The sequence below is a fragment of the Lygodium microphyllum genome, chromosome 3 (assembly GCF_053477565.2).
Source record: "Lygodium microphyllum isolate KBCC chromosome 3, Lygodium_microphyllum_v1.1.10, whole genome shotgun sequence".
Taxonomy (NCBI): domain Eukaryota; kingdom Viridiplantae; phylum Streptophyta; class Polypodiopsida; order Schizaeales; family Lygodiaceae; genus Lygodium; species Lygodium microphyllum.
In genome coordinates, this window is record NC_141137.1 from 42671746 (window position 1) to 42743834 (window position 72089).

A 72089-nucleotide genomic window follows, 5' to 3' on the forward strand; every position below is an offset into this window, starting at 1 on the left:
AAGAGAATGATGGGAATGAATGTTGAATTCAGCTAATTCAATAAAAATTTTAGTTTTTTAATGTCAGATCATTCATGAACAATCAAAAATCTATAATTGGTTTCTTGATGTTTTACCAAACACTTGTCAGTGTTGCTTGATTGTTGTAGAAATAGTGTGATTATGAAGCTTGTCATTGAAAGTGTTTTTCCAAAGAAATCTGATGAGTTGATTACTAAATATTACTATTTGAACTCTTGGAAAGCACTGAAAATTTCTAAAAATTCATTGGTTACATGAAGTATAAGTGCAAGGGCTAGATAAGGTTTGAGTAGCTAGTTTACGAGGCCTGCAGGAAACCTCTTCTTGGTTATGTCGACGATTGAATGATCAAATAGGGAAGTGCTATAATTTACTATGTGAGAGAAATAAAAAAATCACTAAAATACTATTGAAGCTTGAGGCATAGGTTGGGCAAACCGCTTGACCCAAAGAAGCAAACTACATGCAATGGTGCCACCATTGGCTAGTCAGACTAGTGAAAGTCTAAGCCAAACTGTGTGAGCCATAAAAAATATCATGGTATTTAGCCAAACAAATCCATAAACTTGAAATTTTTTGTCAAGATGCTCTATGAAGGCCTACAAGGACAAATAATCAATGTGTGCACTCTACAGTGGTAATCATCGACCAGTAGAACATCTAGAGTTGAGACCTAGGACTTATGCCCATTGCATTGAGCACCAACATGATTCTATGTATTGCACATTGCCTCGATGCTTGCCATACTGGAAACCCTATTAACCACAATATCTAATGAATCGCCCCTTCCAGTTTGGTTGAGGAGCTCCATTAGCTCTACCAAATCCCAATGAGCAAAGGCCAGCTGCACCAACAGCACATATTAGTCCAACAAGAATACCTAAACCCCTAGCATTAATCATCACCTTGCCTCAAAGCGACACTCCTATGCATTATGTAGAGGAACCCCTTGATGAGGAACCATATGTTAACCCCTACATCTCTATGATGAAGAGGGAAACCCGATCCTTTTGGACTATAGATCCATGCCAATGATGGTATTGGGTAGAGAAAGAGGACATGGATCCAATGGAATTCAGTCCAATGACATGTTGGACTTGGGGTCACCCTGAATACATCTTCTCTCAATGCTCGAAAAAGGAACAAATGAACAAAGACAAGGTTGAGTTGCAATGCCCTCTATGAGCGGCATAACCCATTTATACACTGATTGGCTAAGAAGAAAGGTATCAACAAGTGGCTCTAACGTTTCATCAATTCCCCTGGGACTATTTGAGATAGAGACTCTTGATGATGATGCGGTTCTCACACAATTGAATGTGATGACTTGGGTACAAGTGAAGCAATTCTGGTGATAGTGCTTGGACCTAGTAACATAGATGTATGTTCCATTAGCAAGAAGAACAAGAAGAACAAGAAGAGAGTGGAAGGAAAAATCAAATTGAAAAGAGATAGTGTAATAACATTGACATCCGGAAGGCAAGTGCCCAATGCAAAACCCAAGACATCTATACCAAAGAGTGAGAAGAAGGGGAGTGCTAAAGTAGTAGAGTACTAGGCATCAAATGGAAATTATAGAGAAAGTGTGAGGATGGGTAGAAGAACCTCATACACACATGGGATAATCCTTACCACATCATAAGGACCACAAGATATGTAGCATAGAGCCACCCTCCTCACCAACCTACTTGAGAGAAATTACTAGCCATGGGCAAGGACCTCACCCTCAACTAAAGGAAACCACCTTACAACAACCCAACCTAGGGATGGAAACTCAACCTCCTAAATGACAAACAACCAATGAGATTGATGTAGGACTGCTATAAACCCTTATGTGAATACAAGTGTCATTTCCCTTGGGGCAGCTAATGAGGTGAAATCGAGGCTTGTGGAACACCTTTAAGTAGTGGGTTGAGAGACAAGAGAAAGTTGTTCCACTAGATGGAGCTGATGATAGGCACACCCAACACATACCTAGTGTGACACCATCTCTAGTGGTGGGATCACTACAAATAAATGCCTTTTGGGAAGGGACAAAGATGCATGTTGTCCTATACCCGTGATGGCATTGGGGGATATTACACAAAAAGGCATAGTAGGCACAGGAGTAGGAGTGAGCATCCTTAGCTACATAGTACTACAAGCTTGGTGAAGTCTGCCATGGAAATTGCTAGATTCAATGTGACCTTGGCTAACAATATGAAAATTTTCCCATTCGGAGTGCCTAAGGGTTGGACAATCAAGATAATTGGAGTGGATTTTTCTATGAATTTCCTTGTGATTATAAGTGTGGACTATGATATCTTGTAGGGAAGACCTTGGATGAGACATGCCCATATCTTAGTAGAGATGGATACTTGGAAGATCTCACTCTTTGACTTTGATGCCATCTCAGCCATGCTTAAAGGAGGACCCTAGAACAACCCCAACTATGGTCCATTAATCAAGTATGTACCATGTCTAGAGGATGAGAAAACTTTGGATGCACATGTTTGCAACCATCAACTTGCTATTCTCTGACAATGATGATGATTACAAAAGGATTGTGGAAAAGGCAAGCACCTTCATTGCCCAAGCTAAAGCTCATGTATGGAAAGGATGTCACCTTGCCTATGGTACCTCTATGTGAAGCTCCAATATGAAACCATAATCCATTCCTTATCATATTCCATGGAACAAACTAGACCTCCACAAAATCCTTTAGTATCTAATGAGAGAAATGGTCTACAATCCTATGGCTAATCTAAATCCTCTCACGGATCTCCTGAAAGAAAAAAGATGGAAATGGACCTGAGTGCATGATTTGAACCTACTATACAATTGGACTCTACTAAAAGAAATTTAAAATGTATAGGATGATGAATCAAAGGAAGATGAGCTATCACAGTGGGAGGATTCTAATGACAATTATGCGAACTGTAACTCTAGAAATGAGAAAAGTAAGAAAGAAGCAGAAACCATAGACTATGACATTGATGGGCAAACCATTGAATAGATAATTATGGACTCTAAGCCCAAAGGTACCAATGTCTTCAGGATAGAGAAAGGACTAATGATCTGGCATGGCTAGAAAATCTAAATATAGTGGATTACAAGCATGAAAGGTTGACCTAGCTTACTACCATAACTTTATATGAAGTAGGATCAACATCTTCACCATGTAACGATACTCCTTCTTCTAGTGAAGGTTTCCATTTCAAGTTTGTTTCTAAAATAAGCTTTGATAGTGATCCTCAAATTCCAAAACCCCCTAAGACGTGATGCACCAAAGGAGACCACCCAATCCACATGAAGTGTAGATAACTAAAGCAGGAGACAAGGAAACAATCTAAGGAGTTTGACACCGAAAGGAAAAAGAAACTTCAAGATCTATCTAAATGATTCACAAAGTTTAAAAAGGGCAACAAAATATTGGTAATACTAGGAGAAAAGAGACAAGGTCAAACCACCGAGCCCATCGAAGAACTTGCAAGGTTAAGGAGGTCAACTTGGCTAGCTAAGGTGAAAAACTTGGGCTAGTGTTCATAGCAACTGACCTAACCATGGATGAGGAGGTTAACTTCGTTAGTCTCCCGAAAGAGTCTCTGATGTTTTCTCATGAGAGCAGAAAAAGGGACTCTAGAAAAGCCAAAAAGAAGAAGAATGTTGATAAGAAGCAGGGTGAACAAAAGAAGAATCCATTAGGAGAACAAGACGCGCTAGAGATATCCATGGAGGAGTTTAGAAAGGCTGAGGCAAAATGGCAAGCCAAAGAGATGAAAGATAAAGAGGAGTATCACCTAGCCATACCAAACTCAGTAGAAGAGGCATGTAGAAGAGAAGAGACACCATCAAGCAAGGCTAAAAGTATAGTAAGTTTTGAAGGGTACAAGTTAGTAGAAGGTAAGAGGAAGGCACCTATCCATCTTTTGCCACCACCACCACAACCTTCTCCAGTAACAGGGAGAACCCAAATACCGATTCCACCATTACCATTACCACTACTTTCTAGATCAGAGAGGGACAAAAAATCCTCAAATGAAGGCTAGTAATGGGTAGAAGCACTCTACTCAATCTTGTCAAGCATTCCATCAATATGATCTGTCCTCACAAAAACAAAAAGGCATGCAATAGACGGAGTAGAATATGAAAGAAGAACAAAGAAGGTGACGCATCTAGAGGAGACATCATCCTAGATTTCCCTCATCACTTAGGGAAGGTGACAAGACTTTGACAACCTCCTTAAGACATTAAAAGAAAAATAGGATAGGAAGGAGGATGAAAGGAAGTAAGTAGTACTCGCCCTGGAGAAGGAGAAGGAGGCATATGCAACATTGCAGTGGCAGTACACCAAGGACATCTACAGCCTCGGAACAAAGCTAGCCAACTTGGCTAGGAGAGCTATGAGTGATGACAAGTATAAGTAAATAATAGCACAACATAAACAAGAGAAGAAAAGTAGGGAGAAGGCTGAAGTAGAATATGAGGAAACCACTTAAAGCCTGGCTAAACTTGAATGGAGGTTGAAACAGCAAGATCAACAAATTGTGCAACTGCAACAACATGACAAGAAAGAAGTAGAGTAGCTCAAAGAGAGGACACTCAAGCTAGTAGAACAATGGGAGGAAGCCACCAAAGGGCAGGATGACCTTAAGAAGATCATAGCCACCCTCACCAATGAGAAGAGATAGTTTCAGTAAAGCAAGGAAGAGCGTGTTTCCATTATAGAAGCTCTAATGAAGTGGCAAAAGCAAGGGCTAGAGAAAGTTTGGAAAAGGATTGATCATTAGGAGACAGAAAGCTCAAGACCCATGCAAGATCTTGCTTGCAAATTGGTGAAGGAGAAGCATGATAGAAATATGGCAAAGGATAGAGCCCAACTAGCTGAGAAAATGATGAAAATCCAATAAAAGAGATTTTTGAAGAACCTCATCGAGGTCTCCAACCCAAGAGAGGAGGACTCAATGGAGGAACTAAAGAGAAAGCTTGAGTTAGCTAGGGAAGGCCTACAAAACACCTTCGTGCCACTTCCATAGCTACTAGAATATGAGTCCACTCAAGATGAAGTGGTTCAACAACTTAAACAGGAACGCCTCATAAGGGAGTGATTTGTAAGATTGGGCTTTGTGATTCATGAGAAGCCTACTCCCCTATTGCCGCTAGTGGATTGGGATGTGGAGGATGTTCCTGAACCATCCCAAATACAACAATAGCCCAAGCACTGGCCTGAGAAATCATCCTCTTCAAGTACTCATAGAGACTCAAAGCAATGAAGGCAAAAACAAGTGAGTGAGATAGAACTAGAGCTAAGGGCTAAACCACAACAAGTGCCTAAGGTGACCTTTCTAAGGGAGCCCTAGGAGGCCAGCATACATTGGGAGAAAGAGCTTTCAACCCTAGAAAGAGTGGAGACTTGGGACGCATCGATAACCTACATCTTCAATAGGGTAGCCAAGCTCAAGTAGGTAATGTCAGTGAATGTCACATGAGGCAAGCTGTGGTAGATAGGAGATGGTTAGACCAAAGTTGCAAGACCCAAACTATCTTAGAGGAGAAGAAGCATGATGCTAGTAGAACAAGGTATTTGAAAAACCTAGACTAGTGCTTGGTTTTTATTCACAGCCAGACATGCTATATTCGAGGAAAGTGATGAGGCTTGGATGGCCTTCTGTGGGGCTTTACTTGAAGAACAAGGAGATCCTGTGTACCGACCCTACCCATCATAAAGGCATGGAATTGACTACAACCTTGAACTACATGGGAAATATCACTTTCCCTTGATATTCAATGTAAAAGCCAGAAACCGTGAGGATAGCCTCAAGTTCCAAGAGTGGGATGTGGCTCCCTCATTCAAAAAGTTTATAGGTACATTTCAAAATTTTCGAGTCCCAGCTTCTGTGGCAACCTATAATAATTTGAAGCTCTTGATGCTGTTGCTAAGTCAAAAGAGAGCAGTAGAGGAAGAGGGTCTATATGCCTTGTTTTTTTATATAAATGTAGACATAGATGGATATATCATGGCTAGGCTCTAGCATATCTAGGCTCATACTCAAAACTAATATGCTACTTGCCTTCTACCTGAATCTTCTAGAGGATATAAATGAGAGTTGGTTTACTAGTTGTAACCACCCCTTCTTGCCTTCAACAACAATGATTACCTGTTGATCTGCTAAGGGATACATGATGAGTAAAGCTTTCTTAGAAAAATCAATGAGACCCCTACTCTTATCAGCCCAACATCAAAGGAGAGGTAGAGAATAGTTATGTATTATTACCCCAAAAAAAAAAGAGAACCTTCACTTCTCCCACTTCCCTCCACTTTCCCTCATATTCATTCAAGGTCCTGAAGGGCAGGACATCCTAAGGAATTAGCAGACATGTCTCCTTGAATATCACCTCATTGTACCAAAACTTCTCACCAATTGGTCCTCAAGTGTAGGATGGGGACCTAAGGAATCTTGGTTCTCCTAGCATAGTTCCAACTCCGAATCGACATCCACCCACTGATACCCCGCTACTGCATAACTTTTACCTGCATGTATCTTGAAGACCTAGAAGCACAATCAACAACCACTCTTTCCTTCAATAGCAAGTAACCTCTTACCTTCCCATGTAGGTTCTAAGCACCTTCACGAGTGCTACGTGACCGCTAGAAGATAATGTTAACCTTTCTGTAAAGAAGCCACAAGAAGCGGAAAATAATAACCTACTGGAGTGCACTGAGGTAAGCCAAAGATTAAAAAAGAAAGAGACGCAAATGTCAAAATTTGCTGAATCTTATGTTCTTCACGGATTGTTCTTTTAGAATGGGAACGCTCCTTACTTCGGAGCTGTGGTGGGGAGAGTGGCCAACCGAATTGCCAACGGCAGCTTCGTGCTGGACGGCATGAAATACAATCTCACCAGAAACGAAGGCAACAACACTCTTCATGGTAGTCCCCGCCATTACAAAGTACAAACACACACACGTTTTTTTAATAAAATTAAAAATTTGGCAAAATATTCAAGACTCCACATTATGGAGTACATTAATCCATAATGCCTTGCGCTCTTTCACAATGTGGCTAGGTGGCAAGATTGGGTTCGACAAGGTCCTTTGGAAGGCTGAAACTAAACTAGACCGAAGGAACAAGTGCCATATTCACCTACAACAGCTTCGATGGGGCCCGATATGATAAAGAGCTCCCAGCGAGGCAAGGCAGAGGCAAACTTTGTGGAAAAGTATTTCGGACCCACCCACGAGTTTGATATCTATCCCCCGCCGCTGCTCGAGTGGATGTGGCTGGTGGGGTTAAGACTATAAATATGACGCCGATTATATTTTTGAAATAGCGCCGAAGGAATGGATGTTGACACGGGGCGGGCGACCACAGCACATGATAAGTGAAGCAAACTATCGATCTAATATAGCAAGGCTGTGTATCCTGGCAAAAGCCCGAGAGCATCAGCCGTTGATATCTACACCGATCTTACACAGCCAGTGCGTTTGCAGCAACTATCGATTGCAATTAATACACGAAGCAATTAAGCGGAATATGATGGAGATAATGACGATGGGCAGCAGCTTCTTCGACTTCCTTGTTGCTTCCTCCTCCGTGTTCTTTGCCTCCTTCCTAGTCTTGCTCTTGCCGAAGTAGCTTTAAGCGCAAGCTGTTGACTAGGATGGAGCCATAATTGGTTTTAAGGGCATTTGCAACACTTGTGTCCCCTAGCTATGGGCAAGTCCACTTTAGCTCATCATTTGGTAGGTGCGAAATTAGATTGAGGCAAATAAACATGTGATTGATTTGGTGTTATTGCAAATTCAAATTTTTGCACACATAAAAGGTTGTCCATAGTCATGTTCATTGGGGTTCTAAAGGTGGTGGATAAGGGGGACTGCTAGGGTGAGTGATCAACTACTAGAGGAAGTGATCAATTTACACGTATAGGACCTCCAAAACTAAGATTAAAAAATTCTAGATTGCTAGGGCGAGTGATCAATTTGCATTTACATGACCTTCAAAACTAAGGTTAAAAACTTCTAGACTTTGCCTAATCCCATCTTTCAATTTTGAAATCGGGCATGCGAAATCAAAATTAATTGTGTGAAGAGAACTTCAAAAGGATTTTAGTATGAAAACATTTGAATATAGGCATTTTACCTTTTGAATATTCCATTGAAAGGTTTCTTTCAAACCATTTTCTAGGGTACTATTAGTCACCCACACAAAGTTTCGAGAGCATTTGTCCAACACTTGCAACACTAAAACAAGACAAAACCCTAACAACTATACATGAGAATGAGGACATCTTAATAAAATGCATGAGAAATAGTGGGTCTAATCATGTGGTCATAAAACCAATACAAAACCAAATAGACCTGTTATAACTCATAAACAAGGTGACAACATCATAGAATTTTATTGAATACTACTTGATAGACCCAGAATATTAGGGCATGAGTCTATGTTTATGAATTATTCCTTTAGAGAGTTAGCACAAACATTACTATGGGGATATCTTAGAGCACTTGACATGATGTTGGGGACTATCAAGACAAAACCAATGACCTTTAAGGACATGATTTTCCCCTCATATTGATAATGCTCATAGTAGATAGAGGCATAGGTATCTATCCATGGCTCATATATTAGAAACATAAACATCCTAAAAGATAGGAGCAAGAATGATCTCCGAGAGCAACCAAACAATCCATGAGTACATACACGAGCAAGAATGAGCAACCAAAAAATCCATGAGTATATACACATAAAGGAACGCTCACATGGAGACTCAATGTCTGCACACATGTAGCTTCACTTCGACTTGGAAGCATGAACTTCACCTCCTAGATCTTCCACTCTTGAACATGAACTTTGTTTCATGAATAACAATATCATAAACTCTACTTCTTCTCTCAAATTGGGTCCATGTACGTGAGGTCTATTTGTCTCATATGCTCATGTAAGAGGGCTAATTATATCTTGTCTCCTCATTTACATCATAACTTTTTTCTCTTTCCTCTTTTCCATCCAAAATAGCCCCCCCTTAGACAAGTAAAATAGCGTGTACCTTCTTCTAAATAGGCCTACTATCTACTCCTTTAGATAAGCTAAATCATCCTTCAATATATCCTACTAAAAATGAAAGAATCCTCCTCACAAATAAATCATACATCTTTAGCATCTCTTCCTCTCAAGTTAGTCCATCCATCATGCTTATATAGGCTATCATAATTGTACCTAAATAGGGCCCATTGTAGCCTCATGGACTCTCAAGAAAATCGACTATTAGCCTCTCCTCCTATCTACATGTCTTCCTAATCATCATGATCTTCTTCTTGGCTATAGTAGCCTACAAGTTACCTCCAAACTGCACATCCTCCAAACTAAGGTTATATGTTTCTAGTTGTCATGCTCCACGAACAGCTCTACAAACAAATGTATCATGATGACATATTTTCCTTGAATCAAAATGGCATTAATCTCCTCTATCCTTATGTCAATTTGATAGATGTAACATCATCCTAATATAACAAAAAAAAATCATTATTGAGAATCCTTATTTCACTAAGATATGTTCTTATGCATATGAAATTGCATTTAATATTCTCCTTGTGTCTCATCTCAAGACATCCTGCCCCACTATCAACTAAGAATATACAAAGTAGATACCAAAGATCTTGCACCTCTTGAATACAAGATATTAACTAGGAACATTTTTGTGCCTAGCATTCTCTGGTGTCATTAAAAAACCTCATGAAGACTTGAGCCGTTCCATAATAATTGTACCCTCATGATGAGGAATGTATGCTCACAATAAAAGATTTCTTCCAAAATCTCGTCATCATTATTAAGCACATGCTTTAAGCAAAAAGTCTTTTGGGAACAACTTGATAGCTAAAGAACCTTAAGGTCTATGGACAATACTCTTCCAAGTTTAATCTCATTACCTAGTAGCCCTATCTTAGATTTGGTATTTGCCAAGAATCTTAACGAACCACCTTATGTAAAGTGACATAAAGTTTCTTCAATATAAGGTAACAAACTCAAAGGATTGGATCAAATTCAAGAATCATCACCTTGAGGAAAAAAATTTATATTAATAAAACACATTATGTATTCTGAGAATTAAGATTTTTAGAGGAAGATTCTTTCGAAGGCTCATGATATCGCAAAACAACCATGATACACGAAGACCCTTGACATAATGAGTAGCAATGCTTCTCTTTAAGGTGAGTTTTTGCTTTTTAGGATCAAAATATGTGTTTCAAACAGATCAGGAGCAAAGTAGGGTACTTTTGAGTCCCTAAAATATCATAATGATCTCCGAAAATTGAAAATTTTGGCATAAGAACTCAATTTTGATCACCTAAACTAGCTATTTCTATAGAGGAAAAGTATAGATGTCCATAGACATCTGTACAAAAAAGTATATACGAACTTGTGATAAGGTATCTCTCAAGTTGATGACCTTTTTGCCAAATAATGATCAATTTTTTAAGAGAGCTCTTTGAAAAAAAATCATTGGTGAGTACACTACTTTTTTATATGAATGAAGGTTGATATACATTGATATATCACCGAATGTACATGCTACCAAAGGATCAAGGTGGACTATATTAAGCTTGCAAGTTGCATCGAATTGACATTCCAAAAATGAAATAGAGGTTCATTTGCATGGACTTTGTAGTTGGCCTTTCTATAGTGTAAAGAGATTATGAATCTATCTTAGGCAATGTAGATATCCTCACTAAGATTCAACATGTATTTCTATTAAATAAGAATTTTAAGGTCTAAGACATTATAAGGATTTTTGCAGGCACATCTTGTGTCTACAAGGACTACCATAAAGAATAGTCAATGGAGAGAGACAAACTCTTTTGAACTTTTGGACTTGTCTCTTACAGCTCTTAGAACACAACTATGCTTCAATATATATTACCATCCTTAGGAAAATAGTCAAATACAAAGGGTGAATGAGGAGATACATGATTCTCTTGGGACCTATTGTAATCATGAACCCAAAATTTAGATTGAATAATTTCTATTTGCGGAGCTTTTTCACAACAACTCTTGCCACCAAAACATTGGAGGAACGAGTTCATTTAAGGTTGTTATTTGGGAAAGTTTGTGTTTTTTCACTTAACTTCTTGAACTTACTCTCAAGGTATAAGCATCCAATAATATGCTTAAAGAGATGTGCAAAAATATTAAAATTTATTAGCCATGATATTAAGGCTTTCATAGGATACTGAAAAATATTATGTTTATCCCAAAATGACTCAATAAGTCTTCAAGGAGGTCAAAATGGTATTCTTACAGGTTTTCCCTAAGAAGAGTTAACAATCACTAGGCAAGTTCAAGAAGTTGAGCCCAAGGAGATCATCATGTATTTGGATAAGCATGTTAGAAGCTAGAACTTCCATATCATCTCAAGGTTCATGGTATATTCCATGTTACCTTAGTCAAAGGTTATGTTGAGATGGCAAGCTCAACACATGCAGACATTGATGATGAACCACTTCTCTAGATGGGCCTGCACGTCTACACTTAGTACATTGGTGGTCATTGTGATCCACACATTGCCACTAACTTATCACTTATTATATTTAATTTGTTACACCTACCTACAATTGGCATAGTTATAGTGCCAATCGATTAATATAGTCAATTAAGTAATGTTTGACTTAGTAGGCCACTTTTCTTTATTTCTTATCTTATCTATACTTTGTTTATATTGTATTGTATGGGGAAGAAGAAAAAAAAAACCAACAATTAATGGTAGAGGGCTCACACACATCTCAAGGAAAAATCTAACCATCCATAAATATCAAACTAGCTTAAGAAAAAGAGAAAACATGTGGGATATTGAAGCATGAACTAACATGTACTTACATTCAATGTAGACATTGTCGGAAGGGTTTTAGTTGAAATTCCTTGTTTGGCACTACTCAAATGCGATCTCCAAGCATTAGATCTCCTAGAGTTTCCTTGTAGACAAAAAATGTGCATGAAAATAGTAGCTTCTTCTCTGCTACTTAGATTGCAAATTTGATGGTTCTCTTGGCTCCAAAAGGGGGGTAAAACTTAGGACACCTACTCAGAAATCTCCTAGATCACTCCTTCTTCTCCCAGTTTAGAGTGCTATTTGCTGCCTATAAACTGCGATCACCTTGCGTGCGATTTCGCCAATCCTTCTTTTTGCATAAAATCTCTAAAATTGGTTGAAAAAGCAACTTGCTTTTTGCATGCCACCCTATTCTAAAAGTTTTCATAGCTTTTTAGGATATTTCCAAGAAATAATATTCAAAATATCAAAATTAGGCTAAAATTATTCAAAAATCTAGTATTTTTGAACCATCCATACTATGAACATTGACACTAATGACTAATATGGAATTGAATCTCTAGATCAATAAGGAAGATGAATGATGTTACACTCTAGAGTTTTTCACACTATGTCCAGTAGTAGCGGCACGACATCCACCCCCTCTAAATCTACACATCCTCCGCTATGTGCGAAAGTCCTTGTAGTCACTTGATTCTCAATCCTCCTCATTCTCTACAACCACATCCTTTGCTTCTTCATCTTCCATCTTTTCTTGGCTAGCCCCTATATCATAGCCACTATTTTCTTCCAATTATGGCAACTCATAAGCAATAGATTATTCTTGTATCTTGAATAATTTGATTCTTTTCCCTACTACGAAAAGTTTTATGGCAGTCTCATCTAGCTCATTTAATGCATGAGTAGTATTATCAAACACCTATCTTACCACATAGGGTCCATACCATCTTTTGGAGACTTTACGCATGGCACTATGTTGGTTGTCTAAAGTGCTATCATAAACCAATACCCAATCCCCATCTTGTATGGTTTTGGGTCTCAATCTATGTATTTTGGTAAACTGTTTCTTTTTTTGTATCCTTGCTGCCCTAAACGTTGCAACTACTGCCTCTACGTCTTCTAACTCTCTTTCCAAGTGTCTAACGCATAAGGTTCAACAACTCCTCTTGATTCAAATCCTCTTCCCAAGGTAGCACACTCCATGTGACTATCATCGCTTCTATCGGCATGATAGGTTTTTGACTATACATCAATTTAGTAGGCATATATCTCGAAGGGTTCACTATATATATATATTCTCTATATAACGTGCATTCATGGCCTATCTATAAATATACTAACCTGTGAATTTTTCTTGAATAAAGCACAACCCTTTTCTATTCAATCTATAAGTAACCCCTTTATATGACACCCTTCTGTATGTAAAAAATGGTGCTTAAAACCCCCTTATTTTTAACGCACGTTATATATACATATATTCATGAGTGACCCCCCCCCTCCCCCCCCCCCCCCCCCCCCCCCCCCCGAGGCATATATCCTATAACAGCACAATGAGTTGTTTTGTTTGCCCACGAAGCATAAGGGAGCAATCATGGCCACACTTTTACCTTCTCTCGACATGCTTTTGCCAATGCCTTCACAATACGTGGATGACCTCTTTCACTTTTTTCATTTCCTTCAAGGTTATAAGCTGAAGTTAAAGCAAGCTTTATCCCCAATCTTGCAAAGAAATCATGAGCTTCATGTGCATCCATATCACCCCTATCTGCTGTAATTTTTTCCACATAGCCATATTGACAAAATATCTCCTCTAAGAGAAAAGTACACATTGCATTTGTTGTCTAAGTACGTAGAGCTCTCCCGTCCACTTGATTAGTCAAGTCTTCACAGGCAAGTACAAGATATCTCATTTGCCAAAGATCTGTAGACATCAATATTAAATCCACCACCCACTTAAAATGAAGAGACAAAGAATCTATGGGTTGCAATCCATCGTGATGTCTCACAGATGAATACATTTGACATGCCGTACATGTTTCCACAAAGTGAATAACATTCTTATACATACCCTGCCACCAATATCTTTCTTTGATCTTTGCAAAAGCATTCCAAACACCTCTATGGCCAACCCATAATTTTTCATGAAATTCTTACATAACGTTTACTTGTGAAGCTCTGTCACCCAAAACTCTTAATGGCATACCCTATTTCTTTTTAGCATATTTCGACAAGTATCCATATTTTAAGAAAAACCCATAGGCTTTCCCCTTGATCTTCTTAAACTCCTCATCAGACTACTCATCTCTATTTGTTAATGTACTGAGATATTGACTACTTCTCAGCCACTCTCCTACATATTTTTCTTCTACAAACACTTCTACACAATATACGTAACGTCTAAAGTCTCTTCCCTTTACTATCCAAGCTTCTACTAGTATTGTAGAAGCTCCTTGCATTGCTAAATTCACTCTTACAAGAAATCATCTTCTTCCTCCTTGTCCATCATCCCATCTTCATTCTTATAGCATGCGCGAGATAGCATGTCTACCCCAGTGGGTTATCCCATCTTCATTCTTATAGCATGCGCGAGATAGCATGTTTGTCCCAGTGGGTTATCTGTTCTTGCAATATGCTGAAGTCATTTTCAGCTACAAGAAATCATCTTCTTTCTCCTCGTCCATCATCCCATCTTCATTCTCATAGCATGTGTGAGATAGCATGTCTGCCCCTATGGGTTATCTCTTCTTGCAATATGCTGAAATTCAGGGTTCATAGATTTGATATATGCAATCCACCAGAGCATAGCAATGTCTAGGGTAGCGCAACTAGTTATCATACCCAATACCGACAAACAATCAGTCTCAAACAATGACTATACGAGCACCCATAAAATACTCATCATCACATTGAAGGGCTATCACAATTCCCCATAATTTTCTTTTTACCTATGGATACCTTCTCTCTCATTGAATCAATACTTTAGCACCAAAGCGAATTGCATATCTTTGCCCTTCTCCTCATCATCTTGCCCAATTGTGTATCCAATCCGGATTGGCCTCATATCAAAAGTAATAATGATAGGCTTTCCATGTGAATAGTTATCCTTTCTCAATGTAGGAGAAAATTTCAAGAGCTGCTTCAATTTATTCATTACTTTTTAATGCTTCCTTTCCCAAAGAAACTTGTGACCTTTCCTCAAAGGCTGATATAGAGCATCAGCTACATGTGCAAAGTGAGGAATCCATATCAAATAGAACACACATGCACACAAGAATCTACACACCTCTGATACATTCGTGCATACATCTTGCATTGTATCAATCCCATCTATTTCTACTGGCGATGGTCTTTTTTCATAAGGGCCCATAAATATGCCCAACAATCAAAACCTCTTCAACTTCCAAGAAAGAATTTTGTCCAGAAAGATTTAAATGCACCTCTTTTAGATGCATCTAAATCCATTCACAATCCACAATATGGTTTACAACAAATTTTTTGCACCCATGAGCATCCATCTCTTCATTCTTTTCATCCACTATACACTCTTTGATTGGAACATCATCCAAGAAGGGCATTGTCAATTGTGATATGAAATCCATGAGTATCCTATTCATAGCATTTGTCATATGTGCCATTGATTTTGTTGCACCCTACAAGAGAGTACACATTCGTACTAACCCCAAGGGAGTTTTCATGGTTGTGATATATGTGCTGTCAACTGCAATCTAAAACTGATCATACCCCGAGTAAAGATCACCCAAAGAATAGATCGCTCTGCTTGCAAAATCCTCGGCAAATTCATCAACCACAACAGGACCTACACCCACATTTCTTATGGTCACTTTATTGACCAGTTGCATGTCTTGAATAAATCTCAAAGCCCCATTCTTATTGGGCACAATAAACCAACGATTTGAGTATGGGGTTGAAGAGGGCTCCAAGATCTTCATGTGAATCTTTTCATTTAGCAAATCCATTAGCATTGGCAAGTAAGCTTCATGCACTGGAATAGGCCTCAAGTTCCTTGGTACATGTGGCATAGTAAATATTACCATAGGAGATAAAACATTCAGAGCCACACAACCTATTTCAGTTGGCTGAAATGTAAATGCTTTTCTATGCCTAGCCAGCATCTACATAAAATAGTCTCTTTTAGTAGGCAAAAGAAACTCTTCTGCACCAACTTTCAATTCCTGTAATGTTTCAACTATAAACTAATCACCTATATCTTAGGGATTCTATAAGGTTGTCTGCCTTTACACTTTTTCATATAGACCCTTACTTTTTTGTGGAAGTAGCAAAGCAATTGGTTTCATCTTTTTGTCAATTGGTGCTTCAGTCCATTTTAATTCTTCTTGTTGAGCAAACAATGCTGTAATATCATACATGTCCAAAGAACATACTGACAACACTCTATTTTCAGTCTCATTTTTTGCATCTATAGTTGCTGAAATTTCAGCCATAGCATCATTAATATTCAACCCATAAAAGATGCCTGAAATGCCTTCATTTTCAGTTAACAATCTTAGTGCTCTCAGTTTCTTAGTAGCCTGTTTCATAGATATGCGTTTAACCTTGCACATCACTTCCATAGGATTAAACCAACATGAACTGTTTGCTATAAACTGAGAATAATCAATAGTAAATACATACTTCATTCCATCAAGAGGAAAATACATCCTCTGAACATCACTACTGTAGCCCCTCATTACATCAATGCTTAATGAAAATCTAGGTCATTGAATTTCCTTACATTTGGAGGCAAAGGACTCTTCAAGTGTATCCCGATTCCTAGGATGATTAACAGAAATGGTAGGAAATTGGATTGATTTTTTCCCATCCTTGCTTTTGACTCTTGCATAAGTAGAACCATCATCAAGCACATTTGTTTCCATATGTACTCATGTAATATAGGGCTGTCCCAAAATCACTGCATATGAGCAGCTATCTTACACAAAGAAATGTTGTTCTTCTTGTACATTACCAATCGTCACTTTTACATTAGGACATGCACCATAGAGCTCCCTTGAGGAATTATTTGCAGCCCTCATATGCCAACCATGATCAATGTCCATAGGCCATGCACCATTCTCATACAATCCATACTCAATGACATTAATCTCAAACACATGGTCAAGAAAAGGAACACAAGGAGTTTCAAGATCTCCTATTTTCACTACCATTTGAGTGGTAGACCTGGCCCCGTGATTTCTTGTGTGATGACTTCAAGGAATAAATCCTAAAGTCTCTTCCCCATATTATTGCATCTGTCTTACTCCACCATGCATATCATTACAAGACAATGCATTTTTAACCACTTTCTTCTCTTTTTCACATGCCGTCCAACCACTGATTAGAAGCATCTTGCATAGATAAACCATGCCTTACATTATGCTCATATTTCCTTACATTAGCTAGAATACCCAACAAACTAGTTTCATCTTGAAATTGCAGCAATGCGCTAGTGGTATCACCAAGAAAATGACGCTTTCTCTTAATCATGTTAATGATTTCATCATGAAAATCTTGCTTGGCAATTTCAAGCACCTCTCCTAATGTTAATTCCACCCAACTCTTTAAGATACATTCTTCAAGAACCTTCTTAAGATCTGTGGTTTTCTCAATATTTAACTGCAACTTATATATCATGGCTACTTGCCATTCTTTTTGCCTTCTTGTTTGCTATCCTATTTTTGCTCATGTGACTGACCTCTTCCATAACATGCTCGAGAGGTGGTTGATTTGTAGCTTTAGGGTGATCCACACTTCTTCTTGAGAAGTTCCTGAAAACCTATTTTGAGGCTCTTCCATATCCATCCACTTCATCAAAAGCTTCCAATTGTGCTTTAAGTATACTCTCTCTGAAAGCAGTATATATACGAGCAGCTGCCATTGTAGCTGTACCTACAGCAAACAAGGATTCTTCTAGTGTTTTCTCATCGTCAACACTATTCACAGTTCTCTGTAGGGTGGGACTTCTCCTAAGAAGCAATATCTGCTGCAGTACGACCAGAGGGATGTTCACATGTTGGATCAGTCACCATCGTGGCTTCGCCCCAGCAGCCAACAAGGCCTCACAAACAAGGGAAAGTTACGATAGCTGTTTTGGTGGCTCACAAAAAAAATTATATTCTGTGGCCTGTCAATTCCTGGCTTTAAAAGGACAGCAGTTGATGGAGATGTTAGCTGGAGCCTATCGCCTTTTTGACTGCAACACTTGTTGCAGCCGTATCCTCTTCTTTTAAAATGAAAGTATGCTCTCGAAGTTCATTTACAACGACAGGTTCTTGAGATTCAGAAACAACAGGATGATCTGGAGAGAGAGGAACCCCTGCAGAACTATTTCGACCATCCTCTTCAAGAGATTCATCGTCCACAAGAGCCAGGGACTTCACAATATCAGGCTGGTCACTTGATGGAGTACAACCTTGACCCTCATCAGCATGTTCAATCTCATCTGAAACTACAGACATTGCAGAACAAGCAAGACAAAGCCACTTAGTTGAAGGGAGACTTTTTGAGCGAGAAGTTGTATAGTAAGTGTGAAACTGGGCATTACACTGCATGCAAACAATATGGTCTGTCCCAGCCTTCAGCCCACACACTTTACATGCACCTTCAGAAGGATCATCCTGTAGACCTTCAGACTAAACAACAGCCTCCGGTTCACTTCCAGGCTTGTTGCCCTTTTCAGCTACCCTTTTCATGACATACCTTGGTGTTCACTCTTTGAACGCCTATTGGAACGAGGCCATCTCTTCTCAAGAGTGTCTCCCTTATCTGGAGGCGCTTTTATGAGCCTGTCTAGCTTGTTGCAGCCGTATCCTCTTCAGGGTCATTGAAGTTCGCATGTCAAATATCCTCGAGCAAACATTGTACAGTGAATTCTTTGCTGAGAAAGCCTGTGCATTCATTGCTGCATCAGCTCTTGCTTCCCCAATCGTTACTGGAATCAATCCTGTAACATTTTCAGATGAAAAGGTTGTTTTGTGTCTAATGTTTGATCTTCCCATTGAAGTTGCAGAGAAGCCAGACTCGGGCATTGATAACAATCACGTAAGCCGTTTCTTGAAGCAGCTTTGTCCTCAGTTCTGTTAGCTTTTCTTCTGAGGAACGACCAGCAAACTGTAGTGGGTGAACAAAGATGGGAAAGATGGTTGGATGCATTGTGGAGGCTAGAGTTGCACATGCCATCTGTGTCATCATCTGCACTAGTATCTTCTTCACTACTGAGATCAACTTCATCTTCATCTTCCTGGCTTGAAGAAGAGTCTTGGTTTCCTTGGGATTGGAGTGATCTGAGTTTCACTCCTCCCCAACGACTTGCAAAGATCGATCCCGTGGTTGGAACAGTATTTTTAGCAGACTGTGCCTTTGAAATCTGTATACACTGAAGAAGTCTCATTGTCTAGAGATTCAGCAATGTTTCAGCCTAGGGGATAAGCATTTGGTTCTTCTTCAACAAGCTATGGTTCATGGAGAACCATTGGAGCATTATTGAGTAGAGTATGATGCTGGGATATACTACTATTTTGGTTCAAGTGTTCTTACTACAAGATTGGCTTTGAGGAGTTCATCAAGCAAGCTCAAGTAATTGGGTATCTTCTCACCTTTGAATCTACTTGGTATGATTCAATTCATTGGGTACTTTAAAGCTTGCAACCAAATCAAGCTATATTGGAGTTTGTTTCTTGGTTAGCTCCATTTTGAAGCAACTATTGGAGTTCTCAATGCTTATGGGTTTTGCTTGATCAAGTGGTTGAGAGTATGTAGTAAGGATTAGTTGGGCTATTTGTAGAGCACTTCTTGGATGTATCAAGGATGTATTTGCAGGGTTTGTGCATGTCTAATCAGTGTTCTTACTGATCTTAAGTGCCTTACAACTTTCCCTAGATGAAAGGTAATGATTACGAGGCAAAATAGGGTCATTATAGTGCTAAACAGGGTGCAGTCCAAATAGGGACAGATTTGGAAAAGTTGTTACAGAAATTAGTAGCATCATTCTAACGACAAAGGAACAAGTGGAAGTGATACTAGACATCATAAGCTTTGAGTGGAGCCATCAAACATCTCTTTTGGACACATATTTCTCGAGCTAGAGCCTATTTGGTACCGGCAGTTCACTAACAGTTCACTGTGGACAGTTCTGGAAATTCTTAAACAGAGAGGGGTATTGCTACTCCTAAATTCAAACCAGGATTTCTACTTGATACTAGACATCCTAACCTTCGAGTCAAGCTATCATCACCTTATTTGGACTTATATTTTTCAAGGAACAACATATCTCTTCAACTTGACTGCAATGGCAGCTGAGATCAATAGCTCCAGTTCTAGTGAACAAGGTTGGCTTCAAACACAGGCTATAATTGACAAACTTGGAGTTTTGACTGATCAGTGTATTGCTCTTATAAAGGCGGTTATGGAAAAAACAGCAAGACCTGAATCAAATGCTTATGCTTATGGCCAGCATCTATATGCTGATGGTACACTTGAATCAAATGCTTATGCTTATGGACAACATGTATGTGCTGATGGTACACACTATGATCTACATGCATCTTATAAATATGAACAGCAACAACATGCAAATGAATATGAGCCGTATGCAAGTACATCTAGACAGCATGTTAATGCTTATAAATATGATGTACTATATCATAATGCAGAGTATCATTCCATTGAGCCTTGGCAGCAGAATGGTTATTATGGTCGACATGCTTATGCTTATGAGCATCCATCTCTTCAGCAAAATAGTTATGATTATACTTATGAAGCTCTCTTGGTTGACCATCCCAGTTCTTATGGATGCGACAGAAATGGTTATGCTTATCAGTACACTTCTAGCTTTGATCAACGGCAAGCAAGTGATTATGACCAATGCTGTGGGACTAATGATCAAAGGTAGAATGCTTATGTATGTGAGCAGCAAACATCAGTAGAAGCAAATGCATATGCTCAACCAAACTGTCCGTCTGATGTGCAGCAGGGCTATTATCACCATATGCAGTATGGACATCATGAGCAATATGGTCATGAGTATGGACAGCCATCTGTTGTACATGATGAGCATGGACAGCCATCCGTTGTACATGATGAGGACCAATGGTGATGAGCAGGTGTGTAAATTGCTATCTAAGGCTAAACGCGTTATACACCTTACTAGTGATACGATACGGGAACTGCATGCTGCGGGCTTATGCTATCGATGTGCTAAGCCACTATCTTGTAATCACCAAGCCACATGCAGGGCAAAGTCTGCCAAAATATTCTTAGTATTTGAATATTATGATGCAAATGATGGAGAACATCTTGTTGAAGACCATTTTGGTATGAGTCCATAACAAGAAGTTCAGTTCAAGAAGGCAGATCATGGACAACATGTGGATTTGGATGATCATCATGCAATGGTGACTTCGTTAGTGAGTACCATCATGATGATCATGCTTCCAGCAGTATTTGATTTCGATCTTATGAAAGTTGATCCAATGCATGGCAACGATACAACTTTTCCTTTTGATCCGGGTGGCTACAGGCTGATTTTGACCTTCTGTATAGATTAGTACTACTATTGAGTATTAGGTAATCTTTTCCTTTACCACTTGTAATGTTGTACAGAGTAGTACTCTGCAGTCCCCCCCCACTTGGCTATACCAATAAGTCTGATATTTGTTTTTGAGGACAAAAACTTCATTTTTGAGTGGGGATGGATTGTAAGAAGATGATAATAAGGAATTAGTGTAAATAACATTGATATTATGCCATGTCACATTGACATTGGTATAAAATGAGAGGACATGTAATTTTACATATCTTTTTGACACATTAATACAATTACAGACTTTCTCTCCCTTCTTGCTCACAGCTTCTATGGCTTCCCCTTCTTTCTTGTCTTTCTCTCTCTAAATCTAGTCTTTCTCTCTCCTCGTCACTCTTATTCTCTCTCTTCCTGCAGTCTTTCTCTCTCCTTTGTAGTCTTCTCTCTCCTCTTTCTCTCTCCCTGGTTCTCTCTCTGACACTGGATGCATAATCTATTTTGCTCGTAACAGTGGGAAAGCTAGAGATATGAAATCTTACTCTTCTTCTATGTTTTTTCACTAATGCATTAATAGCTTCCTTGACATGGCTCCACTCTGTTTTAAGACTTGTCTTCGTAGTCTGATCCTGTAGCAAATCATCAAGCTTGTCTTGAAGCTCAGGATCTGATGCTTGTAGAAACAATTTAATTTTTTGACTTGCAAGGCTTGCTATTATCCAAGATTTAACTACACAAATCGACTTTCAAATTCTCTTAATAATTCTATAGCCACAAGACCCTTTGTTGGATTGTAGAACCCACTCTTGAAAAGTCTTGTGCATAATCAAACTAGTGCCTTCAGTGTAAAATTCTTCCTTGCGTGTCTTCTTGAAAGCTACCCAGCATCCTGCATGTACAATTTAGTAATTCATGCTTTTATGTCATGTACAGTAACGCGTACAAAATACCGGCTCCATGCAAGTTGAGCCACCCCAAAGAATTCCATCTTTTGAGCATAGATATTCATATATGCAGATACATTCCTTGTTGTTGCACATGATAGTGTGTTCTTGTTCTTTTTAAATGACGAATTGAAAAAGAATTACAATAATTTATGGTCCCTAAAATGTTGGTGGCTTGAATAGCTAGAGCGGTGCTATAAGTAATTTCCCTTTACCTTTCAAACATGATAAGCATTGTTGCTTCCCTTCAGGGGAAAATACAACAAGGGTTGCTACTCCCTTCTCAAGAGGTTGCTACTCCCTTCTCAAGAGGTTGCACCCCCTTTGAAAATGGTGACACTCTTTTGCCGTATAGTCTGCTAGCCTATTAGCTTTGATTTTATGGCTCCTCCTCATCTCAAAAATTTTGCATCTATGAGTCTCCATCATCTAAGCCTCACACTTTCCACATTTGTTATGTGGTGACACTCTACTAGTTGTACTTCACATGTGTGCACCTATGCCATATACCTCTCTCCACATCTCACATCCATATTTATATGCCACACAATCTTAAGCACCTAAGAGATCTTTCACATATGCATACAAATGCCAAAGCTTATATTCGCAACATACTCTCTTAAGTGATGTGTTACCTTTATCTTTTCATTGCTATTCCAACGTAGCACTGTGCAACTATGATCGCTACCTCTCATCAACACTCCCCTTAAATGTTTTTTGGAGTGTTAGTATGTGAAGAGACACAACTAGTCCACCATTTACATGTTATATGTGTGTATAGCATGTTCATTTGAGAACCATTTACTCAAGGAAATCCACCCCATCCTTTTTGAAAATTGTGCATAGTGTTTGGGAAAGGCATGAAAAACCCTTGATGCATCTAATATGTGTACACTCTCACACACCACTCACTTAAAAAGTCCTTTTGAGACCGCAAACTTGGGCAAAGGACCTTATCCCAAGCCATTTTCTTGTGCTCCATTCCTAGAACCTATGTCAAGATTTATGTATATATATATATACAATGGTTTTTGAGATCTACAAAGCTGGGTTAGAAGAACCCTCATATGATGGGTGAATACTACACAAGCAGACATTTTTGAAGATATAAAAGTTTATAATATATTTACATTTTTTTAAATATACAAGAATATAGGCCTTTGGATAATAAGAGTTTTTCACTTTTTCAATGATTTGAGAAATGAATAATTATGAAACATGTGATAATAGTAATAGCATTATCATCTTCATCTTCTTATAATCTTGCTTGTGTTCTTATGCTTCTTCTTCATATACGATAGTGTCTTTTTTCTTTTATACATGATTGAGGGGTATAGAATGATGACTATCAACATTAAAAACAAGATCAACAAGCTTAGAGTGATTGATTAGCATGTGCTAATGTGCATGCATTTTGCCAAAATTTCACCCATTTTACTTCTTTATATGGCCTCTTTTAGAATTTCAATGTAAAGAGGATCTATACACTGCCTCTATCCATCAAAACATGAAATGCTTCAAGTTCCATCGCCAAATTATTTGCCTCAAATCAACTTGTTTTGACAAACTCTCTCCTCTCATTTGATAGCCTTGTAATTATTTTCACTTTTTTTGTTGAAATTGCATAGCCTTTTTTGTTTCTCTTTCCATGTACTTTCACTGTCTCAAACTATACTATAGTACAAATAACTTATCACTATTATTCACAACACTTGCAAATCCAATGTATGTCATCTCCTCAATGTTGAGTGTTGAAATGACTTGTTTTTTGACTGGATTTTGTTGTTTTTGAGAGCTGAATGGATGATTTTATGAGATGATTGATTGGTTTGGAAGTGGTTTGAGAGTGTTTTGGATGATATTGATTGTGTTTTGGAAGTTCATGATGTTTATCAGTAGAGATATGAGGTTTTGTGATGTTCTGAGAGGTTCTAATTGGTTCTGTATACCTTCTGTTTTGTTCTGTTTTGTTCTGATTGTCTTCTGTAAGGAGGGATGGAGTATTGATTGATGAATATTGAGATCTTGTGAAAGCTTATTGAATGTTTTGTGAGAGTTTGGAATGGTTTGAGTATGAGTTATGAGGTTTTGATGACCTTCTGTAACCTTCTGTAGGTCTTCTGTAGAGCTTCTGTCTCTGTTCTGTTCTGTACTGTAGTTGTTTTGGTACTGTACTGTGACTGTTCTGTATGCTTCTTGTATGTGTTCTGTTGGATGAGAGTGTAGCTTGGGAAAGTTTTCTAGACTTGGAAAGAGGTTAATATAAGTGCAAAAGAGCTGAAAGAAGTGAAAAAAGTAGCTGCTGAAGACTCAAGTGAAGACTGAAGTGAAGTGACAGTAGTGAGCTATGAAAGGACACTGTAGTGGCTCTGGTGACTCTTCATATCAGACATACCTCTTGGGAGGGGTATCCATGACCTAAGAAGGATTATTGAGAGTGATTATGAGAGATTGTAGTGAGGATATGATGTATTATTGATAGAGAGAGAGAGAGAGAGAGTCAGAGATAGTCAATTCTACTAAAACAGAGTGATTGTATATGAGAGATTGGGAGAGAAGACTATGAAGATATTGAAGATGAATACTATGTGATGTATTTCCATTCAAAGATGGTGTATTCCTTTGCTTTCTTTGTTCTATTGATGGATTTTATGAAGATATTGAAGAATATGGTTGATTCTATCAAATTCGTGGGAGATCTACATGATGCTGCATGAAGATTTGTTGTGCCTGGTGTTCTTTTATTCATTGTGATCATATAAAACCTAATAAACAAGATTTTTGATGTTACAAGATAGATTTTCTTGCAAGAGAATTCCCTTTTCCTTGGTGTTCCTCTTGGGGCTCCATGTTTTTGGTGCGCAGTCGGGAATCTTGCCATCAACAAGCATGAGAAGAGGCTGAAAATGTAGGAAATGGCATTGCCAAGAAGAGAAGAATTCAATGGATGTTTGTAAAGTTCCTTCTTCCACTGAAGAGTTGGAATTTCTCATAATCAAAGCCAATTTCCACAAGAAGTTCATCCCACAATGGCGGAAACACATCACCACAATGATGCATGCTCTATGTGGTGGACAGTTTCCTCTTTCTGTTGAAGTAGCAGAAACTTGCATCTTGGTGGCAAACTGTTTGGGAACAAACTGAAGAGCCAAAATAGAGAGAATGACCATCCATGGAAGATTTGGCATTCATTGAGAAGTTTCTAGACATCATCAAGTGGGAGATTGTGAAGAAGCTTCAGGAGTCTTGGTCTGTGGAGGTTCACAGAGACAAGAAGGAAAAGAGTTGGAATTTGTTCGTAGATGCTCAACAGCAAGATACGTGGGACGCTTGTGCACTGATAATCTTCTGTTTGTTCAATTGGCAACCCACTGGAAGTTGGTAGACAGAGTGTTCTTCACAACATACACTGTTGAAACCATCAGAAGCTGGCATTACTATGATGATGGCACCACCACAATGCTCAGACGTATGCATTTTGACACCTTCAAAACTGAATACCTTCCTCTATGCAGTGGCATGAAAGCAGAATTCAGAGACGTTGAAAAGGAAGAAGTAGAAGAAATGTTGGCAAGAGAGTCCTTCAGAGACTGAAGCCTTCTTTTAACCCTCTCTGGAGCACTAACAACATAGTGGAGCCAACCCCCTGATGAATGACGCAATAAAGAGGCAAGCGTTAGAACGAGTCCAGAGGTACGTGAGAAGAGAGAAAGCAAAAATCAGAGCCAAGAACGAGCTCGCAGCACAAGCCGCCTTTGACGCCCTTGCGGAGCTCTTTAGAGAAGTCCCAATGGCACATCAAGTCCTTCCTCCTCCTGTTGGAGGTCCACTTCCAAGCCAGATCCGTCCTGGAAATATTGATGACAGGCGAGTGAATGTAGTTCCATTGCCAGTTTTTAAGGGAGAATATAATGAAGACCCCGATCTTCATGTAGCAGAGTTTATGGTAGCATGTGTGGCTAACAATGCCTGAACCCCTGAGCATTGGTTGGCAATATTCCCCGCCACTTTCAAGGGCGCGGCGTTTCAATGGTATGAGAGACAAGCAGCACGAACTTTTGGCACATGGGATGACCTGAAGTTGGCCTTCCTCACTAAATTCAGACGTGAAGATTTTGAAGAGTGGATGCGAGAGGAATTTATGAATTTAAGTCAGTCCTCTGGAGAAACAGTAGAAGCTTCTGTCTTACGAATGGAATCCATCCTGAAGAGATGGACTAACCATAATCTAGATGATGACATTCAGAAGGGAGTGTTTCTCAGAGGATTACAACCAGAAGTCCATAAGTTTGTGGAGCTCCAAAGATCAGCCACGTTGCAAGCTGCAACAGAAGGTGCATGACTGTACGATGAAGTGGAAGCTAGATTGGCGATGAATCCAGGAAGAGGAGTCCTACCTCCTCTGATGCCAAGAATGATGTACCCACCAAATGCAGTCCCAGGGACAGTCCCTTACCCCTACCAACAGATGCCCCCAGTATCACAGTACAGTGCACCAAATCCACAGTGGCCACAATCAATGCCTCAAATGATGGTTCAACCACAACAACAATGGTCCCAACCAATTTCCTCAATGTCAAATCAGCAGCAACAGTGGAACCCTACCAACTGGAGCCAACAACCAACAGTTCAAACAAGAGCTCTGAATCAGAATCAGAGCAGAGACCCCTCTGCACCAGCCCAACCTGTTTATGCAGTGATTACAGAGACTCCTCAAAACCCTACTGCCAGTACCTTAGGAGGAGAAAGCTTGAAGGATTACTTATCCAACTTAGTTGCAAATATCAAAAAGGAGTTGATGGATGTGATTACAGAGCAGCTACAGACGCTGAAAGTGAATACCGCTAGCATATCCAACATTGCAGGAGCAGGAAGAGATGTGATGCGGTCAAATACTTGGTGTGGTAAGTGTTATCAAGCAGGACATTTAGCCACTGAATATACACGAAAACCAACCATTCCTGGAGCCTTCTGTTCCTACTGTTTGCGGAAGAACCATACAGAGGACATTTGCTCTCTGAAGGAGATGCATGATAGGAGAAGGAAGGAAGAAGACGCAAGATTCAACTTGCTGGAATCCAAAATGACAACACAGGATATTGGACCCAAGCCTAGAGAGTTTGGTCCTAATTTCGAACCTAGAAGATTTCCCTCACAAAGTTACAGAGGAAGACAGTCTGGCGGTGGTCAGAGATCAGAAGTGGAGTGTTATAGATGCGGAGAAAAAGGACACATTTCACCAAATTGTCCAAATCCTAGAAGGTCAGTGGATTACAAGCCCTTATGCAGTCATTGCAAAGGAGAAGGCCACACTGCAAAAGACTGTCCAAGCCCAGCCCCAGTGAAAAACAGTGCTTCTGATAGTCCGGCCAAGGCCCAAGATCCTACCTCCAATTTAGTGGAATTGGAAGTTGCTGCCATCACACGTGCAAAGAAGAAGGAACCACCTATCCAGAAAGAAAACAATCCTCCTGCCAGAACAGTGAAGTTCGATCTTCCACCAGAAGAACAGAACAGAACAGAGCCTGACAGTGCCGTATAGAGCACTACAGTCTCACAGAGAGTTACAGAGACCGTTCCAGAGACAGGACCAGAGGTCCAGGAGGTAGAAGAGGAGGAAGTGCCACAAGGGGCAGAAGAAGTTCCTGGATCCTATTAAGGAATACGATCTGGTCAGAGATCTAGATACCTTTAAACCAAATCTCACGTTTCGACAATTATTGGTGTTGTCTCCCAGTTGCCGAAAAAGGTTCAAAAGTATACTGACAAGAAGACATGGATTAAGGATTGCTCCCTCAATAGCAACAAAATCCAATAAAGCTCCAGAGCCTGTAAAAGAAGTGGATATGGCTAACGCCTTCCTAGATCTGGGTACCCCAGAGATTGGCGTGTGGATAGAAGGCTGCTTCATTGCAAATGCACTGATTGATGGTGGTTCATCAGTGAACATTATGACGGATGTGACAATGAAGGATCTAGGCCTACAAGGTGTGCAACCAACCCAATGGCTCATCAGACTGGCGGATCAGAGCAGAATCAAGCCTTTGGGCATTCTCCCATATGTGAAGACTACAGTGGCTGGAAAAGATTATTGGCTAACCTATCTGGTGGTGAAGCCAAACTCTTATGGTACATCCTACCCTCTATTACTAGGCAGACCATGGCTTTTTGAAGCCCGAGCAAGGATGGATTGGTTCAAAGGAACCTTGACCTTGGGTAGAGGACCCAATAAAGTGGTGCTGAAGCTATATGGTGCTCAAAAAGGACATGGATCCACCTCCTTGGAATTATCTTCTGACTCCCCTAATGAGGCTACAGATGAAACATCAGCAGATGAAGATGCTGTCAAATAGATCCTTCCCAAGAAAACAGTGGCACGTTCCTTAACAGTGGATACTGTAAGCCAACTCCCAAAAGATGCAAAGCCATTATCAATGGGAGAATACTTCCTGCCTGAACCAGGAACGATTTTCGAAATCACTTCTGACAGTGAGATAGAAGCATGGATGTACTGCTCTCCCTATTACATGGCCATAGCAGAGCCAGAGACAGAGGCAGAAGATGAAACAGAGAACCTATTCTTCTCTTACAGAGCTCCCACAGAGACAGAGACAGAGATAGAGACAGAAGTAGAGACAGAGATAGAGACAGAGACAGAAGAGGATGAATATGATATGGACGAAGAAGGTTATGAAAGTGAGCCAGGAGAATCTATCCCACCTGCAGAGGATACATTTGAAGAAGAAGGTCCAGAAGCATCACAAGCAGAAGAGCTCATGCTATGGGACAGAATGGCGATGGTATCATTTGGCCTGGTAAACGGATCTTCTCATATGCAAAATCTTTTTAAGAAATGGATTAAGAAGAATAAGCCGTCTTTCAGTAGTGGCTCATGCCGTCCTCACCCATCCTTGCCAAAGAAAGATGATGATGATGCACTGTGCCAACAAGCACCAGTCCTACAAACCCAACATGCATCAGAGGGTCCCTGTTATGTGACGTTCCTGGACGTGTCATCAGAAGATGAGGCTTCAAGCCAAGAGGTAACTAATCTTGAAACCAAACCTGAAACGGCTCTAATCCCATTCCAACATCTCAAGGAGCAAATTAAGTCTCCATCAAAAGAAGAAGTTGGGTCTAGTGGGACATCAGAAGAGGACATCACTCCCTTGAAGGAGTCGGATCTGTACCCAGAAGCAGTCCGCGGGACCTTCATCCCGTGAAGTAGAAGGTGAAAGGCAGTTAACTTTTGTGGATGCAGATGGCACTGAACGCCACTTGAAGGTGGGTAGTAGCCTCCCAGAAGAGGAGTTGTCAACCTTGTACAACTTGTTGAAAGAAAATTTGGACGTATTTGCATGGTCCTACAAAGACCTAAAGGGGATTGATCCCACAATATGTCAGTATCATATTGACTTGGAGCCTGACACCAAGCCAGTACGGCAACGATAGAGGCGAATGAACCCGAATTATTCCACATTGGTAAAAGCAGAGCTGCTGAAGCTTGTGGAAGCCGAGTTCATCTATCCAGTGGCAAATAGTGAATGGGTTTCACCCATTGTGGTGGTACCCAAGAAGAATGGCAAGCTTCGAATATGTGTTGACTTCCGAAAGCTCAATTCCAAGACGAAGAAGGATCACTTCCCGATTTCTTTCACAGACCAAGTGTTGGACATAGTGGCATGACATGAGCTTTACTCCCTTCTGGATGGATTCAGCGGATACAACCAAGTCCAAATCGCAGAAGAGGACCAATCCAAAACAACCTTCACCACAGAATGGGGGACCTACGCTTACCGAGTGATGCCATTTGGACTCTGCAATGCCCCTGCTACTTTCCAGCGAGTCATGATGGCTGCATTCCAAAATCATCTACACGACTTTATTGAGATATATTTGGATGACTTCTATGTCTATAGTTTGATCCGTGAACACTGGGGACATTTGGAACAATGCTTTGACCGATGCTGGGAGTATGGGATTTCCCTCAACCCCGACAAATGCATCTTTGGGATCTCTTCTGGAGTTCTGTTGGGCCACATTGTCTCTGCACAAGGGATATCAACAGACCCTGCAAAAATCGAAAAGATCGCAGCTCTGACAGCACCCACCAACCTCAAATAGTTGAGGGGATTCCTAGGCCATGTGGGTTACTACAGAAGGTTCATAGCCCATTTTGCAACAAAGGCAACCTCCTTGCACAAGCTTCTGAGGAAAGATGCAAAGTTTACTTGGACGGAAGAATGTGACAAAGCCTTCACCACTGTGAAGCAGTGTCTGATTGAGGCACCCATTCTACAACCTCCTGATTGGACGAAAGAGTTTCATGTACATACTGATGCATCTATTGAAGGCTTAGGCGCTGTCTTATGCCAGAAGGGCTCCTCGAAGTTGGATCAACCGATCTATTATGCAAGCCGAAAAGTCACTGATAGAGAACGGAACTACACAGTGACTGAGCTGAAGTGCTTGGCAATGGTGTTTGCCCTAGAGAAGTTCCGCCACTATCTCCTGTCTACCCATTTTAAATTTTATGTGGATCACGAGGCCCTGTCCTTCCTAATGAACAAAGCAGATGTGAAACGACGAATGATGAGATGGCTCCTTCTATTCCAGGAGTTCGACTTTGAGGTGATTACTAAGCCTGGTCGTTCCCATGTTCTGGCTGATCATCTGTCGCGTATCCCACAAACTGCAGACGAGGAGCAGGATGATCCAGACCTCCCTGATGCTTCCCTATTCTTGGTACAAACTATAACCCCTTGGTATGCAGACATTGCCAATTTGCTGGCAACCCAACAGTACCCTCCTGGCATTTCTAGTCGGGAGAGGAAGAAGCTTATGTTAGAATCAGCCCCCTACACCCTGTTAGGCGGTGCATTGTACAAGAAAGGTAAAGATGAAGTGCTCCGAAGATGTGTTGCAGGAGATGAGATTGGGATTGTTCTAAAGGCTTGCCATGACGAGCCATGTGGAGGCCACTTTGCAGGAGAAGCTACAGCCAGGAAGGCTCTGCTAGCAGGATATTGGTGGCCTACCATTCATAAGGATGCCTATGATTACTGTAAAAGATGTGATGCTTGTCGGAGAATGGGGAAACCCACCAAGACAAGTGCTATGCCACTTCAACCTATCCTTCCCTTGAAGCCGTTCGAGAAGTGGGGCATCGACTTCGTAGGCCCAATCGATCCTCCCACCAGAAGGAAGTAGAATCGATACATCCTCGTATGTATGGATTATGTCACAAAGTGGTGTGAGGCTAAAGCCCTAAAGCGGGACGATGGTAATAGCATGGCCCTGTTCATGTACGAGAATATCATCACCCGTTTTGGTAGTCCCTTAGAGCTGGTAAGTGACAGAGGCACTCATTTCATTAATAAAGTCATGGAAGAGTTGACAGAGATGTATAAGATCCGCCATTGCAAGTCCACTCCTTATTACCCCAGAGCTAACGGCCAAGTCGAAGTCACCAATCGCATCCTCTGCTCGATTCTGACAAGAACGATTGCCGCACATTGTCGTGATTGGGAGATCGACTTACAGAGGCCCTCTGGGAGTACAGAATCTCCCATAAAGCGACAACAGGACAGATACCTTTCCAGCTGGTGTATGGTACATAAGCAGTTTTCCCTGTTGAACTGGAATTACCCTCTTTGAGAGTGGCTATCAAAGAGTGTTTGGGGGACGATGATTCATTGCAACGCCATCTCTTGCACTTGGAATGTTTGGACGAAACTCGCAGGATGGCTCTATAGTGCATGGAAGCCACGTAAGCTCGACGCAAGGCTTACCATGACAGCTTCATCAAGCACAAGGAGTTCAAAGAAGGTGATTTAGTCCTAGCCTATGATTCACGATTTGGCAAGTTTCCTGGCAAGCTTCAACAGCGGTGGATGGGCCCATATAAGGTACTTGCCGTCAACCCTAATGGCTCTGTCCAAGTGCAGACCGTTGATGCCTTTGATGATCCCTTTTTAATCAATGGATATCGCTTGAAGAAGTACTTCCCTCCTTGGGGATCTTGACAATCACGGTCACTTGATCCTTTACCTCGTTGGCGTGGCACTGTACTTCTTATGATGCTACTTCTGATAGCCGTTCTTCAGCTACTCCTGATGAGGTGGACGCAACCCTCTGTCCCCTCAACCCTACCTTCTAGCCTTGATCTCTTATCCTCTATTTTCCACCAGCGACAGTGGCGAGGTTGGTTCTGATACATGGTCTTTCTACCATTCCCTTGCTTAATTCGAAGAGAAAAAAAAAGAAAAAAATATACATATCGGTCATGGGAGAAAAGGACTTAGGTCCCTGTCATGCCGACCTATTCTTCGAGACAAGGTGGAAACACCCTCGGGAATAGAGGCAAACAAAGAAAAAAAAAGAGAGAAGAAAAAAAAGATTTTAAAAAAAATCTGTTATGGGAGAAAAGGAAGCAATTCCCTGTCATAGCAGGCCTCGCTCTAAGAAAAGATGGCACACACCCTTGGGCGGGAAGCTGGCTGTGGAAAAGGTGGCAACACCCAGCACTCCAGAAAGTGGATTCATTAATTGATATTTCCAGGATCGAGTTTCGAAGCTACCTCCCTTGGTACGCTGTGTCCTGGGTTTCTCTATAGAGCGTCTGACTGTTCTCTAGCAGACGACATGTCCTATTCAACACAACGTCGATTTGATGGCTACCTCCTTGGGTATGCCTCTTCAACAACAACTAATGACGCGATCTTCATCGACAAACCCTTTGAGTGACGTGAGCTTTCATCCTAGCCGGATGGGAAAGTGAGTATGGTTGCCCTCTGTAACTATCAACAACGAGTGAGACAGAGGGCGGGCCGAGAGACCAGTCTTTTCCCTTCAAATCAAATGAGAGGTGCGAAGTGTGAATGGAGTGGGTTCCGCACGGGATGGGCCTCTCAATGCACAAAGCACAATTTGTTTTTGTGCACTGCACTATAAGGCTCCCTGGCCTTCCTTCTCGCACCGTATGCCGGCACAGGGCGGGATGCATAGTTGCACCATCAAATGCGCACAAGGCATACAACCTTTGCACAAGTGATCGTGAGGATTACATTAATGGGTTTCAGGACATGGTTGCCCTCTTGTATCTATCAGCAGAGCGTGAGACAGAGGGTGGGCTGAGTGTGATTGGAGTTTCTTCAATCAATTACCGAGAGGTGAGATTGAGGGACGTTACGACACTTGGAGTCAGGTATGTTTCCGTTTCCCTATGCACCCACGGGATGGGTCTTTGCCGTCATCACAGGACACGTCACCTTGTTCTGTACACTACACTGTAAGGCTCCCTTGCCTTCCTCTTTGCACTTATGCTAGATGGGTTCGACGCACTAATGCACCATCAACTGTGCACCCTGGCATACTCCTTCTGCACCATTCTCCCTTGTCGATTCCTAAACCGGATATGCGATATGGGTTTCAATCCTTATTCCTCGAGTGATATTAGTCATGGGGCGAGTGACAGTTCTTTCATTCCATTTGAGTGACTGTGAGTTGAGTGCAACATTCCTTATCATCGACGAATTTCCTACGATTCCTTCAACTAGCTACCTCCCTGGGTGCTTCCGGGTGGTCCCTGCCATGAAGGACGTGTGTCGAGAAGATGCCTTGGTACCTCAAGCAGCCGACAACAACACAGGAAGTGCCATCGACAATCAACCGTGATCCTCAACAAAATGGGCCAAGTTCTTCTAACCCTACAGTCTATTTCTTAGTGATATTCATGTTTTAAGTGTGGGGACATTAGTGGATGGTCTGTGGCGTGGTCTTAGGTCCTTGTTCCTCGGTTAACCCTACCCGTTCATGTTTTAAGTGTGGGGACGCGTCCCTGCACGTCTATATTGCATACCCCTCTGCATATGCCTCAACCTGCTAATGCCTCTATTCCATGACTTGTTTTCACCTTGATGGAGTCCCTTCCCACCCACTCGTTTATTTTTTCCCCACCCTTGGGGCTGTTCCCTTGCAGTTTTCCTTCATTCCCTACTTTTGTGGTCTTGCCATGTGAACGCACCCTACCTTCACCAAAGTCCACATCCAACCTTATAGCCATGTTCCTCCCTCTGAACTGGCCATTTTTCCTTTTTACCTACCCCTGTTCCAGTGCACAGTTTTTGAGTTATTAATTTTTGAAGCATTTTGCGCAAATTAACCGGTTTTCCATATGAATGCGCTTTGCTTGCTTCGGAACCGTGATCTGACGTTATAGCCCTGGCAAAAAATTTCCCCCTGACATTTTTCCTTTTTACTCCGAGTCATTCCGATGCACGGTTTGTCCAATATTAATTTTCTGGTTTTTCAGGACTTTTTCGTGCGTCTTTTTGACATTTTTCCATGTGAACCTGCCCTGTTTGCATCGGAATTCCAATTTAATTTGATAGCCGTGTCCTCTACGCCTTCACCCACCTTTTTCCTTTTTCTTCCACCCTCTTTTGACTTCTAGATTTTTAATTATTAAATTTTCAATGAGTTTTCGGGCGTATTTTTGGTATTTTTTGCATGTGAACCCCTCCTCCTTCCACCAAAATTGCGTTTTGACATGACAATCATGTACCACCTCTTCTTGCAGACATTTTTCCTTCTTACTGCATGTCATTCCGATGCATGGTTCGTCCAATATTAATTTTCGATCCCATTTTCGGATTTGTTTTTTGAGTTTTTCCCATGTGAACGCATCTTATCTTAGTCAAAACTATGTTTTGATGGGATAGGATTGTTGGGCACGTCTTTTTGCACATTTTTCTTTTTTCTGGCACCTTGTTCCGATGCACGGATCTTCCGATATTAATTTTTAATTGCGTTTTTTGATCCATTTTTTGTGTTTTTTGCACGTGACCGCCCTTTACCGCCCCGGAACTCCCGTTGCACATTTTCCCTGTCTTCCCCCTATCGTCCTGCCCACTTTTTGTTTTTACGCCATTTCGTTTTGACGAGCGGATTGGGAGTTATTAATTTTTCTTCATTTTTATCTGTTTTCGCGCATCTAGTCCCGCGCGTGAACGCGCTTGTTTTCGATTTTACGCATCTTAACGTGCCTCGGTCGCATCCTTGTGCCTCGTCCCAGCATCCGGGCGTCCTTTCAATCCCGTCACGACAAATTTTTTTACCCCGCCCCACGCATGCGCGCGGGACGGGGGTACGCCTCCTTTTTGGGCCCCCACCCTAGCCTCCCTAACCTAACCTTTCCACCCCCTCCCCCTACCCCACCCCTTGGGCAACCCCCCTATGGGCTCCCCTATCCCACCCTACCCCTACCCTTCCCCGGGCACCCCCAACCCCTACCCCTCCCGCCCATTGCCCCTTCCCACCCCCACCTTTCCCTATCCCCGCTCCCCTCTCCCGACCCCTTCCCCATCCCAACTGCCTCCCCCTCTCTTTTCCTCTCCTTCTCTGTGTGTTTCCCTCCTCCTACCTCCCTCCTCTCCCGCCTGTCCTCCACCTATCTCCCCTCCTCCATCTTCTTCTCCCCTCCTCCTCTCCTTCCCCTCCTTCCCCTCCCTCTTGCCCGCCTACACCGCCGTGGCCCTGCCCTGCCACGCCACCACGTGGCCGCCCGCGACCTACCTCTCGTGCTGCTAGGTCGCCTCGACGCCGCCTGCCACCAGCCCTCTGCCTGCTCTGTCCGCCGTACCCGCCACTGGCTGCCGTGGTCGCCGCCTGCGCCCGTCCCTGCTCCGCCGCCCTGTGCGCTCTCTGGCCCGCCTCCCGCCCTTGCTGCCTGCCGCCCTGTGCCGCCCCTCGCCTGTGCTGACAACGCCCCGCTGTGATGTCGTCAGCGCCTTCCAGTTCGCCGCCGACATCGCCGTCCCCGCCCCTCTGCTCGTGCCACGGGTCCGCCACGTTCCCCCACCCTCCTCGCTCTCTGTGCCTCCCGACAGCGCCGTGGTTCCCGCCTGCATGCGCACCGCTGATGTGGCCGCCCGCCGACGGTGCCCGCTCCACCCGCCCTCTGCCACGTGCAGCCCAATACCACTAACCCCCCTTTCCCCCCTTCCCACCATCCAACCCCCACACCCCCACCCCCAACCAAGCCCCCCTTCCCCCCTTTTAACCCCCAAACACCCAAACCCAACCCACCCCACCTAAACCGCCCTTCCCCCCCCCCCCCGCAAACCAACACCACAAAACCCCCCCCTCTTCCCACCATTACATAAACCTACCTTCCCCCCACAAACACACACTTGCACACACCCTACCCTCTGCTAACCCATTTTCCCCCCCCACTAACACACCCCCCCACACAAGCCCCCTTTCCCACTACAAACAACCCATCCCTCTGTCAGCCCCCAGTCACACCACTAAAACACACACACCAACCTAACCCTCATCTAAGCCTCCCTTCACACTAAACCCCACCCTACCCCGCTGTAAGCCCCCTGTTCCCTCGCAGCAGCTTACCCCACCCCTTCCATAAACCCCCGTCCCACCCGCCGACACCCTCGCGGCATCGACACACGCGTAGGTGTGTACGCGCGCGTGGGGGCTTGAGCTTGTTTGCGATTGATCATGCGCGGGTGCGGGAGCTTGTTCGTTGGTAGCGGACACGCAGCTGCCACGCAACTTATTTCTAGGTATTGTCCTAGAGTTTTTACTTCAAACACCCGTAACCTTTTTAAAAAAAAAAACCATTGACATTTAAAAAAAACCATTAAACAACCCTTAAAATTCTGAAACAATTCCAAAAAAAATCTAGCAAAATTCCTACTATTTCTGCCACACATTGCCTATTTTTTTTAACTTGTAAATTTCAAGCCAAAAACAATTCCAACCATTTTAACATTCAAAATTCTTTTAAACATACTCAAAAAAATGCAAAAAATTCATTAAAAATGCTAAAAAATTCCCAATTAATTTTCAAAAAATTTCTAAAAAATCCATTAACATTTTTACTTATTTTTGGCATGTTTTCTAAACTGAAAAAATACTTCATTATACACCTAAATTCATTTAAGAAAAAAACATACACAAACAATAATATAATACAAAATCATTTTTTATCCACATACACACTAACCCTCCAGAGAAAAAATCCAGATATTTTTGGATTGCGGAGAGTGCATTCTTTGCATTTCCATACACCCACTACCAGGTATTTTCCTTTTATTTTTATTATTTTTTTTCAGCTACCCCAAACATCACGATTAATTTCTGTAAAAAACGCAAAAAAAAGATCCTAAACACCACCATGGCACGCACATTCGCGCTCAACACACCATTTTTTTAAAATAAAAATAATCCAGTCGTTCACTTACCATGCGCTAAGTGCGCTAAAGAGGCACTTTAATATTTTTAATTACAATGAACCAGCCGTCACAAGAGCACGCGATGGCAAAAAAGCGCTCCACATCACCTTAATTTGTAATCAATGAACTTGCATTTAGAGACCCAGTCTGGGTATCGAAGTCCGGGATTCGAATTAAAGCATCGCTTTAATCTACTAATTGGTAATTAAATTTTTAAGAAGGAATCGCCGTTTTCTTGCTAAGGTTTATCACTTAATAAAAATTCACCCATTTTTTAATAATTTATTAAAATGAACATTTTATTTAAATTACTCCCCCTCACTGCACTTATTTTCCCTTTTTAACGAACTCGTTTCGTGGGATGGGTATGCGAAGTCTTTGGAGTTATTTCCATGGTCAAACACCGGTTTATCCAAGTTGTGGTCTTGATATGTGTAGGTTGTGGTGATGTTTTGGTTTAGTTTCTTTGTTACGGTTAAGGGTACGGTGTGTAGTTTTTTTTCTTTATTGCCTGATACGGGGTTTTGGGTGTTTGTATGATGTATAGCATGAAGCTTTCAGTCGCATATGTCTAGAGCTCATGTCGAATTTTTTCTATACTGAGGTTTGCTTGGGGATAGTTGGTTGAGTCATGTTTTATTGTTTTGGTTGTTCTCTTATCCTTGGTTTTTTGTCTGTTGCTTTGCAAGCATTCTCCTTGATTGTCTGTGTTTGTGGTGTGTGTGTAACCATCTGAATGACGCCTTCTCACGCTCCTCCCCCTATCCAGTATGTCCCACTCGTCAGTAGGGATTACTCTTCCCTACTCACTTTTGAGCCTCTCACGAAGGCGGGACTCACTGCTTTTGTGGCTACCTCCTTTCCATTGCTTCCAGAGGATCCATCGATGTGTGATGAGTTTCTGGCCTCCTAGAGCAAGAAGTTGGGACTGGTCCAGGGTATTTCTATGACTTTGACACCTCAAGGCCTAGGGAAAGCTCTTTCTCTTCCCTCCAAAGGTGAACCCTTTGTTACCACTTGCCAGCTTTTCTCTAATGAAGAGATTTTGAAGCTGTTACAAAAGTAGACAAGGGAAATGTTGGATGTTAAGAAGGTGATCAACTCTTCAGGAGTTTCCTTTTTTATGATCACTGATCCTGTGTGGAAGATGGTCTGTCAGTTTCTCCAGGACAGGTTTATGCCTGCAAAAACGCCATCCCAATACTTGTCCAAAGAGCTTTTCACAGCTTCAAGGATGGTGTTGAAAGGAGTCGCTATTGATTGGAGCACTTATCTACTCACTAAAATGGATCAACATTTCGTCAAAGTCACCAGGGGCAATGTTACCAATGTCACCTATGGATCGTATTTGTCTGCCTTCTTGACCTACTCAAGTTTACAGAAGAGTGTGCCTCCACCTTCTCCATCGGATCCAGTACCTCCTCCTCCACCTTCAGATGAGTCAGAACCCATTGATATAGAGGATGATGATTCTATGCCTCCCCTGTTCATACAGCGCAAACGCTTGAAGCGGGTAGCGGATAAAACTCCTTCAGTTCTTCCTTCAGTGCCCATTCCTGCTACCTCTGGCAGTGATCTCCCTGGGTATCTTACATGTAATAACCTGTTCAGAGCACATCGAGAAGGTTCGTTGGATATATCAGTCCCCTCACTAAACACTCTAGTCTCAGGAGATGCAATTCCTTTCCTATGTAAAGACATTCAGAGTTCCATTGAATTGTCAGTGACAGCCTGTGTTCAACAGCTGTACGCTTCCTTTTATGAAGAACTCATGCAGTCTAAGGACCAGTTGCATAAGGCAACATCCGAGTTAGCCTCTGCTAAGGATACCCTAGCAGATTTCTTTAAGCAGATGGAGCAACAAACCCAACTGGTTGCAACCCAACGAGATGAGCTATCTTCTTTGAAGATTCAGTTAACCGAGGCTCAATCAGAGGTTACTCGCCTTTCAGAGGAGAATGAGAGGATGTCCAGAGAAGCGCAGGAGTTCCAAACTCTTTTAGATGACAAACTTTCAGCCTTACAGACTGCTAATGACACAGTAGAATCACAAGCTTCCCAAATCAAGAAGTTGCAAGCTCAATTGGCACAGTCCCGGTCTATTCCTCCAAGCCTTCATGTTCCCTTGATCCCTTCTCTCTCACAGCAGGACTTGGCTGCTCTTCAGAGATAGGCTACCTTGTGTCCTCTATTCCAAGATAAAGTGGAAAGATTGCAGTCCAAGATGGATTTGCTATGGTCTACATTTGAGCAATTTCAGGAATATGTTCCTCCGGACCATTCTTTCTTTGTCCACTACCACTTACAGAAGTTGGCCTTCTACATGAAGATTTCCACGATGGATTTACCTCTTCCAAAGGATGGATGGAGTGGAGCTTGGTCTGCTGAGTTGCTGACAGAGGTGGTAAGGATGGTGTTTGAAGATTCTGTCACGACAGATACCATGTTGATGTCATACATGTATCTACGAGGAGACTTGTTAATTCCAGATGAGGTGGATATGGCATGGTATGTGGGAGACGTGGTTCTACAAGCTGTTTTGTATGTCAACCATTTGGAGTTACGCATAAATGACATGTTCCAGAGTTACTTCTCCAAAGTGTCTAATTGCCCTGATAATTCCTGGCATACCATGATTGATTCTGTGGTCCTGAATCAAAGATAGAATACAGCCCCTACCTATGCCCAGAGTACTAATCAACTGAGGGTGGATCTCTTAGCTTATCTTTCAAAACATAATCCGTTTGATTCTACCTTTTTTGATGCCTATCATAGAAGATCTCTCTTAGGACCTTCTGTTTCTACCCTCCTGTATTACCAACAAATGGCTCACCGATATCATATATATCTTTCCCTTTGTCAAACTAATTCCACAACCATTTTACCCCTTCTTTTCCAACCTTCATCTTTCCCTCAAATTCCCATTTTTACATATTGTTCTTTTATCGAGAATCGAGTATTTTCCCCTTCTCCACCATGTCCTTCTCCATCCATTCATGTACCTTCTACCTTTCCTATTTATCAGTTAAGACCCTTTTTAACTGATTCCCTACAAATTTCAGCCACTCCTTCTTTAAATCATTCTTCCTTTTATGATTTTGCCTATCCCTCACGTCATCCCCTTTTCCTTATTCCACTTCCCTCTCCTAACACTTCTATATCTCAACCACCTTAGTTGGTTAGTGACTCTGACGGGTTTGATCATCAGATTTCCAGAAGAAGGGGATGGAGCTCGAATGATTCTTTTACAGGACCTCAAATAAACTGGCTGGTAATCCCAGGAGAATGGACAGCTGCCAGTCAAGCTTATCAAAACTATATTCATTTTGCTCAGCAGTATTCACAGTCTGGAGATCCTTCAGTGAGATTAATTGCTCACTTTGCTTGGTACCTGGCGTATATGCATAGGCATTCTCATAATGTTTCCAAGCCTATTCCAAAGTTGTGCATGAATGTCAATGTGAGCATTGATTCCCAGCAGCTAGATATATTGTATTTTCATGCCCTTTGTTTGCCTAGCAGATACCTGGTCCTGTTGGAAAGGATGTGCTGCCTTCAGTTTTTTCAGAATCCTCCCAAAACATTTGTAGATGAATCCTTGTCTATGGATCGTTTTCGAAATCATCAATCTTTCAAGAGGGATCATCTTCATTGATACCCTTTCCAATGTATGGTGGATGATTTTTAATGAAAATCTCTCTTTTTGGAGGAGTCATTCAGATGATTGTGTTGTGTGTAGTGTTTGTGTTGTGGGTTAATTTATGTAAAAAGATCGTGGTGGTTGCCTATTGGATTGGATTTTGTGCGAGCTACATTTTGAAGAATTGTGGTGATGGGGTCGTGGTTGGAGAGTTGAAGATGCTGATAAAGAAGAAGAAGAAGAAACCTCTTATATCCTTTACAAGTTTGTTGTGATTTCTAGTTTGATAAGAAGTGTTAATGTATAAAGGGTTTTCCTTTCGTTGTATTTTTATATCAGATACATGTTATAAGTTGGGGTCGTGGTTGGATGGATTGTTTTTGAAGAGATATTGAAGATCAAAGTTGAGCTTTTGAATGAACTTGTATTCCCTTTTTCCTGGGTCGCAAGGACGCTTCCTTATTAAGTGTGGGGATATGTTGAGTGTTGAAATGACTTGTTTTTTGGCTAATTTTTATTGTTTTTGAGAGCTGAATGGATGATTTTATGAGATGATTGATTGGTTTGGAAGTGGTTTGAGAGTGTTTTGGATGATATTGATTGTGTTTTGGAAGTTCATGATGTTTATTAGTAGAGATATGAGGTTTTGTGATATTCTGAGAGGTTCTGATTGGTTCTGTATAGCTTCTGTATAGCTTCTGTTTTGTTCTGTTTTGTTCTGATTGTCTTCTGTAAGGAGGGATGGAGTATTGATTGATGAAGATTGAGATCTTGTGAAAGCTTATTGAATGGTTTGTGAGAGTTTGGAATGGTTTGAGTATGAGTTATGAGGTTTTGATGACCTTCTGTAACCTTCTGTAGGTCTTCTGCAGAGCTTTTGTCTCTGTTCTGTTCTGGAACTGTACTGTGACTGTTCTGTATGCTTCTGTATGTGTTCTGTTAGATGAGAGTGTAGCTTGGGAAAGTTTTCTAGCCTTGGAAAGAGGTGAATACAAGTGCAAAAGAGCTGAAAGAAGTAGCTGTTGAAGACTCAAGTGAAGACTGAAGTGAAGTGACAGTAGTGAGCTATGAAAGGACACTGTAGTGGCTCTGGTGACTCTTCATATCAGACATACCTCTTGGGAGGGGTATCCACGACCTAAGAAGGATTATTGAGAGTGATTATGAGAGATTGTAGTGAGGATATGATGTATTATTGATAGAGAGAGAGAGAGAGTCAGAGATAGTCAATTCTACTAAAACAGAGTGATTGTATATGAGAGATTGGGAGAGAAGACTATGAAGATATTGAAGATGAATACTATGTGATGTATTTCCATTCAAAGATGGTGTATTCCTTTGCTTTCTTTGTTCTATTGATGGATTTTATGAAGATATTGAAGAATATGGTTGATTCTATCAAATCCGTGGGAGATCTACATGATGCTGCATGAAGATTTGTTGTGCCTGGTGTCCTTTTCTTCATTGTGATCATATAAAACCTAATAAACAAGCTTGTTGATGTTACAAGATAGATTTTCTTGCAAGAGAATTCCCTTTTCCTTGGTGTTCCTCTTGGGGCTCCACTCAACATAGGCATCTATGCTCATGTTTGCACTTGAGATAATGTGCTTCAACCTACTTTCATTTCCTTTCTACATGCTACTTCAACTAGCTTTGACTTGATAGCTCATCCAATTATGCAGCTAGAGTTGTTTCCTCAAACAGTGCATGTCATTTTGACATTGCCTCTACAGTTTGGAACATGATTACAAAATCTGTGACAACTTTCTTGTTTCTTGCCTTAGTCTTTTGATTTAGGTTGCCTTCTACATTTCTAGGATAGTGGATGGGTACAGGGAGCATGTTAGTGAGTGCAACCATGGAAGGCCTTAATAGCATAATAAAACTTGTTTCACCATTCTCGAACAATGCTCTTGTCATTAATGAGGAAGTTTCATGGAGTACAACCATCATTTTCAACTTCAAACATGTATCTTCAAAAGGCCATCCGTTGTTGGATGTCTACTTTAGGTTCCTCCCTTGCAAGCACCATAACCATTGTTTGAATCTTCCCCATGAATTTTCTTCACACATTTTCCTGAAAACTCACATTTTTTTCTAAAAATATGCAATTAAATTTTTGAAAAAGGATATTCAACCTAAAACACTATCACTAGGCTACCCATGCAAGTCATTATCACTTGAAGCAAATCCCATCTAATTCAACCTAAAACACTATCACTAGGCTACCCATGCAAGTCATTATCACTTGAAGCAAATCCCATCTATTTTTAAGCCTCATCCTTTCTAGCTATCCAATTCATTATAGTAAGAGCAATTGGAAAGTAGTGCCCCACAAAAAGTAACCCTTGTTATATTGGAGCATCCTTTCATGCTCAAAATCAACAAAAAAATGACTATATATCTTTGAGTTTTATTAGTAAGCTCTTTAATGGAAATGGCTTGGTGTACATATTGAAAACCCAAATTCTGTTGGCATACATCTTGTTGTAGCACTGTGAGTAGTGTGATTATCCCATCATGCATATGGAAGTAATGAGGCACTATAAGGATATAGGAGAATAGCGACGGCCATTTCCGATGCAAATTAGTGACGTTGCTATTTTCATCGCATTTGATGCAAATAATGACACAAATAAAAATGGTACTTAGATGACAAAAAAATGTAGGCCGAAACTCGAGCACGGCATTTTGCGCAAAAGAATGAAAGACGGAGTGAAAAGGAGAGTGAACAGCGTCGTGTGTTTGAGAGGGAGAGGGAGAGGGAGAGAAAGAGAGAAAGAGGGAGAAGGAAATCTTCTCACCGCCATCTCCGCCATCATTTGCGAAGAAGAGGAGGAAGTGCACGAAGGGCGAAGAGGAGCCACCATCGTAAAGAGGAGCCGCCAAATCTATCCTCGAACCTTTGCAGTGAGTGCATTGCTTCCTCTTGATTTTTTATTTCTCCATTTCTTTTACTTCTTTTTGTTAAAAATGATATGTACTGAGAGAGAAAAAGAAGAAATGAGAGAGGGAGAGGAAGAGAGAAAAAGAAAGAAGGAACGAGAGAGAGAGGGAATAAACATGAAACATGATAAAGAAAGAGAGAAAGAGAGAGAGAGGGAGGGAGAGAGGAGAAAGAATGGATAAAAAACAAAGAGAGGGTAAGATCTTGTTCTTTAATTTCTTCTTTTCTTATTTGTGGTGGTAGTGGTAGTGGTGGTAGTGGTAGTGGTAGTGGTAGTGGTAGTGGTAGTGGTAGTGGTAGTGGTAGTGGTAGTGGTAGTGGTAGTGGTAGTGGTAGTGGTAGTGGTAGTAGTAGAAGTAGAAGTAGAAGTAGAAGTAGAAGTAGAAGTAGTAGTAGTAGTTCTTTAATTTCTTCTTTTCTTGTTTGTAGTAGTAGTAGTAGTAGTAGTAGTAGTATCAGTAGCAGTAGCAGTAGCAGTAGCAGTAGCAGTAGCAGTAGCAGTAGCAGTAGCAGTAGCAGTAGCAGTAGCAGTAGCAGTAGCAGTAGCAGTAGCAGTAGCAGTAGCAGTAGCAGTAGCAGTAGCAGTAGCAGTAGCAGTAGCAGTAGCAGTACAGCAGCAGCAGCAGCAGCAACAACAGCGGCGGCAGCAGCAACAGTAGTAGTAGAGAGAGAGAGAGAGATTTTGTTAAAGGTGCATCTTTGGTGTGTTCGAGAAGGTGAGTACTAGTAGTAGTAGTGGTAGTAGTAGTTCTACGAAAGGAAGGGAAAAAATTCATAAAGGATGGTGGAATTACAAAGGGAGTTTCACAAAGCCGCATCCAAGACAGAAAGGCTGCATTCGCGATGGCTCCTAAAAAAGCACAAGGCGCAACCGCAAGAGGATCGTCTCCTAACATCCATGTGGAAATTTCTCCACAAGTCCACATTCTTCTTCCTAAATTTGATTAACATCATAATATTTCAACTATGCATGGATAATTTTTGGAGATAGGATGCATTTTTCGATTTAGATACTTTGGTTAATTTAAAGGAAATAGCTCACGATGAAAGAATTCAGACATTAGTATATTTTTCAATAAAACAAACAAAATAAAGCAAGCATAAGATTTCTATGCATTTCTAGCAAGTGGCTTTATGCATTAATTAGATTAAATAATGCCCATCTTTACAAATCAAAATTATGATAGTGCACTTCGATTAGGCATGGGAGTATAAATTACATGTCACATTATTAAGACATATCTTCTTCGCAATGAGTCATTATGAAAACTACTAATAATCCGTAGGAAATTGCAAGGCATGAAATGGTTCTTGAGTTGCATAACTCTAGTTAATTGGTATAAATATCGTTTCAACTGTGTAATTGTTAGAAAAGGTTGCATGGTTCAAACAAAAAGCCCTAAAGTTTAGAAGCATGAATGCATGTTATAAAGAGATCAAATGGAATTACGCTATAACTTATCATATGTTTTGATTTTAATCCGAAAAGTTAGGATTGTAATTCAACTTATACGTAGGCAATGAATCATGTGGTTACAAAAATGGCAGTGTAATTATCTTCAAGAATAGACAAGTTGGTTTAAACCTAAACACCTAAAAACCGTGAAGGGACTCGTTTAGAAAAAGTTAATTCAATGCAATGTATCCCAAAGAGCTAACTAGGATTTAACACGTTGAGGACATTACCTAGTCGCTCGCAATTCCCAAAGCTGAAACTCCTATACCCTAAAGACTTGCCCACATTCACGGAATGTAGGGACATTGGAACATACTTGCAAGAAGTGATCTAGGGTTTTTCCTAAGAATCTCTCGCTAAAAAGATGAAACTCGGAACCCTAGGACTGACAATGTCGGCCTAATGTAATCAGGAACGGATTGTTATATCTAATCAATGATACCGTGAGTAGAAGACACCGTTAATGGGTAGAATAGTCCCATAGTTTGATGCGACACTTGTGCAACAAGTTGCAAAGTCGCATGATCTTGTGATTTGATCACAAGGGAATGGCCAATTTCTTAAATTGAGATTGGCAGATTCTTACGCAATTTTATCTTGCAAGAGGATGAAAAATTATCCTGATATAGTACATTTCTTGGGTAAAGTTACCAAGATACGGGATTAGATATTTGCTTGAAGCAAAAGACCAATCAGTGAATTGGAATAAATATTTTTATTAAAGTCGGGTTAATAGGGTACGGCCCTAACCCAAGATATAGGGTTAACAAATAAACCCTTGGAGATCTTGCCAAGTCGCAATTGATCTCGGATCGAGTGTTGGATGCATTTGGAAAGAAGGATTCGCTCCTTAGTAGTTGGCCAAACATAACGACCAATGGAAATGATTGTGCTTGTAACAGTTTTAAGAGCACTGTTTTGCTTTGTTTACTCAAAGAATTAAAGGATAAATGGATATCTAATGCTTTAGGTTGAAGGCCTGAAGTGAAAGGTAGCTTCAGTTATCCCCAACTGCCTGCCTGACCCTAACCAAGGGGGTTGTTAACCGCGGTAGGAAGGTGGACCGAACCCACTATGAGAGGTCTCTCCGTTGAGCGCTACTCAGATCAGGAGGACGCTTGGGTGCCAGAGGGGGCTCTAGCCATAAATCCCTTGCCATTCGGGCCCTGCACAAGAGGTCAACGTGACTCGGGATTGGATCTCGAGGCCCGCATACTAGTTAATGGGCAAAAACTTGGATTAGTAATCCCTGTGGTTTGCTGGATAGCCTTCGGGCGGATTATGGATAAGCCTACGGGCTGGACTTTATGTATTCCAAAGATAAAAGTGATAAACTGTTGAAAATGAACTTGTTTGACATTGTTTTTCTATGTTAAGTGCTACGATTACGTGAAGGAACCAGTGCCTAATGGGTTAATTAAGGAAGCTGATTGACACATGTCCAACTAAATGTGTTAGGTAATTAAATAACTAAAACAACCCGAGGAAAGTGCGGAGGATGTGGCCATAGGTCCGTCCTACGGATGGGTGGTCCCAGTTGGCCGATAACTTTTCTCAATCATGATGGACAACAAGAAGATTGTTCAAAGAACACGAACATGAAGAGCATTCACCTAGAGTCTAAGTTATAAATGATCCCGATTTATGCTGTTTTAGGGGAACGGAATGGGACTATGCCTTATGGCAGAGAGGTTGAGCTTCACATCCCTCTCGTTTTCCATTCTCCTTGAACCAAGTGTAGCGTGAATCCGCTTCGGACCTGGCATTTCTGCGTAAAGTAGTTCGCTCGGGCTCGATGCTAGTTGCCATTAGGAAATGACCAATAGGAAAAACCCTAATTTAGTCCTAAGTGGGAACGGACGGAATACTTCCGCTACGTGGCAAACGCGGAAAGTCCTAGATTGCAAACCCCGTAACATTCCATGGGAGTGCTGGGCAGAGCTTTCTAGACATCCTTTCCGATGGACTGCTAAGACGTGTCTTGAAGATAACAGGTGGACACATTACAGCTGGTATCAAAGCAAACCAATGAAGGATTTGTTTTTATGAAATATTAATAAGATGAAGTAAAGCAAATGTTGCGGTTTTGAACATTTCCTTACTTTCAATGCTGTCCTGCAGAATTACGAAGCATGGAACAAGTTCTTAGTGTTCCGAGTCATGTTTATGACTGCGATGCATTCCTCGGATTATCGACAAAGGGTTGATATGATGAACATCCTAGAGCGTATCTATAATCCATCATCTTTGTACATGGAACGAAGATGGATGGGTACCTCAGGAATCTACTATAAAGCTACCCACCGGTTTGCATACCTTCAAACCAACCTAAAGAGGATCAAGTGTTGGAAGACCTGAAAGTCATGAAGCTATTCATTTTTGTGGAGGCTCACGTAAATTCAACTTTACATATTCGAGGTCGGAGGGTGGAGCTGAACTCATATGTATATGAGGAAGTGACCCATGTAATCCCCGCCGATAGGATCAAAGTATTGGGGTGCCATGAGAAGAATGGGTTCCAAAGGGAAGGATACCCTGAACTTCCAATGACTTACCGATTCCTAAAGATCCATGACCCAAAACCATACTATTATCCAGTTCCTGTAGATAAATGTATTCTCCCCAAACTAAATGTAAACAGTTGGCTTAGCATCGTAATAAATGTTGTATTCTGAAAGGGCTATGCCTATATAAATACAATGACTTCTTTTTATCAATGTCTGTTCTATCGATGAGAATTGATAAAAAGTTAAGAGGTTAGGATTCTTGGTTGATAGCTGAATTGTAAATGAAATATAAATCATAACGATTATCGTGTAATAACGTTAAGAAACCTTTATCCAGGCACAAACCAAGGTACAAATTCCTAGTTCACCTCCTACATCAAGTACTGCTGTAATCCAGGAGAAGAAGTTTCTTCTCAAGCAGATTAAGCAGCCCGAATTTGACGGGAGAGGTAGATCTGTCCAAGCAGATGCTGAAATTTGGATTGAATCCATGGAGGATTACTTTGAAGCAACTGCTATTGCACCCACCAACCAAGCTATGCTCGCCAAGCTAAAGCTCACCGGCAAAGCCAGGCTTTGGTGGAAGCAATGGTGCAGAGATCAAGGGATCGCGGAAGGATCCATTACCTAGGAGAAGCTAAAGAAAGCCGTGCAGGGAAGATACTTACCACTTGCGTATCACACGCAGAAAATGAATGAGTTCTACGAGCTAAAACAGCTGGGACTCACTCTTGACGCATACTACTCTAAATTTTTTTCACTTCTTAAGTATGCGCCACAGATGGATATGACACAGCAGGTGTCAAAATTTTGTGCTGGTTTAAATCCACCTGTAAATACCTGTCTCGAATCTATGCATCCATCAGATCTTCAAGACTCTCTCATTTGAGCTGCCCCTATAATACAGGAGGTGCAAGCTAGACCAAGAGGTAACAAAACTTGGTCTTATAATGACCTGAACAGAGGAACATTTAGGACTCAAATGAAGAGAGTTCAAGGTCAGAATCAAGGACAAAGAAAGAAAGCAAGGACTAACAATGTCAACAACTTTGTTCTGACTCAAAGCAATGGCCGAAACCTCCGCTATTTCCACTGCAATGAGCCCGGTCATTTCAAGAGGTAATGTCCTAAGCTTGGAGGAGAACATCGCCAAGCACCTTTCCAAGGAATGGGCCATGGACAGGAAGCCGCTACCCGAGGCAGAGGAAGAACTGCCAGCATTTCCAATAGGCAAATGTGCGAAGAAGAAGAAGATCTGACCATGGAAGCAAAGTTTGAAAGGGCGACAGTCCATGCCGCTCTACACAAGAAAGGGCCAAATCGCCAGCTCTCGATGATTCAGACACTGTCAGACTATCAAGGTAAAAGTTTCAAGATCTTGATTGATTGTGGTAGTACACATTCCTTTATCTCACCAGCTTGTGTAAAAAGACTAGGAATAGCCACAGTGGAAGCACCTATTTTTCTTGTGGAATTGGCAAATGGTCGTGAGGTTACTTGTACTAGGCAAACTGCTAAGGTGGAATTCCTTCTGGGAGGAAAGACGACTTCGGTCAAATTCAGAGTCATGAATTTAGGTATCCACGAGTGTCTACTCGGAATGGATTGGCTTAAACCTAATGACGCCCACATTCATTGTGGAAAGGGCCAAATTTTCTTTCGAAACTTTGAAGGGGATTTAGTCACAACTCAAGGTGAGGCAGGAAAGCCAAAAATTCAATTGGCCAAAGCATCTCAGATTATAAAGGGAGTCAGAAAGGGACTACCTGTTTACTTGATTAAGCTCAACAAATTAGATCAGAAGCAGGAGTTTAGTGAAGGACCTTCTTGGCTAAAGGAATACGCGGATGTATTTCCTGAAGAATTGACAGAACTCCCGCCTCAAAGAGAAGTGGATCATGAGATTAAGCTAGTACCAGGAGCTGCGCCAATTGCAAAGAGACCTTATAGGATGTCTATACCGGAAGCAATTGAGCTGAAGGAACAAATCAAGCAACTGCTAGATTAGGGCTACATCCGTCCTAGCAGTTCACCATGGGGAGCTCCAGTACTATTCCAGAAAAAGAAAGATGGAACACTTCGACTATGTATTGATTACAGAGGGTTGAATCAATCAACTAAACAAGTATCCTATTCCTAGAATAGATGAGCTTCTTTATCATCTTCAAGCTGCGAAGATCTTCTCCAAGATTGATCTCAAGTCTGGTTACTATCAGATAAGGATCAAGGAGGAGGATATCCCAAAGACGGCCTTCAATACAAGATATGGACACTTTGAGTTTCTAGTTATGTCATTCGGGCTTACGAATGCGCGTGCCACCTTCAACAGGTTAATGCAGGATATCTTTAGGCCATATCTTGATGACTTCGTACTCGTCTTCTTCGACGACACTTTAGTCTATTCTAAATATGAAGAAGATCATGAACCCCAACTTCGGATTGTCCTTGAGACAATGAGGACACATAAGTTGTATGCTAAAATGAAGAAGTGTGCATTCTTCAAGCGTCAAATTGAATATCTGGGATTTATCGTATCAGCAAGAGGAATCTCAATGGACCCAGCCAAGGTTAGGGATGTGCTAGAATGGCCAATACCAACAACTATCAAATAAATACGCAATTTTCTTGGATTAATAGGATGGTATAGGGTCTTCATTAAAAACTATGCTTTGATTGCAGCACCTCTGACGGACTTACTGAAGAAGCAAACTTCCATTGCATGGTCAACTCCCAAACAAACTAGCTTCGACAGATTGAAGAAAAGTTTGGTATCAGCACCTATCCTAAAGCTTCCAGACCTCAGTAAGAAGTTCGAGGTAGTAACTTATGCTAGCACGCTTGCCTTAGGTTGTGTGCTCATGCAGGAAGGTCATCCTATAGCATACTCTTCAAGGAAACTAAAGAGTCATGAGAAGAATTATGCTACCCATGATCTGGAATTGTTAGCTATCATCCATGCTCTAAAGCTTTGGAGACAATACCTGTTGGGTAACAATTTTACTCTAGTGATCATAAGAGTCTCAAGTGGATCTTTACCCAAAACGAGCTCAACATGAGGCAACGTTGGTGGATTGAAGTACTCGAGGAGTATGACTTTGAAATCAAGTACCAACCAAGAAAAGAGAATGTAGTTGCTGATGCACTCAGTCGCAAGGCATTCCTTAATTCTCTAATCTTGCAAAATCCATCAACAGCTAGATCTCTAGCTACAAAGGTATCTATGCCAAACAATCCAATACTTGAGTTAGCTAGAGAGGAAGCATGCCATGATCCAGCCTATCAAAAGATGCTAAGGGAGATCTCTATCAAGGATCAGGACCAAAAGCTGCAGGCTAAGTGTCATGAATTCTCTATCAATAGTGGACTTGTCTACTATAGAACGAGGCTATGCATACCGGCAAGCCAGTCACTTAAGCAGAAGATATTGTGGGAAGCTCATGATTCCCCTTTCTCAGGACATCCTGGCTATGCCAAGACCCTCAATACAGTTAGGAAGAGCTGCTATTGGGAGAGGCTTAAAGGTGACGTTCTCAAATATGTCACTGAGTGTTTGTCTTGTCAACGTATGAAAGCCCAACATGTCAAGATGCCAAGGAATTTACAACCACTCGACATTCCCCAAATGAAATAGGAATTCATCAGTATGGACTTTGTTGTTGGCCTACCCCAAGTTCAGGGAGGATACAACTCCATCATGGTACTGGTTGACATGCTTACTAAGGTTGCACACCTTATTCCAGTAAATACAAAATATAAAGCCTCAGACATTGCAAGGTTGTTTATCAAGGAGATATTCAAGCTAAATGGGTTACCCAGAAGAATCATTAGTGATCGTGATTCTCTCTTCGCATCACACTTCTGGAGAGCTATCTTTGAAGCTATTGGGACTCAACTCTATTTTAGCACAACTTACCATCCCCAAACCGATGGTCAAACAGAGTGAGTCAATCAAGTCATCGAGGATATGCTTAGGGCACACTGCTATCGTGAGCCAAAAAGGTGGATGCAATACTTGCCTTTGGTAGAATTTGCCTACAATGCTTCTTACCAACAAAGCATTCAGATGACCCCTTTTCAAGCATTGTATGGTCATGACTGTCGAAGTCCCCTAAACTTCTCAGATCTAACCTTAAGGGTTGAAGCTTCAAGGCAAATGTTGGAAGAGATGGATGACCAAATAAAGTCAATAAGATAGGACATCCAAGCCGCCAAGGATATACAGAAGGCATACGCGGATTTGAAGCATCAAGATAGAATCTTCGAGGAAGGAGACATGGTCTTCATTTGCATATTCCAAAGAAGATTTCTCTATCTTTAGGAGATTGCAAAAATCTAAGTCCAAGGTATTGTGGACCGTACAAGATCCTGAAGTGCCTAGGACCAAATGCTTATAGACTGCAACTCCCTGACAACCTAAAAGTTCATAATGTATTCCATATCAGCCTATTGAAAAAGTATCTACCTAATCCAAACCATGTACTTGATGACCAACAAGTTGTAATGCCTAGTCAAGGAGTCCTTGAACTAAGGCCTGACAGGATCTTAGATGTTAGGGAGAGACAACTGAGATCCAGAACCTTGAGAGAATGCCTCGTCCAGTGGAAAGATTATCCCGAGGAGGATGCCACTTGGATAGATGAAAGCTCTCTCAACCATCAATATCCCCAGTTTATCTCGAGATGAGGACATCTCGATTCCTCCAAGGGGGAGAGAATGTAATATTTTGATTTTCTAAAAACACGCATGAACCGCCTCTATAAGTCGTGAGGATAATTAAATGATTAATGGAAATTTTTTTAAAAAATAATCCCTCTCTCCTCCAGCTGACTGTCATGCTGGAGGAGAAGGGAATAGCAAGGGGTGAGCAAGCTCCTTGCTTGAGCTTGCTGAAGGAATAAAGCATGCGAGATGCCGCGTGGGGAGGGAGGATCCCCCTCCCCTCACCTATATAAGTAGGTAGGGGACATAGCTAGGGCGTGGTCGCTGCCATGGAGCAAGAGGAGGACGCCGCCAGATTGCCGTAGGGGAGAGATTGACGTTGCCATTGAAGCACTGCCGTCGAGAGGGAGAGATTTCTAACACTACTGTTGAAGCACTACCATCGAGAGGGAGGAGCCAAGCACCATCACGCCACCATTTGCCGCCATTACGCCCCCAGCTGCCACCCTTTGACTGTCTTCCACCGTGGGGCTCCGTAAGCCCCCTTTCATACTACATCCCCCCCCCCCCCCCCCAAGAATTCAAAGCCCTATTGGGGTCTTCATACTCCCTTAATTTTTTTTCTTCCCCCACACAAAATTCCCTTATCAGGGTCTTTTACACCCTTTCTCCCCCACATAAAATCCCCTCTTCAAGGGTCTTTCATACCCTTTGCCCCCTTTTTCAATCCGTTAAAGTCCAGTTAGTACCCCCTTTCCTATGAATCCTATTCGAGGCCTTTAAAAAGGCTCATTCATCTTTTTCCCTTGGATTTTCTTCAATCTCCCAATTAGCCCGAGTGCTAAACCCCCTTCCATGTATACAATTTGCACCGGAGCTTCTACGAAAGGAAGGAAAAAAATTCATAAAGGACTGTGGAATTACAAAGGGAGTTTCGCAAAGCCGCATCCAAGACGGAAAGGCCGAATTCGCGATGGCTCCTAAGAAAGCACAAGGCACAACCGCAAGAGGATCGTCTCCTAACATCCATGTGGACATTTCTCCACAAGTCTAGATTCTTCTTCCTAAATTTGATTAACGTAATAATATTTCAATTATGCATGGATCATTTTTGGAGATAAGATGCATTTTTCGATTTAGATACTTTGGTTAATTTAAAGGAAATAGCTCACGATGAAAGAATTTAGTCATTAGTATATTTTTCAATAAAACAAACAAAGCATGAATGCATGTTATAAAGAGATCAAATGGAATTATGCTATAACTTATCATATGTTTTGATTTTAATCCAAAAAGTTAGGGTTGTAATTCAATTTATACGTAGGCAATGAATCATGTGGTTACGAAAATGGCAGTGTAATTATTTTCAAGAATCGACAAGTTGGTTTAAACCTAAACACCTAAAAACCGCGAAGGGACTCATTTAGAAAAAGTTAATTCAGTGCAACGTATCCCAAGGAGCTAACTAGGATTTAACACGTTGAGGACATTACCTAGTCGCTCGTAATTCCCAAAGCTGAAACTCCTATATCCTAAAGACTTGCACACATTCATGGAATGTAGGGACATTGAAACATACTTGCGAGAAGTGATCTAGGGTTTTTCCTAAGAATCTCTTGCTAAAAAGATGAAACTCGGAACCCTAGGACCAACAATGTCGGCCTAATGCAATCAGGAACGGATTGTTATATCTAATCAATGATACCGTGAGTAGAAGACACTGTTGATGGGTAGGATAGTCCCATAGTTTGATGCGACACTTGTGCAACAAGTTGCAGAGTCGCATGATCTTGTGATTTGATCACAAGGGAATAGCCAATTTCTCGGAATGAGATTGACAGATTCTTACACAAGTTTATCTTGCAAGAGGATGAATAATTGTCCTGATATAGTACCTTTCTTGGGTAAAGTGACCAAGATACGGGATTAGATATTTTTTTGAAGCAAAAGACCAATCGGTGAATTGAAATAAATTTTTTGATTAAAGTCGGGTTAATAGGGTATGGCCCTAACCCAAGATATAGGGTTAACAAATAAACCCTTGGGGATCTTGCCAAGTCGCAATTGATCTCGAATCGAGTGCTGGATGCATTTGGAAAGAAGGATTCGCTCCTAAGCAGTTGGCCAAAAATAACGACCAATGGAAATGATTGTGCTTGTAATAGTTTTAAGAGCACTGTTTTTCTTTGTTTGCTCAAAGAATTAAAGGATAAATGGATATCTAATGCTTCAGGTTGAAGGCCTGAAGGGAGAGGCAGCTTCAATTACCCCCAACTGCCTGCCTGACCCTAACCAAGGGGGTTGTTAACCGCGCCGGGAAGGTGGACCAAACCCGCCGCGAGAGGTCTCTCTGTTGAGTGCTACTTGGAGCAGGAGGACGCTTGGGTGCCAGAGAGGGCTCTAGCCCTAAATCCCTCACCTTCTGGGCCCTCCAAAAGAGGCCAACGTGACTCAGGATTGGATCTCGAGGCCCACATACTAGTTTACAGGCAAGAACTTGGATTAGTAATCCCTGTGGATTACTGGATAGCCTTTGGGAGGATTATGGATAAGCCTACGGGCTGGAATTTATGTATTCCAAAGATAAATATGATAAGCTGTTGAAAATGAACTTGTTTGACATTGTTTTTCTATGTCAAGTGCTATGATTACGTGAAGGAACTAGTGCCTAACAGGTTAATTAAGGAAGCTGATTGACACATGTCCAACTAAATGTGTTAGGTAATTAAATAACTAAAACAACCTGAGGAAAGTGCGCAGGATGTGGCCATAGGTTCGTCCTACGGATGGGTGGTCGCGGTTGGCCGGGAACTTTTCTCAATCATGATGGACAGCAAGAATATCGTTCAAAGAACACGAACAACAAGAGCGTTGACCTAGAGTCTAAGTTATAAGTGATCCCGATTTACGCAGTTTTAGGGGAACGGAATGGGACTATGCCTTATGGCAGAGAGGTTGAGCTTCACATCCCTCTTGTTTCCCATTCTCCTTGAACCAAGTGCAGCGTGAATCGGCTTCGGACCTAGTGTTTTTGTGTAAAGTAGTTCACTCGGGTTTGACGCTAGTTGCCGTTAGGAAATGACCAATACGGAAAACCCTAATTCAGGTCGGTCCTAAGTGGGAACGGCCGGAATACTTCCGCTACATGGCAGACACGGAAAGTCCTAGATCACAAACCCCGTAACATTCCATGGGAGTGCCGGGACGGAGCTTTTTAGACATCCTTGCCGATGGACTGCTAAGACGTGTCCTGAAGATAACAGGTAGACACGTTACAATGATCTTTCCTTAACTCCTACAATTGTGCAAAGTCAATACTTAGTTACTTCTTGGTTAATTTGAACTTAGGGATAATAGGGGAATGAATTTCTATAGAAGTCTTAAAAATAATTATAAAATCAATTATTCCCAATAGCGTTTTGAATATATTACAAGAATAATGATGAACAAATGAGTTCATGTTTCTAAACCTTTTCAAAGTACTTTTGGATTCATGATTATCTAGACATCAATCTGTTTGTAACATGGATCCTATGGTTTTTCTTGATCTTGATTTCCCTCCTTTATGGTGCGCAGATCGGTCGCAGTATGCTCATGTAGTGAATCCCGGAAGGTCCCCAAGAACAATGAACTCTACCTTTTTGCACAAAAAACAATGTAAAAGCATGAACGACAAGAAGCAAGAGACCAATTGGGTTCAATCTCCCCCCATGCCTTGTGTGAGCGCTTCACAAAGCATGTATTTTATGTATATTTCCATCTTCATGCTCAATAATAGTCCAATTTACAAAAATATGACAAGCTTTTAGCTTTTGAGTTTGCTTTCTACAAAAATAGGAAATAAAGCTAATGGACAGTGCCCATAGAGTCTGGCACGCCCAACACAATGTCCAAATAGAAATAACATATCCTTGCGCATAGGCACATACAAATTAATAATAAATAATCGATGTCTCAATAGACATGACAAAATATAGGCGTGGCGCCTATCAAAATATAATCCATAGGTCGAATACTCGCTAGACTCCAATGCTTTCCTCCGCCACTGTTGCTATCTCTACACATCAACTGAAGCATTCACAATCGTTAGTAAAATAATACAATTAAATCGACAAAAGTGAATACCTAGCAGTCTTCAGCTACATAAATAAATCAACTAGTTAGAAATAAATCCTAACCTTAATTTATTATGAGTGCGCACTCTAAACTCATAAACGTTTATTAATTTAATATGCATTTTGCGGAATCACCCGCTATGGAATCACCCATGTACACACTAAATTAATGAAACGCTCGAAAAGGATAGGCGTCCCCATCAACTTCTCGCACAAAGAATCCACTTTGTGTATGAGCCCCGGTCATCTAAGTTTACGGAATCCACCGTAAAACCTCACGGAATCCACCGTGGCATAGAATCCACCGTGGCATGGAATCCACCGTGAAATATGCCTCCTGGCATCATATTGGCTTGGCTTTGGTTACATTATTTGCAATGGCTGGGAGTCTGGGTACATTTGGATTTGCTTGTGGAATAGGCTTAGGATTTGGATTGACATTGGATGGTAATGCAGGTGGTTTAGCCCAATTCTTGCGGAAAGATGGTGAAGAGAAACGACCTGGATTAAATCTTCTAAAATTGGAATTGAATTGTTTAGATCCATAATTACCATTGGTTTGGAATTACTGTGGTCGTCTGTCTCTACCGCGTAACTTATCTTCAGTGTCGTGAGCTAGTGATATGGCGTCTTCAAGAGTAGCAGGCTTGAACATGTTCACTTCAGCGTAGTAATGTCCAAGAAGTCCAGACATATACTTCCGCTTATGTGTCGTCTCTGGTACGTCTTCAAGCATGCGTAGCTGTAGGAGTACATTCCAAAAACGCTCTGTATACTGAGGAATAGGCTCACGATCCCATTGTTGAAGTAGATCCCATTGCTTGATAGCCTTCTCATGAAATTGCGGTGGAAGGAAATTTTGCATGAACTTCTTCTTGAAATCTTCCCAAGTAGCAGGACATTCTATGCTCTTGCATACTACAGTCCACCAAAGTGATGCTCTATCTACCAAATGATTAGTAACACACTTGATTTTATCTTTTTCTGGATAGGTTTCCTCATGGAAATAGTCATCAAACTGGCTAATGAATGATAAAACAGTCTTTCCTTCTCGTATGCCATTGAAAGTGCGAAATTTGAAACTTCGTTTACTTATCTTTGATTCCTTGCGAATGGTTTGAGCTTCAAGAGTGGCGTCGATGGTACGTCGAATCAAATCTTCAGCCTGAGGTTCTTCTTTGTCGGTGGACGCTCTTTGTAATTTTGTCAATTGCGCTTGCAATGCTTGCCTAGCCCTTCGTTCTTCTTCCAATTGCAGCATGATTAGATCCAGCTTTTGTTCCATGGTAGACTCAGGGAGGTCATCTTCAGCCATAGGATCATCCATATGTGGTGTCATCATCCTGTAAAACTCAAAAGACCTTTCGCACTCAAAATCAGGTTAGCGGGATGAGCGTAGCTCAAAATCGGAGTTACAAGGCTATGTGTTTTTGGATATTTCTTTCTCAATTTTCAGAAAATCTGCAATATTTCCTTCTTCATATGCTGAAAATACTTCAGCGGACCTGTGGATGGGTAGAATACTTTGCCACGAACAACTTTGCAGTTCAGAGTTTCTGCGTAGGAACAACCCTTCTAGGAGTTTTGAGCACTAGTCAGTTCTGACTCTAGTTGACTAGTCTGACGTGCAGAGTTGCAGACTTGTAGAACTTAGTGAACTTGCAGAACTTGTTTACAGTCGACTTGCAGGACTTGACTTTTGGTGCGCAGGACCTGAAGTTTGTTGACTTGCTGGAGTTAAGAGCGTTGTATGACTTAGCTTAGTTATGGAACTTATGGCTTACCAAGCCAAATCTGATTTTCGGGTATCGCAGTATGTTGACAATGTGACTGATCTCGGCGAGATTATACTGATGCCGCCCGAGATAAATTTTCGAGGTTAAGCTTTATTAAAGCTTAACTAAGCTTTAAGACTTTTGATTTTTTAAAGCTAAAGGCTTGTAATTGAAACTTTGCTCTGGTTTTTGACGACTTGATGAAGGAGATGAATGCGTGGTCCTCCGCCTGTACAGCCTGGTCCTTCGCGATCTGAGAGTAGAAATAGGGGTTCTTGATCGCCAGAAGTCTGCCTGTATCGACGGTTCGCGACGAGAGTGACTGTAGAGCTCGATCATTCCAGGAGCTCCACCTTCGCACAAGATGGGTAGCGATTGGAAGCTCTTGATCTCAACTCCGCTCTGATACCACTGGTGCGCAGATCGATCGCAGTATGCTCACGTAGTGAATCCCGGAAGGTCCCCAAGAACAATGAACTCTACCTTTTTGCACAAAAAACAATGTAAAAGCATGAACGACAAGAAGCAAGAGGCCAATTGGGTTCAATCTCCCCCCATGCCTTGTGTGAGCGCTTCACAAAGCATGTATTTTATGTATATTTCCATCTTCATGCTCAATAATAGCCCAATTTACAAAAATATGACAAGCTTTTAGCTTTTGAGTTTGCTTTCTTCAAAAATAGGAAATAAAGCTAATGGACGGTGCCCATAGAGTCTGGCACGCCCAACACAATGTCCAAATAGAAATAACATATCCGTGCGCATAGGCGCATACAAAATAATAATAAATAATCGATGTCTCAATAGACATGACAAAATATAGGCGTGGCGCCTATCAAAATATAATCCATAGGTCGAATACTCGCTAGACTCCAATGCTTTCCTCCGCCACTGCTGCTATCTCTACACATCAACTGAAGCATTCACAATCGTTAGTAAAATAATACAATTAAACCGACAAAAGTGAATACCTAGCAGTCTTCAGCTACATAAATAAATCAACTGGTTAGAAATAAATCCTAACCTTAATTTATTACGAGTGCGCACTCTAAACTCATAAACGTTTATTAATTTAATATGCATTTTGCGGAATCACCCGCTATGGAATCACCCATGTACACACTAAATTAATGAAACACCCGAAAAGGACAGGCGTCCCCATCAACTTCTCGCACAAAGAATCCACTTTGTGTATGAGCCCCGGTCATCTGAGTTTGTGGAATCCACCGTAAAACCTCACGGAATCCACCGTGGCACAGAATCCACCGTGAGATATGCCTCCTGGCATCACTTTAGTACTCTCATTATAGTGTCATGTCTCTTTTGAAACTCTTCTCACTACATAATGTGAGGAATTGTTGTAATATGGATCATATTGTTAGAAATATTGAAATTATTCCACAATAATCTTGACAAAAGGGTTGCGATATGCATAATGTGAGGGCTTATTGAGCATCAATGGTAAGCCTTATGTGTAACTTTCAAAAATCAATTAGTGTTATGATCTATAATATATCTCTTTTAAAAAAAATTGAATAGTTTTTTAAGAATTAAAAAAGAAAAAATAATGCTTATAAATTTTCTTTGTAAAGGCGTAAGGGGGGGTAGAAGGAAGGGAAGGGGGTGGCCTAATGGTCGTCATCGTTTAATGCCGCCCCTCCCATCCAACCCATTGCTAGGCCATACTACATCCCTCCCCTACCTAATAAACTGAAACCCCCCCTCCTATCCAACATGATCCATCCCCCATTATTTTATAAATATAACTCTCTGTGTGTGCATGTGTGTGTGTGTGTGTGTGTGTGTGTGTGTTTATAGAGAAAAGGTTAAACCCCCCTACTATTTTTTTAAAAAAAGAGGAGATGCTCCTTCAATTTTCTTCTCTCAATACAACTCACTCCTCTCCAAAAACATCTAAGATTTTAATCCACAGATGGACTCCACAATAGAAAAAGAACAAAGAAATCAAAAAATAATTTTTTTCATAAGATAACAAATAAGCTCCCTTTAGAAAATCTCTTCTCCCTCTTGTCGCTACATCACACCTCAAGATCCTATGCTGCAAGCAAGAATCTCCGCTCCCCCCTCCCCCCAACACACACACACACAATTATAAATAGAGCGCAAGGTGAGATGGTTGTGAAAAAAAGACATAGGGTGAAGCCATATTGAGAATCAAGACAGTAGAGTAAAAATATTAAGAAAGAAGTGAAAGAATAAGAGTCTTCAATAATAATTTCAATTTACTATAATGTCTACATTTCATTCTTGTACAAATTTTTGTCTTAATTTTCATTTATTAATTGGTTGTTGTAGAGTGAAGACTAAAACAATTCATGGACCATTGAGTTGAGATGTGAAAAGAAGCTAATAGTGAAAACCTTGTGCATGTAGTTTAAAAAGTGAGAAAAATACAACAACAAAGAGGAGAAGAAGCTAATAGTGAAAGTCTTGGATATGTAGCTTAAAAATATTAAAAAACAGAGAAAAATACAACAACAAAGAGGAGAGCATGCATCTTTGAGAGCTATAATATTTACAATAGAAGAGGAGATGAATTTTGGATAAGGAAGAGCATGTTTAAAGTCAAGAACAATATTTACTCATGCCATGAATGGAGTGGAAAGGATCAAATAATGTGCTTTAATTGTGTTCAAGATTTGTTGCTTACTGCAAGGACTTGCTTGGTCATTTGATGTTGATTCACATACTATGTAAGTCATGGGTTGAGGAGGTAAATATATTCAAAATTGTTAGTGAGTATAAAGATTGTACTACAAGATCCTAGTTTCACTACCCTTGAAATAGTTCTCTTGCATAAACCCTACCATAATGAGGTTGTCACAATAAGTTTAATGCTCGAGATGCGTTTGTAAGTGAGCATGTCTTCCTTTCCATGCTTCATGCTCCATTTGTGTCATTGATTTTTTTATATCCATTTTACAGAAAGATTATTTAGGCACTTGGTTTTTTTGTGGATAAGGGGTTATAATACACTAGGCTTGATTGTTCATTTATTATTATTTATATTGTGGATCTTTACCTTTTTTTAAAATATAAGAAGGGATGTCCCTAATCCATAATATTATGCTTCTGGATTTCCTTAAAATAACTCACAACATGAGATTTCTTAATTCAAATTATCAGAAAGTCAAGCATCAAGAAGAATAAAAATGAAATAATAAAGAGGAAAGAAACCTCTAAGTTGTTGTAATGCATAAAGTTGGAGGAAAAGAATATAGTGAATTTGGTAAGTTTTGCAAGAAGATGTGACACTATTTGTCTTGTGTGATAAAGGCTTCACCTCTCTATCACTCTCTTCTCTCAAGCCCTTTCACTCTATTAGATGTAACACTATTTTGCATGTGTGTGGATGTAGCAAAGGACCAAGAGTTGAAGCAAGAGGTGCAACAAGGGCTTTATTGATGCATTTGATCAAGTGTCATGGGTAAAGGAGTATATTGTTTATGAGGGGTTAAGGATGAATGACATGTGACAAGAATGTAAGTAGTTTTAAGACTCTCATTTTCCATTTTTCTATAAACTTTAGTTACATGTGGCTTGATTATTTCTTATAATTCATTTTTACCATCAAAATCTCTCTTATCCTTCTCCATGAATTTGATTTGATTTACATATTTCTTCCTTTGAATTTCTCAGTTATTCACATGAAATTTGATTTACAAGGGATGCTCTACCCCCCTCAACAAGGAAATTTAGTGTTTCTATGTGGGATAAGAGTATTGTTCTTGTAATTTTTTTCTTGTGATGCATGCAACTCCCTTGTGATTAATTATGTTTTTTAAAAAATTTTGAAATTAGTCTCAGGCGGCGTGTGATTAATAGAAGGGTATTTACAAAATGTGTTTTTAAATTACAATTTAAGAAAAATCCATAAAGTTTCTTAAAGGAAAAGGGGTCATTTGATTACCCTACAACATGTAAGGAAAGGGTATTTTCTAATATCCTTTGAATGCATGTGATATAAAGGGTTTACATATAGTAATTCCATGAGAAAGTAGTTTTTATTATTGTAGTAATTAAATCACAAGGGTTTGGCTTCCATGGTGTATGGAAAAGATCCTAGATTAGGATACTTACCATGTGGATAATCTTGTTGTCTTTCTTATGTCATCAAGAGAGTGTTTGACTAAAGTCAAGAAAATATATCACTTTGATGATTGGAATTATTTTATATCTTCATCGTAGGTACTTTGGAAAAATTGATTTTCATAGGAAGAAAAATATATTTGTACGAAAGTGTATGGTAGCAAAGAACTAATACATAAATAATACAAAATTCTTCTAAGTATATTACTCTCAAAATGCACTTTGTGTTGTGATGTATGTTGTTATTCCTTGCAGATATTTTATGGAATATATGAGTATTCTCCTTTCAACATAAACTATCTATCTTAATAGCACAATATGGTTATTAACTCTGTCAATATGCTTTGTTATTAATTCCAAAATGCCAGCATATCCTTATGTAAGGTCTAGGTATGATAACATTGTGCTAACCTGCATAACTAGTACAACCTATTTACACCTACGGACTTGATCCGAGAAAATCACAAAAAAATATTTGTCTAACATTTTGTTGATTTTTTGTACATTTGGAGGTTTGAAATAAAGAAGAGGGTGGGAACAACCTCTTGGCAAATCCAAGAAATCACTGGATGAAAATATTTCATGGACCGGTTTACCAAGGGGGGTGAAGAGTAAAGATCAATGGAGGAAGGTGAAGGGAAAATGTATAATGTGAAAAGGAAAGATATGAAATGGATTTGGAGCCATCCAAAGGGCATGTGAGGCTCATAATGTCATGACTTTGGAGCCTTATGACAATTCAACCAAATGGGACCCTTCTTGGAAGCATTAGTGGAAGAAAAATCAGGCACATGATTTTGTAAGATTTTTTAAAAATACTTCCACTCCGATCCAAAAAAAACTTTTCAACATGAAAGTTGTAGCGCGTGAGCTGAAGTTTCGGCTGGTATTTTTTTATAATTTTTTGGAGCTACGAGTCGGGAGATATGGCCAAAATGGTGGATGCCAACTTTTTCCAACTGCAGTGGAGACCACCTCCCAATTTAATACACATCCATACTTTCTTCCCCACACTTAACACTTCCATAAAACATCATTCATTAGACCCCCAACCCTTTCCCCTCTCTTATCCTCTCTCTCAAGCTAATAAACCATTAGAATTCCCCTCCTAAATCACCCTCAAATCATCCTTAGTTGTAGTAGTAATGTATGAACTCTCATTACTCTCTCTCTATTATTGCTGGATATGATCTTATTTTATGAAGATTCTCTATATTTTTTTATAGGAGAGCTCTTGGACTCAAGCTATGGGGGGGAGAATGGAGACAACTCACCTATGATGGAGCTTGATTAAGTACAAATTGGTCAACAAAACATCTAGATGGAGCTTCCATATTGGTGGAACCGCCTTAATGCAGCTTTGGTGGTGTTAATTCCTATTACATCTTAATCTCCTCTCCCTCAAGGCCTATATAAAGAGGCCTTCTCCTTTGTAATTTGTAAGAAGAGAGAGAGCAAAGAGGCCTCCTTCAGCCCTATTGAGCATTCCCCATTCTCCCTCATGAGCTTATGGAATTCCTTCTCTTACTATAGCTTATGTATGCTCTACAATGTAATAAGCCCATGATATTGGTGTCCATATTGTGTATATTATATTGGTTATGTCTCGAGGGTTCTCCATCTCTTAAGTTTATTGATTCATCTATTTTTTCATAGTTCTCTCACTCTCACTCACTCACTCTCTCTCTCTCCCTCTCTTAGTTTTCATCTCTTCTCCCTTACAATCTCCTCTCCCTCTTGCATAGCGTCCTAGTCCGCTCTTCCATGACTAGGTGGTGCCCTTATCTCATTCACTTTGTGGCAGAAGGGAGTTTGGCATAGTATAGAGGCTGCCATACCGAATTTTCTTCGTCAGGACTTTATCAAGAATTTAGACCCAAATTATATATGGAAACCATAGTGACCTTTCCCGAGTGTGTTGTCACAATGGTTTGGGTATAAGTAGTAGTGCCAAATGTTGTCTCTTGAATCAGTAGTGATTTTACCCAAAGTCCATACTCTCTTTTAAATTCAAATTGGATCAGTGAATTCCTTGCATGAACATCAATAGACTATCTATTTTCTCTTAACAAATCAACTCTACCCTCCTTCAAATTCAAAGTAGATAAGTGAATTCCTGTCACTAATAGTAGTAGACTATGTGTTTTCTCAACACCAATCAATCCATAATCCCAAAGATCTCTAATGAGTCCTCTTCATGCACTCCAAAACAATCATATAGTCTTTAGTTTAATTTCTTCAAAATTTTTCCTAAGATTATAGTAAAACACTCTATTTTCTCCTTTACAACATAGAAAACTTTAAGAGCAACTAAGAAGCACTCAAAAAACCTAGCACAAATCATGGGTGTTGTCCTTGAGAGTTCCACATTGACCAGTCACTTCAAAATTTGATCCAAGGTCCATAGATTGGGATTTTTATTTCTAAAAAATGTTTGCATTCTTTAGCCATTTGAAAAGCTAAAGGCATAAAAGCCTTAGGCTTTTTGGGAAAGAAAAACACAATGTTTATGTGAGTGTAGATGAAAAACTATATAAGGAGGTCTGAGAGGAGTCTTAGGGGCCTTGCTTCTTGATTCCAATTGTGTCTTGTGAGTGAGGAGATAAGAGGGAAGCAAGCAGGAGTGTGAACTCTTGTTGTGCTAGTTGTGAAGTTGGAGAATTTGGATGTCGAAGCACCAAGTGACAACCCAAGGTTATCAAGATATGAAGTAGTTTTTGACAAAAATAAGAGGTGTTGCTATCTAGAACTCAAAAAGCATCACGACAAGTGTCATTATTTGCATTGCAATGTGTGTTGCTAATAATGACATTGTTATGGGAAAGACCAACATGGCCAAAAACCCAAACGTAGTATTTTGAGCGTAAAAAAATGAAAACGATCAAAAGAGAGAGGAAGAAAGCTTGAAGAATTATGAGACAGAGAGAGAGAGAGAGAGAGAGAGAGAGAGAGAGAGAGAGAGAGAGAGAGAGAGAGAGAGAGAGAGAGAGAGAGAGAGAGAGAGAGAGATGCCACCACTGTCATTGGCAAGGCAAGAGGAGAGGAGTGCAAAGGGTTTCTTTTTCAAGGCCTTGAGGTAGGTGCATTGTTTCTCATCTCTTTGTTTTTATATTTCCTTCTCTTCTCTTTATCTTCTTGTTTGTAAAGAGATGCATTGAGAGAGACACAGAAATAGAGAGAGGAAGGGAGGGAGAGAAAGAAAGAAGAAATGAGATACACAAAGAGGAAAAGAGAGGGAGGAGAGAGAAATATATAGAGAGGGAGGGAAATAAAGAGAGGGGAGGGAGAGGGAGGAAGATGAGAAAAGAGGGAGAGAGAGAGAAATAATATAGAGGGAGGGAGAGAAAAAAGAGGGGAGAGAGGTGGGACGGAGAGAATCACAGAGAGGGAGAAAAGAGGGTGAGATAAAGGGAGGGAGTGAGAGAGAAATGAAGAGGGAAGAGAGGGTGAGAGAAAAATAAGGAGATGGAGGGAGAGAGACAAAGAGATGGAGGGACGGAGGGACAGAAGAAGAGAGAGAGATAGAAAACTATAGGAGAGAGAGAGAGAGGAGAGAAAAGAGAGAATGAGAGAAGGGAATAGAAACCAAGAGAAAGGGATGGGGGATAGAGAAACAAAAATCTAGAGAGAGGGGGAAGAGATAAAAATAGAGAGATGGAGGGAGGGAGAAAAAGAAAAAGAAGCAAGGAGAGAGGGGAAGAGAGAGAAATAAAAATCTAGAGGAGAGAGAAAAATAGAGAGAGGGTGAGAAACAAGGAGAGAAAGAAAGAGAGAGAAAAATAAAGAAAGATAGGAGGGGACAGAGAATGAGAGAAGCTAAGAGAAAGGGATGGAGGGTAGAAAAATAAAGTGGTAGAGAGAGGGGCAAAGAGACGAAAATAGAGAGACTAAGGGATAGAGATGCAAAAGAGCCTACCCATGCATCGCCATACTTAAAACTTCAAACACACTCATATGGATACATAGTATAGGGGTAGAGACACTTGGCCCAATTAAGTTTATCCATGACAATCTTCAATTCATAGAAGTCGTGAAAGCAACATGAATGGTCTAAGAGAAATAGAATAACAAGCAAGAAGCATGGAAAGGGTCATGTAGTAGCACCTAAGAGATGTAACAACTATTGGTGGTGGTGACAATATTGTTAGCGATGAGATGCACATCTCTCAAGGTTGCTAATCAATCAATTTAAACTAATAGAATACTCAATCAGCCAAATCACTTGCATCACTCAAATCATATTGAAAAGAACCCATTTCAACACATATGTTTAGGAAAAGAAAAGGTTTAGAATACATGAGAAGTATCCCAACATGCAGAATTGATGGTGTAGTAGTCTAACTCAACCTGCATGTTCAATGATCATATTTACACATCTCACCTCTTATTTATTTTGAAGGAAAAAGTCTGGTCACTCATCCCACCCTCTATGTTGCACTATGTTGATAGATACAAACTGTAGCCTTTACTCACATCTCCATCTAGTTAGGATGAAAGCTCGTGTCAATCAATTGTTTATCAATGAAGATTCACTTATCAATGATGCCAAAGTTGGTTACTAATGATGAAGGGGCATACCCAGTGAGGTAGCCAACATATCAAGTACTTTTTGTCAAAGTGAGAAAAGCTATAAAATATAGGGTTCAAACGTATAGAAGCTTATAGGTGATCAATTTATAGAAGGTATTATATCAAATATTTAGATATGCAACAGAGTTCTAGGATATAATACACCAAGGGAGGTAACTTCGAAACTACGTCATGTATTGCTGCTAGAGATCATTGCATCCAGAAAGGGAGATATTACATACATAGAATATCAATTAGTGATTCAAATGATTTGGAGTGTGAGCTGGTGCCATCTTTTCCTCACCCAACTTCCCTCCCCAGGGGTATTACCACCTTTTCTTGGAGTGGGACCTATTATGACATTTCATCCTTTTTTCCCATAATAGACTTTTTTCACTTTTCTTTTGTTTCTCTTTTCTTTTCTCTCTTTCTTTAATTTTATTTTTTCCTACTCCTAAGGGTGTTTTCACATTTTCTCAAAGAGTAGATTGGCATGTCAAGGACCAAAGTCCTTTTCTCTCATAACCTTTTTTTTTCCTTATTTTCTTTCATGGCATCAACACCATGTGGTAGAGCTAATCCCATCACATTTGTAAGAATGAAGGGAAAAATAGTAGAAAGATAGCAAGTGCTAGAGATGAGGGACAAAATAACTATTCCATTTTATGAGCATTTTCTCATCATGAGCGTCAACAATATTAAGAACATCAATGGAACGACATCTAAAGGAGAAAGGGACTAGTCGTTGTGATTGTTGACATCTCCAAGGATGAAGAAAATTCTTTAGGAAATATTGATTAATTAAGAAAGGATAATTAAAGGTATTATGCTCATATTTACATAAAACCATTGTGATTTATTACAAGTACCTTGTACATGCCCATCTGGTGTTGTTGGAGTTTGCCTAGAAACTACTTGAAGCACAAAGCATATGCTAGAATCGAATCACTTTTCTTGAATTATTTATGCTTGATAAAGTTTTCATTATAATATTTTTGCTGAGTTTGCATAACTTCCATGCACTGTAAGGCCATCCACCATGTCTCATCTAAGCATTCGAAGTACATGAGATGCTACTGTAAGGACTCTTCATCTCTTAGATACTCCTTAATGGCAGCTTGTAGAGAGGGAAATTTTAGCTTGATAGGAAAGACAACTTTGGTGTTATACACCAATTGGAATTACACATGTCTTCTTGTGGCTTTGTGGGAGTTTCTATATGCCTAGAGGACCTCTACTAGTGAGTCATACCAATTGCAGAGTGATGTGCTACAATCATCCTTGTTAGGATCAAACAAAGGATTTGATTGGTGACTTTGACTAGGCCACTAGCTCTAGGGTAGTATGGGATATACTCGCAATGACAGGATCTTGTAAAATTCAATGAGCTCTTTTATAATTTCATTAAGGAAGTGGGTACCTTGTTCATTGAAAGCTCCAAGGGACAACCAAAGCGAGTGATGGTGTCCTTATACATGAATAAAGCCACACTATTTCCTTCATGTCTCTTCAGAGATTTTACTCCATACCATACAACACATAATCTATACAAAGCGCAATGTGTATATTCTATTTTTATTTGGTATGAGAGTTGATGATTTGAAAAAAGTCAATGCCCCATTTATTAAAAGGTTTTAGAGGGATGATTGGCTGTAGTGGCACAATGCTCATCTTTGTTGAGTTTCCCATACACTTTGGCAAACATTACTTTTATAAGAAGAGTCTTTTTAGACTCATAGTTATAATAAATATATTTATGAATTGTTGGCCACCACTAGCCTCTAAGGAGAGTCTTTTTAGTTGTTACTTCTCCTACAAAGTGTCCATCACATGGATCATCATGGGATGCTTTTAGAATAATCAATACCTCGTCTCCTATGATACATCTCCATATCACATTACTTAACAGGATGTAGTGAGGTGATTTCAACAAGAGCTTTGTTTTTTCTCTACTGGAGAGTTTAAGAGGACATTATTGTGTAGCCAAGATTTTGGTAATGTCTGCATACTATGGTTTAAAACTCTCAATTAAAAAGAGGAAAGCATTAGAAAGGTTTGGATCATCATGCTCCTCTTCACCACTTTGAGGGATCCATGACACATGATTAGCTAGTACATAGGAGTGACTAGACTTTGTGACAGCCTCAAAATCAAACTCCTACAATGGGAGTAACCAACTCATCATCTATCTTTTTACATCTATCTTATTCATAAAGAATGACAGAGCCTCATGGTCCACATAAAACTTGAAATGAGCTTATAGCAAGTAGTGTTGAAACTTCTCCAATGCAATCACCATCAAGAGGCACTCTAATTTTATCATTGTATAGTTCCTCTCTCTACCAATGACTTATGGTTTGCATAATCAATGGACTAATCAAGCCATCAAGAGCCTTTCTAGCATAAGATTGCATGGCTAACCCTTCTACAAATGCATTATATGCACATGGAATTCTTTCATCCAATTAGGGGGCTACAAGATGGGAACTCTAGTCAAGAATTATTTCAAAATATTGAGAGCTTCATCACATTCAAATTTACACATGAAAGTTTCTTTCTTTAGTAACTTATATAGCCTATGAATCCCCTCAATTGTTAAAAGTTGGTTAGTGCTATCATAGCTTTAATATTTGTGGGATCTATTGATATCCTATGTATAGAAATGATGTTGCCAAATAGAACTCTCAAGTGAAGAGACTCCAAAGATGCATTTATTGAGGTTAAGGGAGATTCCATACTCCTGACATTGACAAAAGCATTGTGACAAGTATCACTAGTGCTTATAGAGCACTTTAAAGACTCAAAATCCATTGAGATATACTTCAATGAAATGATGCAAATTATTTTGTAAATTTGCCACCATCATCACTTACTACTAGAAGGTAATAGGGGCATTGCATACAACATCACTCTATAGGCATCAGTTCCCCATGAAGTTGTAAAGGTCATCTCTTCTTTTGCAATCTACACGTGATTGTATCCACTTAATTTGTCCAAGAATAAGTACTTCTAATGTCCTAACCTTATATCCAACAATTGATCTCTGAAAGGGATAGATAAATGATCCTTTTTGGTCTTAGAATTCAACTTTCAAAAGCCCACACATATGGGAAGCATTCCATTCTTCTTGGGTATTACCACAATAGGTGACACCCATTCAATGTTGGCCATTGGATAAAGGAACTTGGCTTCTAAAAGTTTTAGCAACTCTATTTTCACCAAGGTGAAATAGTTAGGATTCATCTTACATTAGTGTTTCCTTATTGGCTTGCCTCATGCTTCATGTCAATATGATGGTGATATATAGTGGGGTCAATCCCCTTCAAATACTTGTATGACCATGGAAACATATCCAAATTTCCGTTTAGTAAGTCATATATGACAATAATAGCTCCTCTTCTAGAAGGGTAATACCCACTTAAAAATAATGTTCCATCCCTTTGAGTCCACAAAGGTTAATTACTTTTAGCATTCCACTTCTCTTATGAATATGTCTTGAATAGATTCTAGATATAGGTGAGACTCCTTTGATGGAGTTCCTTCTTCATCTAATGCTTCAATGGAACTAGCTTTTACTACATTAGGCTGTAATCCTTTTGACATAATTGGGGCATGAATTGGGATTATATATTTTTTTCATATGCCTTAAATAGATTCTAGATATAGGTGAGACTCCTTTGATGGAGTTCCTTCTTCATCTAATGCTTCAATGGAACTAGCTTTTACTACATTAGGCTGTAATCCTTTTGACATAATTGGGGCATGAATTGGGATTATATATTTTTTTCATATGCCTTAATAAAACCACTTCTTGATTGGATGATTCATCCTAAACTGATGCATGTAGAAATGTTACATAACAAGAAACATCTAAGTTACTTCACTTTTGGGGTACTAGTGCTTATTTGTACGAGAAATCATCATCATCTTTTCTAAGAAAATATTGTGGAAAAGGTTAATCAAGGTGACACACACTGCTAGTAGAGGAAACATTTGATTGCTTGATCCACTTCTTGTACCACCTTTGCTTACTCTGAGGACCATTTATCAGGCCAAAGGCAACCATCATGATTTCGTCCCAAATTGTAGGATCTCTATCTTTTAAGGTCTCCATGACTTCATCATCCTTGACATCCTCTTCTGGTTGGATATATTCTTCCTTTTTACTATCATAATCTTTCTCTTTACTTTCTTCATCTTTCTCATTAGACTCTATCACTACTTTTGGAGAGGCTTCATAAGGGAAGGATAATCTCTCTGTTGCTAATGATAATTGAGCCTTTTTCTATCTAAATCTCAACCAAAGCCCTGATACAATTGTATTCCAATTCTACTTAGCAATATTCAAAACTTTTATATGAAACTCTCGATGCTTAGCAACTAGAATAATTGATTCCTTGAATTCAACATCAAGATTATTCAAGACTTGCCTCTCTAGCTATTGTAAAGGCATCAACTACTTATGCAATGTCTAATATTGCACCAGCAGCTCAACATAAGTCTTCTATACAAGAGCATGCTAATCTTTGGAGATTTTCAATCTCAACTCTTCATACCATTGATTGAATAACTTGATATAAAATTTTCCTTAAATAAGATACTTGAATGTATCTATTGTTTTCTACTAAGAATCATTTTCCTTGCATGCTCCATGTTAGTTTGTTGTAAATAGATAAAAAGCTCCACCATCTTAGAGTGCTCACGATCATAACTCTATTTGAGATCAACATATACAGTCATATCCAC